The 72,089-nt window shown below is 31.7% G+C and overlaps 1 protein-coding gene across 1 annotated transcript; it reads left to right on the top strand.

Annotated features, from left to right (window-relative positions):
* Window positions 1-14,743: 14,743 nt before the first annotated feature.
* On the top strand, window positions 14,744-66,631 carry LOC127708503 (neuropeptide SIFamide receptor-like). Its single transcript, XM_052213394.1, has 3 exons — window positions 14,744-15,026; window positions 59,847-59,946; window positions 65,731-66,631. Exons 1-3 carry the CDS (start codon window positions 14,744-14,746, stop codon window positions 66,533-66,535), a joined length of 1,188 nt encoding a protein of 395 aa, XP_052069354.1. The 3' UTR covers window positions 66,536-66,631.
* The last annotated feature ends 5,458 nt before the right edge of the window (window positions 66,632-72,089 follow it).

The raw sequence follows: 72,089 nt of genomic DNA, 5'->3' as shown, positions 1-72,089 counted from the left end.
TATAAATATTTGTGAAATAAACATTTCATAATGGTCAACCAAATCGTGTTGGCAACCAATCAAATTCGTAAATGATGAAATCATATACCTTAATACAGACTTCAAGATTGAAATGATGTGCACCGTAAAAACAAATATTTTTTAATTTGTGCATGTTACCTATTTAACCCATTCATTAAACCAACTAGTAAGTCCCTTATAAACAAAAAAAGGGGATAGTTTTTTTTTATAAAACAAAAATGATAAATAAAAATGAACAGTTTGAATTTTCAAATAATATTTACTTCATCGTTAATATCATTTTTATTTAATGACGATTTAAATCAAATTGGTATCCGGTAATTTTATCTTTCACTTTATAAACTTTGCCAGCTGTAGACAGTAAAATATTGACTATAACTCCTTTTCTAAAATATCCGGTACTAAAAACAGCGGTGCCCTTGTTCATCGCGGGTTTCGGCCGGTACAGCACATTTTGTCCCTCTTCAGGATAATAGGTCATATCTTCCTTTAAACCATCCGCAAATTGTTGTCGAGGGAAATACCTTCATCTGGAATCGTGTTCAAATCTATGAGTTCCGCCAACGTTTGCGGCGGCGACGATGTAATATTGCGTTATTCTATTGTGACGTAATTTAAAGATCTGCCATAGATTTGGAGAAAACAAAAATCTGCCATAGGTTTTATTTGTTTGACATTTGTTACGTCACATTTGCCATAGATGAGGAATCTGCCATAGATTTGGAACCCGCCATAGATTTGAGTCCTACACGTATACTAAAGAAATTTATCCTGTTGAACTTACTTTAAATAAAGCTAATACTAACAATGACCACTGTCCTTTCCTCGATCTTGATATCTATATCATTAACGGGAAGCTTAATACAAAAATGTATGATAAAAGAGATGATTTTTCATTTCCTATCGTTAATTATCCATTTTTAGATGGTGACGTTCCCTTGTCACCATCTTATGGTGTTTATATATCTCAACTTGTACGATTCGCTCGTGTATGTAACAACGTATTAGATTTTAGCGAGAGAAATTTATGTATTACTGAAAAATTATTACACCAGGGTTTTCGATATCATAAACTAGTCAAAACATTTACTAAATTTTATCATCGGTATAAGGACATCATTCGTAAATATAACTCAACATGCAGACATCTTATACGTTCGGGTATTTCACATTCAATCTTTTATGGTAATATTCTTTACAAAGCACAAAAATGTCAGTATTCACCTCAAAAGCTAACAAAACCTTTAAACAGACTTATTAAGAAAGGATATAGTTACGATACTGTTGTCAGGTCATTAAAGATTGCATATTTTAGCTTTAATATTGATTCACTCATAGGGTCTTTGTATCGGAATTAAACATATTTATTCTAAAACCAGTTGTTGGCATGACACGGGTTATGTTCTTCTCATATATTTTATGATGGTATAATACTAAACCCCTAACAGAAGGGATTGTGCCTGATATTCATATGATGAAGACATAATCTTTCAATCAGTTTAATTGAGGTCTGGAGCTGGCATGTCAGTAACTGCTAGTAGTCTGTTGTTACTTATGTATTATTGTCATTTTGTTTATTTTCTTTTGTTTCCTATTCTGACATCGGATTCGGACTTCTCTTAAACTGAGTTTTACTGTGCGTACTGTTGTACGTTTGTTTTTTCTACATTGGCTTAAGGTATAGGGGGAGGGTTGAGATCTCAAAAAACATGTTTAACCCCGCCGCATTTTTGCGCCTGTCCCAAGTCAGGAGCCTCTGGCCTTTGTTAGTATTGTATCATTTTTAATTTTAGTTTCTTGTGTATAATTTGGAGTTTAGTATGACGTCCATTATCACTGAACTAGAATACATATTTGTTTAGGGGCCAGCTGAAGGACGCCTCCTGGTGCGGGAGTTTCTCGCTGCATTGAAGACCCATTAGTGGCCTTCGGCTGTTGTCTGCTCTATGGTCGGGTTGTTGTCTCTTTGACACATTCCCCATTTCCATTCTCAATTTTATAAAGAGTTTGATTCAGATTGATAACTGATAATTCGATAGATAAGAAGAAAAAAAATGTGAAGCAGTTCAAAACAGAAAATAAACCGCTGTAGTTACATGTAAACAATGTAAGAAAAACAAATAAAATAGAAAGGAACCAACAACACCACTGGATTACAGTTTTCTGGCTTCAGACAGACACACACATAATGTTGCGAGTTTTCTCCTCCACAAAAAGATTACCTAAGCTGTATTTGGTAAAACCTTTTGGAATTTTGGGGTCCTGAATGCTCTTCAACGTCGTACTTTTGATGGCCTTTTTTACTTTTTAGATTCGAACGTCACTAATGGGTGTTTTTGTAGACGATATGCGCGTCTGGCGTACAAAATTTTAATTTTCGTATCTGTGGTGAGTTTATTAATATGTTTATGAGCGCTAAAACCACTCTTAACCTGGAACATTAGTGTTACTTTAGAACTCACTGAAAAATCAGTTTGCAAGAGGTTTGACTCATTATATCGTTACCAAGCACACACATAAATATAAGAATTAAGGAATATACAAAGTACTGATCTATGAGTACTTGCAGTTAAAGAAAGCATTTTCAAAGCCCAATTTCAATAAATCATGTTTTTTCAGTCCATTGCTTTAATACATTGATACACATATGTCATACAAAAAACTGTGTTCATTTTAAAGGAGCTCATTCATTGTGGGCTACTTTAATCCAAGCTATTATTAGTCTGGGGTTATATTTGCTTGTAAAAGCTTTCTTTGCTGATTGTAATATGTGACGACTCTAAATAAAATTGTCTTATTAACTTACTTATTTACTCCCCTGTTTATCGATATGCTGACATATTAACTTCTACTTAAATGTTCTGAACATAAGTATTTACAACAAACTATTTGTCGTAACGATTCAGGTATTGAAAGTTATAGGTTTTTGCTGTTGATTTTTTTTTATCTAGATTCAAAGTTTCTTCAAATATGATTTAACTAGTCATTCAGTTAAATATACTCTCACTGGCAATCATACCATTGTTTGAAAATAAGATTCAATATGAGTGACCGCTTAAACTCAATGATTTAAACTTAAACTACGGAAACATCTACTGTTATCTTTTGTTTAATAGTAAAAAGTAGTAACTACGATTTCAACTATTAGTATCATATATAAACGGTGACTTCTGTTTTGATGATATAACAACATTGATCATGCATGTCAAATAAACAAACCATGAACATAACCCAAAATTATGTGTTTGACTCTTACCGATGTAATTACCGAGATTCCAAGGAAGCGGACTACAATTTATTTTAAATGATTCATGATTATTTGTCATATATAAAGGTTGATGTATTTTTTTGTATATTTTACTTATTTCTATATATTTAATTTGTTCTATTCTAGTTATTACCAAGTTCGAATCCTTCTTAAAAAGTTTAATTGGGGCATTAATTAGATTTCTGAATTAATTTCTATCAATGCCTTTACCAAGCAGTTTTTGTAATGTGTTGTACACTCAAAACTATCGACATATACGTGTCTGCTTGGACTAAAATATAATTAGTATTGAGTTAGATGTCTAGCAACATTTTTGTACTTACATAAACAACACAACCTGTGCCAGATATGGATCAGGATCTACTCATCCCTACGGAGCACCTTAAATTACCCCCAGTTTTGATTGGGTTCGTGTCGGTGAGCCTTTAGTGTTCTATGTTGTGTTTTGTGTACTGTTGTTTGTCTTTTGGTCGGTTTTCGTGCTTTTACAATGGTATTGTCAGTAAGTTTTCGATTTATGAGTTTGATCATACCATTGGTATGTTTCACCTCTCTTTTCGATCTTAAATATTGGTAAACCACGAGTGTTAATGGACCTGCATACAAGTAAGAGGTTAAGCTAGGTATAAAACCAGGTTTAATTCACCATTTTCTACATACGGGAATGCCTGCACCATGTCAGGAATATGACATTGGTTTTCCTTTCGTTTGATGTGTTTGAGCTTTTGATTTTGCCATTTGATAAAGAACTTTACGTTTCGAATTTTCCTTGGTGTTTAGATTTTTTTTATTTTACTTGTTTCTATGCCTTATTTGTATCAACGACCCCACAGCCTTCACCAACAACTATAAGTATCTACTTCTTTTTATTTCAGGTTTTCACCATTCTTTGGTAGAATCCTTACCTGTATGAATTAAAAGCTGTGTTTCAAGTAGCTGCATGTAAACTCTCGGTATTAAGTTGATATTAGAGAATGTGGTATGAGTGCTAATGAGACAACTCTCCATCCACATGATCCATGTCACAATTTGTAAAAGTAAACCATTATAGGTCAAAGTACGGCCTTCAACACGGAGCCTTAGCTAACAAAGAACAGCAAGCTATAAAGGGCCCCAAAATTACTAGTGTTAAACCTTTCAAACAAGGTCCGTTTGATAACCAGTAATTTGACACTGTTAAAGTCACCAATTATAATGTGGGCAGTCGAGTTAAAGCAAAATTGTAATTTTTTATCAGTTTGAGACTTACAAAAGTCAATGTTGAAATTTTACAATTGTAGTATAATATTGTTTTTGGAATACAAAATGAGTAAAGGTAAACGGGATGATTGGAACAGATTGATTTTTAACGAAGGGATGTATCGTGGATTTGATTGATCTACGATAAAGAATATTTATTAAAGTTATAAAGAATATTGCTTATATTTATGTTTGATATTTTACAAAGAAAGGTTGAAATAGATTTGATTGAGAAGTCTGCGATGAACTAAATTGGAGATGCTAGCTTAAATTTTTGTTGCAGAATTGGGATTTGTAACAGGGGCTCTTTTAACAAAAAATCTTGTCATCGTTTCTTATATTTTTACTTTTACTTAACGAGTTAAAATATAGTTGATATTACCGAACCAAATACGTATATGTATATTGTTTTTGTCTTGTTACGACAAAATTAATAGTAGGTGATACTGAAATGTCCTTGACTTATGATTCTTTTGTCTCGTAAGATTTTAGACATTTATTTACATTTGGAGTGTGGATTCGCATGACGGACGATGCATGCATAACAGGAGACGATTACCCTATCGACACTCATGCTATGCATACAATTTGTGTTTGTTACCACAATTTGTCTTTCTAACCGATGTACGAGTTTTGATCATTGGTAAACTATTGCTGTCTATGTTAGATGCATATTTCAGTTTTGAAAGAAAGAGTGAATTTTGTTTTGTGACAGTGAAGTGCTTCTGCATAAATTGTAGAAGGTCATTAATTGATCAAGATGCACGAATACGGAAATTGATGTTATTGTATTTTCTGATAAGAAAATATATTGTTTTACCGATACAGAAATGTTCCGTTTGTCGTGGTCACAATCCTGTCTCTTATCTCGTTTATGGTCTCAACGAATGCGATTCATTTACGAACGTTTAGTCGCATTGATCACCAGGACGAATGAAACCAATATAACCAAAAATAGCTATGCTACCAAAGAATCTAAGTGTATTCCGGGTTTGACAAGGTTCCTGTTGACCAATTTTTAGTTATGATCGGGGCAGTAGTTTTTTTCCGTCTATTTTTCTTTTGACAATGGTTTTGTCTGCCATTTTTTACTTGAATTTTTAAATGCCACAATGTTCTTCTTAGCATTTTTTTACAAGGTAAACTCGTAAAATGCAGAAATTACTCGCCATAGTGAAGGAAAAAATTTCTAACAAGTGTTGGAATTAATCATCAATGAGTCAGCAACCCAACAACAAACAATTAAAAGAAAAAGACAGTTTGACTAACGAACGCCAACAAAAATTACGTTCGATACCTTATTCTATACCAGGACTTAACTTGATTGTTAAGGCCGTACGGTTGCCTATGATTGTTTACATCCACTTCATTTGAACTCTGTTGGATAGTTGTCTCATTGAAAATCACACCACATCTCCTTATCATTATATTAACAAAAACAAAACAAGACCTGTCGACAAGGAAAAATAATAAAGAAATAACTTCTATCAACATATGTTGACCATCCATGAGATTTTCAGGCTAATGGAGGTACCTGGGTCTAAATGAGTTTTTTTTGCATTTTTATGAAGTATACACGGATTCCTAACACCCTGACACTCTATTTTGCTATATTCTTTAAAAATAACAGAATTATGGTCATTTTTTATAGTTTCGATTATCACATGATTATATTAAAAAGTTTCGTTTTTTTTCCTTCAATTTGTTCACATATATGTTCATTTACTATAGTTTATTCTTTAATTTTTTTTGGGAAAGGGGGGGGGGGTAAAGTCATTTTTATGTTTTTAATTAATCAAAAAGTAATTGTAGCTTTAATAAGTAAATAACTGAAGGATCTTAATTTTATTTTCATAGCAACAATGTGTCGGAATCTGCAACAACAAAAATAATGACTTAAACTTTTTTCTTTCTTTTGTAAGGAAGACTACATCAATGATTAGAAAGTGAATAACAATATATATAATAAACCATCAAGGAGTTGTATATTATTTAATATGTTTTCTTATGTTCATCATTTTTTATCTTATTGGTGAATTCATTTTGTACATGTATCCTGACAAAGTGATTTTAAAAAGAACAGTTTAAGCAGAGTAAGATGAAAAATCAAACAGCATGATCAATAATATCAGGGCATGTAGGTGATAGGGATGTAAGAAAACTTTCAACAACACATACATCTTGTTTATGTAGTTCAAAGACAGTCATAGAAAAAAAAAAACTAGGAATAAACATGGGATGAGACACTATTGGGGTCCTAATGGGCAGGTAAATCTTGCTTGATTTACATGAACCAGTATTTGTCAATACATATATGTTTTTATTTCCCCTTACAATGTGAAACAATGAGATTTACTCCAAAAACTTGGTGTTCATGCTGTAATCTGATTCGGGAAAGTTATAATTTTCGGTACTTCATATTTCTAAATAATATCTAGCAATGCGGATATAATTTAAACCATTTTGAATAATCGAAAACATATTAATGATTCAGGAGAAAGCGATTTACGCAATGAAATCTAAAAGATAATTTGTGTGAATTTAGAACGCGATTCAAAACGGGATTTTAGCCTAAATTTTTAATTTTACGTAAAAAATTCTTATTGTTTTGTATATCTTGATATAAAATTCAAATTTCCTCAAGTCGTGAAGAAATGAAACTTTATTTTACCGCATGATACAAATAGACAATCAATAACAGGCGCCCCGATTACATTACGTGATTTGACATCGACGTTTTCTCATTATGACGTTTGCCGCCATAAGCCTGGAAATGTCAAGGCAGGTCACATATAACTAAAGACAACCATGACGAGGTATCAAATAATTTGAGACAGGCACATTAGCATGTGATTTATGTAAATCATTGTTTCTCATTACTAAAGTCTTCCACTTTTTATTTCGATCATTGGAATATCTAGATTTATATAAAGAATACAAACCATTCCATAAAAAGCATTTAACTCATTAAGACGTATAGCAGACGATAAAAACACTGACATTAGTAAAACGATACTAAATAATACAATATCAAAGACTGCTTGCGGTCATATTTGTACTTTTTGTTCAAATAATTTGCTGATATAAGAAGTCATACCGTCTTGGGTTAATTTTGATGTCCTCTTCTATCGAATGTATTATGTTATGTAACATAAAAATGACTGGCTGCCGACACAACAAGTTATCTCTGAAGAAAGGAAGTCTTTGTTGTAGACGTTAGTATTGAATTCAAACAACAAAAGATACTTTGTAAACAATGGAAATACCATTTAATAAAAATAAACTAAACGTATATTGTCTGAAAATGTAAAATGTGCGTCAGTTAGCTTTACAAACAAGAAGAAAATCGAAGTTCGCAGAGTTTGTTTTCGTTTCATCCTTCAACATTACATAAAAAGTTTTGTTTCAATGTAAGGACATCAAAATGAAAGTCGTTTGGTTAGAATGTAAGCCATGACATTTAAGCATTTTGGTTTTGATATGAGGATACCATATTATCATAGTAATTAATAATTTAACAACCCTATGGAAAAATACCTATAAGGTTGAATTGGCCTTATTAACTTTTTTGATTCGAACGTCACTGACGAGTCTTTTGTAGACGATGATATGCGCGTCTAGCGTACATAATTTTTAATCCTGGTACATGTATCTGTGATGAGTTTATTAACATGTTTATGAGCACTGAAACCACTCCTTACATGGAACATCAGTGTAACACTACAACATTAGAACAAAAAAAAAGATCATCATATCGGTTCTAAGCACAAATACAAACATAATGACAAATGACACAAAGTATAGATCTATGAGTACTCGTAGTTGCAGAAAGCATGTTCAAAGTCCAATGTCAATAAACCATGTTATTTCAGCCCATTATTGAATTACATCGATACACATATGTCACAATTCCTATGTTCATTTTAAAGGATCTCACTCATTGTGGACTACTCAAATTTAAGCTGTCCTTAGTCTTGGGTTTTTTTGTTGTTCTAAAAGCTAAAGTTTATTGTTGATTGTTTATATTGGGCGACTCTAAAAAAAATTGACTTACTAGCTTACTTAATTACTTCCCTTTCCATTGAAATGTTGACATATTAACTTCTACTAAAATGTTCTGAAAATCAATATTAACAACAAACAATTTGACGTAACGATTCAGAGTTGAAATTCATTGCAAAATATTCTAAACTATTGTTATTTTCTATTTATTCAACCATACTTTACCTAATCATTCAGTAAAATATACTCTAATTAGCAAACATACCAAAATCTCCTAAAATTAAATTTAGATGCAATATTACTAACCTATTAAACTGAATGATTAGATAGCATCTTGTTGAATATGGCCGGATTTATAATCAGGACTAAAACCACGGTTTTATTTATCGTTGTCTTTAGTAATTACGATTTCAACTATCATATACAGACGGCTAGTTCGGTTTGTATGATACAACAGCGTTGATCATGAATGTCAAATAAACAAACAATGAAAATCATCCAAAACTATAATACAAATTATGTTTGACTCTTAATGATGCAATTACCACGATACATTATACCAAGGAAGCGGTTTACAATTTATTCAAAATGAAAAACGAATATATTTAGGTTGATAGATATAAGAAGATGTGGTATGAGTGCCAATGAGACAACTCTCCATCCAAGTCAAAATATATAAAAGTAAACCATTATAGGTCACAGTACAGTCTTCAACACGGAGACTTGGCTCACACCGAACAGTAAGCTATAAAGGGCTCCAAAAAATTACTAGTGTAAAACCATTCAAACGGGAAAACCAACGGTCTAATCTATATAAAAAACGAGAATCACTTATGAACCACATCAACAAACGACAACTACTGAACATCAGATCCTGACTTAGGACAGGTGCAAACAAATGCAGCGGGTTTAAACGTTTTAATGGTACCAAACCTTCACCCTTTTTCTGAAACAATAGTGTAACATCACAACATTTTTTGGTATATTTTAATTGTGTCTGTATAATTCATTTGTTCCATACTAGATACAGTCTGTTTGCTTTTCTTGTATAAATCTGATGATTCAATATAAAAATAAGAGGATGTGGTATGATTGCAAATGAGACAACTCTCCACCAGAGACCAGATGACTTAAAAGGTAAGCCCTTTTCAACTGACTTATAAATTTTGATCTTATGATATGTTTATTACACCACTGTCCTAGGTTAGGGGGTGTTCGACTCAGGCGAAAATGTTTAACCCAATCCCCTTGTGTAAGTGCCTGACCCGATCAGAAGCCGATAATTCGTTTGTTACTGTATATATATATATATATATATATATATATATTATTTTACGTATGAAAATGTCCACGAATATGCAAAGTTATCATATATCGGCTCTGACCATTTATATCGCAAAATTGGAAAACTAAGAGAAGTATTTATAGTATAAAAAGCACATTTATTATATTCCTGGTTGATGATATCTTCTTGCCGGAAGCATGAGTATAGTCACTACCGCAATAACTTAACAAAGAAATTACACCTTGACACAACGAAAATTGAAAATTGAGGTTTCCACCTGCTGTGTATCAAATACGCATGACTACATGTATATCATAGAAAATAAAACTTGATAGTAAAAGTACAAACGTTTTTCTATTTCAAACTAAATAGTTTCTAACCTTTTTTGTAAGGAAACAAGATTTTCAAATCGTGTCCCAACGTCCGCAAAACATAATTGAAGTACTATTGTGCTTGTATTCTAAAATTTATGTCATGATTATGTGTTTCCAGTTTAATTCGAATAAAAGTGTGAATTATAAGTTATAACGTAAGCCACGTTTAAGAACAGCGAGTTCTAAGTTACAAATCAATAAAATGTTGATCAAAATCGATTAAAATGATGATATCGGAATCATCGTTTTCGAATATATTTCGTTTTACTTAAGGAACGTCGTCTATCTACAAGTTCGAAATATCCACAAGAAAATTTATAACATTATCGTTAATTAAAAAAAAACGAACGAATGAGTCTGGTGCCTCAGAAATAAACCATTGCCAAATTAAAACAAACAAAAATACACGCATAATGCCACAAAAAAAAACAGAAATGTGAAAAATATGACTAGCTCCCAAATATTTAACTAGTATAGATCTTTACCGACTAAGAAAGCATCGCGAAATTTTAAATAGAATAATGAGAGGAAACAGAACGACACGCAATGAAAGGAATTTCGCAAAAAGGTATAATGGGAAAAATAATTGATCAATTCAATATACAATTTCTATATTTTAAAATGAAATCTGTGTAAATTTGAAAATTAATGTATGTATACATTAATACGAACCGCTGGCAAAGGGATAACATTTACAGAAGTAGTTATAGATCTGAAAAGCTGACAATTTTTGTAAATGAATATTCATTTCCAAAAAATTAATGAGACCACTTTAAGTTACATTTATTCTGTAAAACTATGCATTTTCCCAACAAACCGAAATCAGGTAAGCATATTAATTACAAAATCAAATAAAGCTTGAACGCTTTAAGTAGAAAAAGTCAAAAATCGTCTTTATATGGAACGTCATGTAACGCTCATTAGTAGTAACAGCGTGCGCAACGTCACAGGATGTGTCTGCAGACTTTTTGATAAGTTAAATACCGGTAACATGTATATAACCAGAACAGCAAAGTGCACTTTAACATAGATAAAAAGTAGCAGTACGGGTATACTGCACCAATCAGGGACCAGTTGAAACAATATCTTTTGATACATTTGGATGAACGAGACTTGTTTGCACCATATACAGAAACTGTAAAAACAAAATGAAATCTAACAAATATACCTACAACAAAAACAAAATACAATCTTTACAAACATATCTTCGACAATAACATACCATAACAACGTCATGAACCTAACATTTGAAAAAAGCATAATAGCTATACTTGTTTTCAATAAAACTGAAACCTACACAATGCATTAAAATGAGTACAAAGCGAATTAAATTCTGAAATAAATGATATATATCCAAGACATTTGTTATCAAGTTCAATACCCGACTGTATATCGGTAAAACGTACATAATGAAAACAACACTAGTCTTGATAAATGTCATCCGTCCGGAGCGCTTTTCGGGGTTTACCTTTATCAGGAACGTTCAAAGCCGAATATTTGAAATTCAAGGATGTATAAGAACCGAAACAGTGAAAGAGTTATATGACCAGAAAGCTTAAGTACCTAAAAACCCAATCTATTTCATCAAAGGTCAACTTTGTCTAAGGTGATAAATTTTAAAACGGACAATTCTAGAAAGATTTGTTATACATCATGTAAAGTTCCAAACTGACCGCTGCTGTAGTTTTCAATGAAATTTGTTTACTGTCATTATAATGTAAAAAAAAATCCGTTTTGTTGTGTTTGATGCGCACGCTGCATTTCCAAAAACCATCATAAACAAAAATTGAGGCAGCAAAATTTCGTAATTTCAAAGGGATGCTACTGGTATTTTACAAAAAAGGACAATAAAAACCAGTAAGCAAAGAAAGACAAATTGCAACAGTCCATAAAACCCCACATCAGAAATACAGATTATAAAAGACGAACTTTTCAAAACCAAGGATGAACCTCATGTGTTCTAGGAGCTAGGGTGAGAAGTTTCGGGTCCCCTAACGATACTCGTTAACTGTTTCAAATTTGATTTTTACATTATCCAACAAGGGAACACACAATTATACTTAGTAACTCGTAATCAATTTGTAAAACACATATATCGATGTCAATACTTTTTGTGCGACTTAAAGACCACCAACATACCAGTAAAATGGTAGGAAAATTTTGGTACACGTAGTAAGTGCATTTTTAAATTGTCCTATAATTGAAAGTTACCAATGTGTGTTTTTTTCATCGACATTTTCTTCAAGGCCATTCTATTGTGCAGATACTGAAAGTTTTCAGTACGTAATTTGGGAAGCCCTAAGTCACTCGATTCTATGCAAAACAAAGATCTATTGGCAACACCAAATATAAAAACAATTAAGCAAACACAGACCGTCAGAACTAGTACGTGGATGTCAGACTTTCGCTTAGACAGAAATAAAACTTTTTTTACGATATTTAATCAACCTACATTCTCTAACATTTAAAATCATTAACAGCACATTTCAGCCTTTCAAATTTTGTGACAAGAAATTGATTCTTAAATTCCATTTCATCATAATATATTGGGTCTTAACCTTATTAAATAGATTAATGTTTATTATCAAAGCTGTTTTGAATATCACACAAGAGAATACATTCACTGTTAATATTTCTAATAACTAGATTACGCTCTGACAAAGCTGATTTAATGTAAGAGAAACGATGTTTTAATACAATTCATTAAAACTATACGATAGTTCCTAGAAATAGTACAAGATTTACCGCGTTATTAATTTAGTAATTTAGCTACTGATAATATTTACAAACAATCGTATGATAAAAGAGAATGGTACTTGAAAAATGATAAATGCAACCTGATTGAAATAAAGATCCGATGACCATCCTCCACATACAAGAATCTGACAATGCCACGTGCCTCTTCCAACCATTATTATTCGCACCTTAAATTGTTTTGAAGATACGTAAAATTACATCAAATGTCACGGATTCGGAACAGATATTTAGAATTTTAAGTAAAATATAGCGTTGTGAAGACTTTGAGAGAAGCATAGACACAGGATCTACTTAATTGAATGATTTAAGATACACGTCCAGTTGCAAATATTTCAGACATACGTATGACTAGAACAAACGTACGTATACCCACTATCTTACTTTATTCATAACAGTTAATCTGATAGGTAGGCTCTGCAAAGTGGGATAATCTGGATAAAGGGTTTGATATTTGGACTTTCCCTGGAAGATCAGACTAAGGATGGTTATATCCCCATAATACTCTACATTGGAGGCTTCGGATTAAAATTCATACATCACTTGATGGCCTAATCGTGCATATTGTAAACCAAAAGGGACGCAACTCTTGGGCATAAATCATACTATGATTAAAGGGAAAAACGTTCGAAACGGTCAAAAAGTCTATCCGAGTATGATAACAAACAAAAAATAAATGTTGTACATCAAAGCTGAGGTAAATATTGTTTGTCGCCGCTTATTTCTAAAATGGGAATGATACACATATATTTAATTTCAAAACAGCTCTTTATTTAAACCGAAGTGTCACCATGACAATTTGACAACTATACAAAGGAAATACTAATTTAACAAATACTGTAAACGACGACGACAAATTCGAAGATCACAACCTCGAATTGTCAGTGGCGGTTCCAGGATAGGGCGTAGAGGGCGAACGCCCCCATTAATCGCCAAAAAAAAATTAATTAAAAGCTCATGTTTCTTACGATTAATATAATTTTTAGCATAAAATCGTCCAAAATTTGTTCACCTCGCTCCGCTTTGCAATATCTGTTTTGTTTTCAGGAATCATCCCCTTTTCAAAAATCCTGGATCCGCTCCTGATTATCATTTGAAAAAAGAAAAAAGAAAATAGCAATGATTTAAACAATCATTATTTGATAATTCGTAGAGGAATATCTAACTGTAATAAAGGATTCATTGGTTCTGAAAATGTCCTAGTTTCTTGACAGTAAACGTCGACAAGAATATTTTTTTGTTCCCGAATGTACAAAAAGATTTAATAACAAATCTATTAAAACACAGAATACAATATCATGTCCAATAACGTCTTTGATGCGTTTGTAAGAAGATCGATTTTTAAATCACTTTGTTAGTTTATCTTAAATGAGCACTAAAATAATATTCATTTGATATCATAATAATTTTACGTGAAATTGCATAAATCATCAAGACATATAATGACACCATTATATGAGGTTGTCTTTTTCTGTCAAGGCGGACAGCAGACGACCAAGATTATAGAGAATCACATTGATTGGTTGCTTTCAATAGAGTTCTAGGAGTGGGTTATAATATTACGGTTTTATTGATAAAGATGTGACATCGTCAAAGCTGTAGTTTAAATGATAAGAAATAAACATTACAATGTTGACAACTTTTATTTACTTCAATTAACGAATGTTTAGAGCAGTAATTCTAGTTTTGCAGGACATTGCCAATATTGATCTGTATTAAGATTCAAAAGAAATAACAATGCAAAATTATACAGAATTATTCTCAAACTTTGTTAGCAACACAACTTCGAGGAGTTTTGCGATGGCTTTAAACGAGTCTAATTTTACTTTTGGCAATGATTACTACGAACCTAAAGAATGGCCATTGATAAAACATGAAGAATTTACAATTGTATTGTTATGTTTTGTGTATGGATTAATATTTGTAACAGCCTTAATTGGTAATTGCTTAGTAATTTGTGTGGTATGTAAGAACCCAGGAATGAGGAACGTTACTAACGTCTTTATAGTGAATTTGGCAGTTGCTGATATACTGGTTACCTTATTCTGTACACCGTTAACTCTGCTTGACAACATTTACACTGGTAAGTAATCTTGTTGCCACCAGTAATTAACCATCTTATTTGGCAAATGAATAATGTGTATAAGCTAAATAAATGCATAGGATCGAAAATCGCAAAATACTAGATTAAGTTATGGGTAGCGTTTAAAAAAGTTTGTTTTGTATTTAAGAATTTGTCGGTCTCCCTTCGTATTTATGTACATTTAAAAAAAAATTAGTAGTTTTATGACTTATCGCACATACATTAACAGTGTACTATTTTTCAAATTTTCGCTTCGTTTAAACAATTCATAAAAGTGATATACCGATATCTTTAGGTTAAAGGTTAAGTTAAGCTGAAAACCTATCAAAGCTAATTTAGGACATACCATAAATATATTGCGATTTCGAAATCAGAGATTTTAAACATCTTATTACGAATTGTATATTTCGTGACAACAATTACATAATTCGTTATTAAGGATTAAATTCGTGTTAACAAATCTCCTGGAATTTTTATAATTCGTAGAAAAGTTGTTGCTTAAAAGCAATCGTAGTGCTAGGATTAACACTTTTCAAATCCAATTTAAATGTGTTTTTTTTTAATCGTTACGTCAAAGCCTGGCAAAATTAAATTGCAGCAAATGTTGTAGAGCCAACATGACGTAATGTGTATTATTCAATATGAATAGTGCATAGTCTTACGTCAGATAGTCCTCCAAAAGGTCAATGTTGCAAACTTAATTCAACTACACATAGTTCGAATTTACATACATCATATTCGAATACACAAAACAGTGTTTTTCTAAGAACTATGGAATGCCTCAATAAATGTTGATAATACTTTAAAATATAAGTTTGGAATTTCTATTAGAAAAATTCAGGTCACAAACTTCTTAAATAGGGAACTGGTCATAGATACAACCGCTAAATTGAAATGGAAAAAGAACCCTTAAACATAAAATCTAATAGACAGAAATACGAGGTCTCATATTTCGACCTAAAAGGTCATTGTTAAAGAAAATTGAAAGTAAAACAGGCCAAGACTACACGAGGACGCTGCAACATTTAGGGGTAGGTGTAATAATTACCCGAAATGAGTTGCAATTGTGTATAAATTCATATTTGGTATTAACACTAATTTTAGACGTGTTATAGAAGTGAACGAATAACAGTTAAACTTTGTAATATATTTACAATCACGTCCCCGGATGACGACGTATTGAATCAAAAAGGCAACAGTGTACATGTAGCCCTCAACATAATCAGAATTATCAAATTGTGTAGTATTATTTTTGAGAAGCTCATGTGGCAATGTTTATTGTGCAATGATAATTGTGTAACATCTTGAAAGCAGAAATGATTTCCATGTTACTCGGCCTTCTTTTGTCCTCAAAATAACGATCGCCATGGTATCGATATCTGAATGTTTCTCCTATGTAAAACCTCATCAGAGCCTTTTTATATGACTTCAAATACTAAATGTTCAGTGAAACAGGATTCAATTTGGTAAAATATGATAGAAAATTTGAGGGACTTCCATAGTTTCCAAATGAAAGTGCACATATTGTATCTTGATAATAATGTTGCAATGTCTAGTTCCTATATAGTATTTTTACTCTACCGTTTTTTTTTCTTAAAAGATACTGCTTAATAAATGTTGACGTAAACTCTAACTTTGAACGACATACTATCGAAAACATGAGTCATTTAAGTATCTTCAACCAATGGGTTCGAATTTTAGAAGGGACACGTTTGTTGCAACTATAAAATGTAGGTATAAGAGTGTTTACCCTAGCATGTTGATATACCGAGTCTCCTGCTTTATCAAAAGACTGATCTAGACATTAAACTAACCATTCACAAAGAAGATGTATATGTTCACATTTTACCACTGAGTATTGGTGTCATAATTGTCATTAAAAAAAAAATATTTGAAATTAAGATTTTTCAGGATTCCAGGTAACAAGTCTAGGCTTTCAATTATAAAACTTTCCTCAGTACTCGGAGTACACAATTTGTGCTCGAAACACCAAATTCAGTATTTGATTAGTCGATTTCCGATTAAGTACGAAAATCGTACTAAAAATTGTTATGACTGCAAGACCGACAATCGATATCAGAGGGAAAATCAGAGGGTTTTAGAAAACAAAAGTCTCTATTGGGTTGTATTCAAGTTCGCTAGTTACGTCAAGGATAATAGTTCAACGGTACTATCAGAAAAACTGTACTTCTTACGAATAATATTAAAATGTCTTTGTTAAAAAATATCTTTACACATCGAATGTATAAAAAAAAGGTCATGATAAATTCATTTTCCATGTATTTTCTACTTATGGAAATTCAAACCGACGAATATTTTTTAGAAGTTGAACAATCGTTCTAAGCTTAAGATTTTCGAGACGTCTTTGTGTATGCATACAGTATATTTCCAACAATTTTCAGAGCTTTTTGATTTTCATATTTTACACATTCCATAATATTAACAAAAAATTAAAACTTACAATTTGGATGAAAAACTTATACCATAGTGAACCAATATAAAAGTATATAAAAAAAGTAATGCAGATTAACAATTTACCATTGCATTTGGTTAAGTGTGATCACATTTGGATGAAAATCTGTGAACTTTGCTTTGACCTCTTTAGGACTTAACGTTCTGTACTGAAAAAGTCGACGCGAAACCCAATTGTTAAGGTATAGTAGCCAAATGTTTGAGGAATGCATTGACAGGTAATTTTTTTTATTGTAACAGTTATTTAAAAACGGACTAAATAGGGGCTTAGGATATGATGTGTTGCGTTTTTGTAGGCTTTCAGTATATAGTTATTGACCTTTATTGATAGTAGAATAAAAGCCGTATAATCTACATCACAGTAAGTTTAAAAAGGAATGTAAATTTCTGAGTGGGAAATAACTTCTTTACTAGACCAAGTTAATTAGGGATGATATATAAATAGACTCTACTGTACATTTCAGACAGTTCAGTAATTATTATTACAGTTATAACACTCTAGAAAAAAGGCTTAATATACATGAGGGTAAAGATGTATCGGGGGTCCTTCATTTTTTGTATTCTTTAATTTTTTTAGGCTATTTTTCTCTAGTCTTTTTGTTCATTATTTTCTATTCATTATATATAAGCACACAATTATTCTTTATTCCTTTTTTGGGTTCATTTTTCTATATTTTTATTTTTTGGGTTTTTTATTCTTCATTTGTTACCAATTATTCTCTATTCTGTAAACCCACTCAGACCCTTATATATTGATTGACAGTCATCAGTTTAAGTGATAATTTTTATGGCGGGTGTTAGATGTACAGCAGGAGAGGCCTACACTGTCGATGCAAACCGTCTAAAAACTGAAAACGAAAGAGGACATTGACTTACTTTTAGACTATAACACTATACAGAAAATAGTTTCTTTGCTTGTCACTTTCAGAAATGTGTCCCTTTCCAAACACACACAGTGTTCAGGCTACTCCATTATTATAAATGGACTATTCCTATATGGAGGCATTAATTTTGCCTTTCAACAGGCAACTTACAGACTTAAAAGCATAACACTCTCCTAAACAATGTATTGGGTATAACGCTCGGATGCGTGCATCGCACATAGCTACAACAGACGCATTCTTTTGCATAGGTTTAAGTGCCGGTTGGGAGAAATCCAGAAGATCAAGTCAATCCTTGATTTTATCTATTTATTTTAAACGTACTGATTACCACAATAGTACAGTTGAACACGTGAAACGTTACTAACCGAATTTCTGATATTGAAGCCATAGACGGCAACCTAAGTGTCATATATCAAACAAATACTTACTATAGAAATAGATCAATTATAAATTAATAAACCTCATTATATAAACAAAAACGACCCACAAGGAAATAATACAAGAATGAACATAGGTAATCATTGAATGATCGTGTGGCTGCAGTCCAGTGAAAGTTTCAATTGCTAGAAAATTTTAATGAAACACTATTCCAAACTCTTGCTAACAAAATTCCAAGTTTAATCTTATAATTGTGAAAAAAAACCTTATAATTGTGCCAAATAATCATAGAAATTAGAACCATTAGAGATATATTGGACCATTTATTACCATAAAACCGCAGCAGTGAAAATACCTTATAGTATATATTATGTATTCTTGACTAATAACAATCTACGTACAGTTGTGTTTATATCACGAAAGTCAATTGACACATACATTTGTACTACAAGCCCTTAAATTGCAACTGAATTATGAAACACAAACGCCATTCTCATGAGACACTGGTATGTTATCAATAAAAAAGGACCATTCTTGACTATTCTCTTCTGATTACATACATTTGTTTGCATTATGTCGTAATAATTAGACGGGTTCATACGAAAACGAAAACATTTATCATGGTGCGGCACTCAGTTAGATCATTGAATAAATGCCTTTTTTTCAGAAGATCTGCATGGCCTCAATCTTTGAAAAACAACCTGCTCTGTTTGAATTGGTCACTGCGCTTATATCAACAAATGCATTCAGTATAACATGTATAAGTCACTGCTAGATCATTGATATTAGATTTTTAAAATTTGACAATGACACACGTCTGATTTGAATTTATGTACCACTACTATTATACTTTCTATAATTTTACATTATGATCGTGTTTTCATAACTATACAAATAAATCTCCGTATGTTTATAATATTTTAAATGCGGCTAATACCATTGGAAAAAATCACTATTGAATCGTTTTTCCCTTTCCATATCGATATTATTTATGAGGGAGTTTGCATAATTCATTTCTGATTTGATTGATTGATTAATTGGTGCTTGCAATTGACGATTACAAACAAACATATATTCAGGTTTATAGCATGTTGATATAATATTAATTTATTCTGCTAAAGTATTAAATTGACACAGGTTTTAAATACCTCAGCAGTCTTCAAGACATGCCATCCTATCAAAAAAAGTAAATCATTGTGGTTCTACCGAATAAATACTAGGTTTTTAAGGTTTTGTTTTAAGTCGCATTTAGATCGAACACATGACCTCCAGTACTTAAGCCTCAAACCCTGATATTATTTAATCGTTTAAGGATAGATGCTCTGTTATCAAATGGCTCATTTTGTTTTTAAACCAACCACGTTAATAGATATAAGAAGATGTGGTATGAGTGCCAATGAGACAACTCTCCATCCAAGTCACAATTTATAAAAGTAAACCATTATAGGTCAAAGTACTGTCTTCAACACGGAGCCTTGGCTCACACCGCATAGCAAGCTATAAAGGGCCCCAAAAATTACTAATGTAAAACCATTCAAATGGGAAAACCAACGGTCTAATCTATATAAAAAACGAGAAACGAGAAACATTTATGAACCACATCAACAAACGACAACTACTGAACATCAGATTCCTGACTTAGGACAGGTGAAAACAATTGCAGCGGGTTTAAACGTTTTAATGGTACCAAACCTTCACCCTTATCTGAAACAATAGTGTAACATCACAACATAGAAAGACACACTATAAAATATCAATTGAAATGGCTTAACTCAATCAAGTCAGAATTCAACATATGGTCTTCAACAATAGTCATGTGTCTTTACAATATGTCAAGCTCTGTAGTGCCCAAAAGATGTGAATAAATTAAATAGAAACTATCGAAGATGAATTGTTCCTGTATTTTGCGATACGTCGGGATACTTCTGAAGAATTCTGATACTATTTGTTGAACTCTTATTGTCTATATAATATGTTGACATTGTTCCGTATGTATATGTTCCAATGCTTTGTTATCGATATCAAGCAAAAATCGGTTCAAACTGCTACTAGCGGTCGTCTTGAAAATGCAGTGCGGTGAGAGTTTTCATTTCGTGTTGAAGTTCAAACTGTGATTATAAGGTAAAGAACAGCAATAATGCCAAATTCGTTTGCTTTGTGAGCTAACGTGCTACACCTTATCCATTCATTCTCATAAAAGTCTGCTAACAGTTGCATGTCTACACAATTATAGTGTATGAATTCAACAAAGACTTCATGACATTTTTTTGTTCGTTTTCCCCTACGTACAAATAAAAAGATCTAGTCAGTTATTCATTTATTATTTCATTCTTTATTTGATATCGTTTTGTCATTTTGTTGGTGGATGTTGACTTGTTAAATTTCTTTTTCCATATTTCTACAGCTCAGTCTTTGGTTTTCTATGTTGTGTTTTGTATACTTTTGTTTGTCTTTTGGTCAAATTTTATTATTTGCCATGGTATAGTATGATAGTATGTTTTCGACTTATGAGTTTGAAAATCCCTTTGGTATCTTTTGCCTCTCTTTTATATATAACAGATAATTCCTACTAAAAATATGTGTATATAAAAAAGCATAACAAAAATACCGAACTCCAAGGCAAATTAAAAAAGAGGAAGTCCATGAAAACTGACAAAATAAAACGCTATCAATCATTAGAACAAGTAAAATATTACTGCCATATTTCTAGTATATTATATCACATCAATATCCCACTTTAAGCACACACACACGGTTAATAGTAGGAATATAGAATATAATTTTACACTGCATGATGAAGCTCATATTCCTAATCCAATCGGATTGGAAATTAAGTAAAACAAACTTTTGTCGTTTGTTGCGATATGTCATATTTGTTTTTCGTTTATTGTTCTGTACATAAGCAGGCCGTTAGTTTTCTCGTTTGAATTGTTTAACATTTGTCGTTTCGGGGCCTTTTATAAGAAGTTACTATGCGATATGTGTTGTTCTCATTGTTGAAGGCCGTACGGTGACGTATTGTTATTATCGTCTATGTTCTCTAGTAGAGAGTTTTCTCATTGCCTATCATACCACAACGTCTATTTATATTCACTATCAAAGAATTAAATGTTTCAATATCACTATATCCGAAATGAACCATTAAACAAATGGACTTCCGAAGAAGATATCGTTGATGCTTAGTTGAAGTATATATATTGATACTAGGTTGACTTTTATCATTACTGTAATTGCCTTTATTACCATCTACTTGACCGCTAAACATGGAGTTTATTGACATTACTGGATTCATATTTGTTCCCAAATACATATCTCAAACTGTGTTTGATTCATTACTGACTCGAACAATTTGATGTCATCTACTGTGCATTTTCAAAAGGTATTGTTTTTTCATAATACTGATGAAACAGATAAATAAATATATATCTATGATTTCCTAGCCTCGAGACCACTAAGAACTTGACATTTTGTGTAAGTATTTTTTGAAGACCGTAATAATATAGTGACCGCTTTTGGTTTTTCGGTTCGTAATTTTGTGGTCTCAATGTTCCCCTTTTATGGGTACAACATATTCATACCACTGCACGCCAAGGAAATTTTTTTTTGCAATAATATTAGTAATTTTTTCACAGAATATTTTTAGCTTTATCTCAATAATGGCTACAGGTATCCCTAATTGCGAACTTGGTGAAGGAGGGAGGAAGGTAAGTAGTCTTCAAACCTGTCCTCCAAAAACGAAACAAAAACAAAACCCAGTCTTTGTGAAGTGTGTTTGTGTGTGTGTGGTGAGTGTGAGGAGGTCAGTTATGAGCATAGTAAATAAAGTATGATCTATCCCATAGTGGACGATTTTCTCTGTATATCACGAATTTCTTCTGAGGTATATCGCCAATAATTACAATCTAGAATTGTATAATACACAATAAATACAATAACATTGGCAATGTGATATTTTAAGATGTTGCATATTATCTTTGAACAACATCTTTACAGCATTCAATCATTAAAATTGGCAAACGTCGAGTATTTATAATGCCTCTATTAGTATTTGATATACAATACAACCGTCATTAGTCTATCTTCAACGACATTATCTTATCAGCAGTAAATGGTTAATTAATTTTTCAAATTTATTTTTATACATCTGTCAAAGATCAATAAATGCCAACAATTTAAGAATATTATTTCATCAATGGAAATCGTAGCCTGTTTAAAAAGATTTAACTTTTTGTAGATCAGATATTTTAGAGTCAAATGTCTTCTCCTGTATATAAAAATCCACTGATAGTTTTTCTGTGCAGCAGAGAACAAATTCAAATCGTTTTTTTAAGAAATTACATATTTACTAATTTTACCATAACTATTTCGTTTCGCTCTAGGATTGCAACTCTCCTTTCACAATTCTTCTTGTATATAAAAAAAGTTAATTAAATGCAATGTTTTGATGTTAGTCTATTCCAAAAGTTGAATCCGCATATTTATCCCTTCAACTTACTATAAATTTGAAAATTTTCAGTGACACGACGGTTCGTTCATTCTTGCTACGCCTACAATGTTCAGTTATAGATGGTGTAGCGAGACTGGCCGGCGAGTAGTTACGATTAGATTAAGAAATGCTGATATTTTTTTTCGTATACATCTGACGTCAGACCTTTTGTTTTTCGTTGCTACTTCCTGTTACTATAAGTGGTAAAGATAGGATGTCTGTTTATTTAATCTAGTCAAAAACGTCATGAAATGCTAATACATGTAACTAACAATATATCCATATCATTTCTATAATAGCAAATATGTAATGAAGATTCCCTTGTAAAATAAAAAAAATCAATCTATCCCGATAACTTTACTGACATTCCTTTATAAATATACCTAAAAGTATTACCAATTAGTAAAACATATTGCATTTTGACCGATATTGCATTTTATACTTTCCCCTTACCGTAGGGTACGCACTAGAGAGAGGTTCCGAGTAAAACGAAATTTGAATGCTAGCAAACGAGGGATATGAAAGATGGCGGACATATATATTACTTCCTTACTGCGTGCTTTTGAGGACTACCAGAACTTGACGAAAAATCAGCAATTTTGCTGAAATATTTGGTACTTGTCTATATTATAAAAGTGTTATTGCACTAATATTGAGGAATATTGTCCCTCGCAAGCTCGTGCAATACGATATACACAAATGTACAACTCGGTACAATATTCCTCAATATTCTTGCAATAACCATATATGTTCATAGTTCTTCAACGATCAACGGAACAGATCACATTTTGGAACAGCACGATCAAGATGAGTACTAGAGGCGACTTAGGCTGTATAGATTTAATGTATATCTTACATGTATATAATCGCTACATACATTGAAAAAATTTGTTATTTAAGAAATGCGTGAAGAGTAAAAACCTACCATTTAAGACTGGTGAAGTCTGTCGTATTCTTACAAATTATGTAAGACAAAAATATTTAAAAAACTATGTGTGCATGCATATATAGATATGTTTATCATTGTTATTATATTTTAAAGGTTTTTTGTCCTCATTAATGGCTAAATGAGTCAATTTGCTTTGGAAATTTATGAATCTTCTGGGCTTGCTCTAGAGACAAATTGAATGCCTAATTGACGGTTTTATTTGGTTTTGGGAAATGCTATATCTTTTCTATGGAAATCGAGTTATTGGTTGTTTCCTGGTCAATTGTACTTTGTGGAGCAGAAAAACAATTCCGAAAGATAAATTTAAATCCAACAGAAATGAATATTCTATGCAATAAACTTCTACTACATTTAACAGTGCTGGGTAATATTTCAACACAAAACACGATTCATTATTGTGTAAATGCCCAGGGGCAAATGATAAGTTGAATGTCAAATTAACATAAATTGTATTGGAAAACAATTACATTCTTTTAATTCAAGCATGCTTTTGACATTAACAAAGAAAAAAACTTTTTTTTCTCCACACACCTGGCTCCTTACAATCTTCCAAGACAAGAAATGAGCTTAAGGATACAATTTACATGAGATTCCCTTCAATTTTGAAAATCATTACTGTCAAATCATACTTCAGAGAAAGGAGATTACTTAGGAATGGCTGCCATTTATCATTTAATGGCATTCCATCATTCTTCGAGTGAATTGCAATCGAAAAGGTAATACATGTACTTACTGTTGCGTATTCCTTAATTGGACTAAAAAGGTCTGCAACTGAATGACCGTTCAAAATTCTCATTAATGTAGTAAAATTGTCAATCTTGTCACCGTAACAGAGACAATCAATTAAGATGCTATAACAGAAATCAAAATGTAGACTTTGTTGGATAATTCTTGTTGAACTTTGGTAAATAATACAAGCGGAAATTGTGTTACTGAGGTGTTATTCGGCACACGATAGCCGAGAGGTCTCAGGCTGACTCGTGCATTTGTATTGATCACTAGCCGGTTTTAATTACTTGCTCGTGGTAAGGTGCGTTCGACTCCAATTTTAATTGAGTAGGATTGCTAGTTTTCCTGCCGAAGGTCATGGTTCCCTCTGGATACTACCGTTTCATCCATCAACAAAAACTGGCCGCGTTGATTTAGCCGTACGTGCTGAAAGTGGCATTAAACAAAAACAATCATTTAATTAATGGTTGAACATGTACAAACATTTACGGTACTGTTATAATTGGATATATTGGACTGACGAAAAGTTCGAATAAAAGAAACCAATTTGTCATTGGTACATGTATAAGTCACATTATAACATTGATATAAACATTTTGGACATGATCTACTTTCTTTCAGAAGTAACAAAATGAGAAATACTCTGCTGGAATGAAATAAACTGGTTTGTCCATCAAGGAAATAGAAGATCAAATTATGTAAAATTGAACTATTTCCTGAAAATATCGTGCAAAAGCGAAAGACATCGTGTGCTTAATTATTTTCCAACTGTATTGGATAACATAATATAGTTTTCTATCAATCTACTTCCGATGGACACAGATAATGGACAATGTCTTGACAAATTAATGTGATATACATGACAGATGCTAAATTAGTTTCTTCATTACATCTTCATGCTGTTTTAATCTATACATATAAAAACATCTGTTGATATAATTGATAATTTAATTACCATTTAGATATGATCTTTCCGCTTACTTCTATGGCTATTTTATGAGGCCTTATCCATGTTAAATTATCACCAATTGATTTTTAAACAAAGTGACAACGGGTGTCGCTAGCGAAGCAAGAACTGTTTACCCTTTGGGAGTTGATTATGCCACCCATTTCATGTGGTTCTATTTTGAATTAATTTGCTGTGAAGTGTTTTGTGAACAGTTGTTTGCGTTTCTGTTTCTTTTCTGTTTTCACTTTTGGTTTACTAGGCATTCTATGACTCACCTGGAATGTACCTATCGTTGATCATGGTAGTCGTATTGTAACCTGCAGATACATGTATGATTACGTTTGCTAATTAGCTGTTTGATTGTTGATGTATACATGTTGCAATTGTAATCAAAGCACACCTGGGTTTTTTTTATCAACTACCCTGTTTTAATTTTAATTACAATTACGTATCGAGAGCTACTGGTATATATAAGGACAATTTAAGTTGTAGGTGTGATATTATGTGGAACGTTTGCACTTGTCTAATTGGTTATCATACGATAAATGAGTGTATCTCTGTATTTTTATTTTTAATTTGGTTAATTTATTTTATCAACAAATGTATCAAGACCAACTAAAATGTTGATGTGTTATAATTCTGAAAAAGGGAAATGCTTATCAGATATGAAGGTCAGAATTATTATTCAATATCTGATATTTGACATGCAGGGAAGAAACGTAACTTATATATTTTACGTTAGATGTAACCAGTGATTAACAACGAAAAAAATGTTATTTAAGAAATGCGTGAAGATTAAAAAACTATCATATAAGACTGGTGAATAGGAAAAAAATATTTTGCGTCAACATTCACAAATTTTTAATATACTCGTGTGTAAAACATTACCTTCACTATGTAATGTGGTGTATCTCAATATTAAAACCCTTATGATTTATTATACTTCATGTTAAAATGCCAGATTTTGATTGGTTAATACAAAGGAGCTATTAACTTTATCACTTGGCTCAACGGGAGGCAATTTGTTAATGTGACCCTCTCGTGCAGATCAATCAAAATCGATAGTTTAAAAGACAATACTTTGAATGTACATCAATAACTTTAAAGATAATGCTAAGGTTTGGCCTTAAGCTTTCAGACTTTCAATTTGATTTAAAAGACAATAATGACAGAACAGTCAGTATAATAAATAAATTAAAACATAGCTGAAAGGGTGATACAGCAGATTGTTAATCCTCAAAAAATCATTATCAACTTCTCGGGGTACCATTCTGCTCTATCATCCTCTCAGCTATGCTTTATTTATCTAATATTAATGAATATAACTGTAAATTCAGAAATTATTGCGATGTTTTTGATATTGCGAATAATGCAACTAGGTGAATATCGCAATAAGTAGAACTCGCATTCGTATATTTGGTACATATATCTGTATGTAGATTTTCCAAAAATCGCAATGATAAATGCTAGCAATAATTTCTGAATTTACAGTATAACGATTTGGTATTTTAATCAATTTTAGCTGCAATTGTATTGCAACGGTAAGGAAAGATGTTTACATTTCATTTGAATTAACCCAGTTTTGTATGAACATAGTTTACGTCAACTCTTAATCAATGATAGTGTTGCACTTTCGATTTTTTTTCTCATTTACATGACAATACATTAATAGCCTATCTGATGGAAATTGCTTTTGGCTTCTCTACTAATTTTACATCTTACTTATTTATTTTCGCATCAATATATCCGATGTACCGTTTATATCTGATATAAAAATAAATAACGATCCTAATTTGATGCGCACCTAAGTTTATGTGGCAAAATGCAAATATTATTCATTTATCTGATAATGTTCGTGGCTGATATTCCGCCTTATGTCTTGTATTAGACCACGTCTTGACTAACAACGCGTAATTACAGAATAGGCCACGCTAAAAAAAAAAAAAAAAAAAGAAAAAAAAAAAGCCATATCAAAATAAGATTTAACAATACGTGAGAATTTTCAGTAATTAGTTACGCAGCGTGGTGGTGACCTAGTACGATATATATACGGGGTCAGTCAATTCAACATGGGGCGAAAGCGAGCGAAGCTCGAGTCCCATATGTAATTTATTGACACATTATTTATCGTGTTAGGTCACCACCACACTGTGTAACTAATTATTTTAAATTCTCACGTATTGTTAAATCTTATTATGATATGTTATTTTTTTTTTGGCGTGGCCTTTTTTGTTATAACGCATTATTAGTCGTTATATATCGTGTTAGATCACTATATATTGCACACTGTGTAACGAATTTATCTAACCGACTATCTTAATATGGGGTATTTAGGCGTAGTTGTAAACCTTGATATCAGCAGAACATTTAATTATTTACAGTGAGAGAGTCATCGTTTCTAAGACATGTTTTAGTTTTAAAGTATGATAAAATTATAATTATGTTTGTTGACAATGTACATGTATGGTTGAGAACAATAACCGTGTTGTTTGTTTTTTAAAAGAACCGAACTCTACAGCTAACCGTTTATTTAAAATAAATTACTCCCACTGACAGTGTATTTAAAACAAAACACGCCCACTTACCTAATGTTAAACATACATGGTTCCAACTTGATTGTTTAATTTTAACCAATTATATTCCTAGACGTGAATAGGAGGTAAAAATATAATATATGGAATGTTTTCAAAATTTTAAAACTTTAATAAAGTTCCGGACGGTTTTACAAACAAAAGTCTGTCTAAAATACTACGAAACAGTTTTATCGTACAAAGATCTTAGTACGAAACCCTTGAAAATATTTCAAATATGAATTTATTTTTAATTTTAATATATTGCGATTGATAATTTATTACCGAAAACATTTGTTATATTGTTATTGTTATATTTTCTATATGGAAGTACATGATAAAAGATAACATGCCATTCATATCATCAGCCCTCGGACAATATCAGAACTTCAGCTCTTAAACTGAGATATGCAATAGAGTCGATGTCATTATACATATGATATGAAAAATGAAAATATGATATGAAGCATGCAATATTTGCCACTGGACGTTAAGCAACCAACAATCAACTAATCATATGATATGAAAACTGTCATGTAATAATCTGATATTATTTCGTTGAACCGACATTTTATGAACGTAAATCCAAACAAGATGGTTAGTGCTTTTTAACAAAGAATATATAATCTAATCTGTTCTGTTTATATACATCGAATCACTAATGTAGAAGGGAATAGAAACATAAACAAGTAAACTACTAAAAATAACAGCAAGAGATAACATTAAATTCTAGCTAAAAATAAAACGTTTCTAGTTATATCAGAAAATTTCTTTCTCATCTAACCATGTACACAATATAATAACAGTGATGTACATTGGTACAGAAACGGCAACATAAAATTGAGAATGGAAATGGGGAATGTGTCAAAGAGACAACAACCCGACCATAGAACAGACAACAGCAGAAGGTCACCAACAGGTCTTCAATGCAGCGAGAAATTCCCGCACCCGGAGGCGTCCTTCAGCTGGCCCCTAAACAAATATATATACTAGTTCAGTGATAATGAACGCCATACTAAACTCCAAATTGTACACAAGAAACTAAAATTAAAAATAATACAAGACTAACAAAGGCTAGAGGCTCCTGACTTGGGACAAAAATGCGGCGGGGTTAAACATGTTTATGAGATCTCAACCCTCCCCCTATACCTCTAGCCAATGTAGAAAAGTAAACGCATAACAATACGCATATTAAAATTCAGTTCAAGAAAAGTCCGAGTCTGATGTCAGAAGATGTAACCAAAGAAAATAAACAAAATGACAATAATACATAAATAACAACAGACTACTAGCAGTTAACTGACATGCCAGCTCCAGACTTCAATTAAACTGATTGAAAGATTATGTCTTCATCATATGAATATCAGGCACAATCCTTCCCGTTAGGGGTTTAGTATCATACCATCATAACATATATGAGAAGAACATAACCCGTGTCATGCCAACAACTGGTTTTTAAATAAATGTGTTTAGTGCCGATGCAAAGACCCTATAAGTGAATCAATATTAACGCCAAAATATGCAATCTTTAATGACCTGACAACAGCATCGTAACTATATTCCTTCTTAATAAGTCTATTTATAGGTTTTGTTAGCTTCAGAGGTGAATACTGACATTTTTGTGCTTTATAAAGAATATTTCCATAAAAAATTGGATGTGAAATACCTGAACGTATAAGAAGTCTGCATGTTGAGCTATATTTACGAATGATGTCCTTATACCGATGATAAAATTTAGTAAATGTTTTGACTAGTTTGTGATATCGAAAACCCTGGTGTAATAATTTTTCAGTAATACATACATTTCTCTCGTTAAAATCTAAAACATTGTTACATACACAAGCGAATCGTACAAGTTGAGATATATAAACACCGTAAGATGGTGACAAGGGAACGTCACCATCTAAAAATGGATAATTAACGATAGGAAATGAAAAATCATCTCTTTTATCATATATTTTAGTATTAAGCTTTCCGTTAATGATATAGATATCAAGATCGAGGAAAGGGCAGTGGTCATTGTTAGTATTAGCTTTATTTAAAGTAAGTTCAACAGGATAAATTTCTTTAGTATACATACTGAAGTCGTCATTATTGAGAGCCAAAATATCATCCAAATGTCTAAAAGTATTATTAAATTTGTGTATCAGATGTTGTTTCGATGGGTCTTTGCTGATTTTTTTCATAAATTGTAACTCATAGCAATACAAAAAAAGGTCCGCAATAAGTGGTGCACAGTTAGTTCCCATTGGAATTCCGATAACCTGACGATATACGGAATCTCCAAAGCGAACAAAATGTTATCTAGTAAAAATTCAAGGGCATATATAGTATCAAAGCATGTCAAATTGACATAGTTTTTTGTTTATTGCTACTAAAAAATGACCTAAAAGAGTTTGAACATATATATTCACATTCTGACTTTTTAAATGCCCATTTAATTAGGTGTGTGAATTTTTTCTTAATGAGAATGTGAGGCAATGTGGTATATAGGGTAGAAAAATCAAATCTTTGAACAGATTCAAAATCACCAATATATGCATGTAATTTATCAAGTACTTCCAACGAGTTCTTGACACTCCAAAATATTTGTTTACCTTATTGCTTAGGATTTATATGATATTTTGATTATTCAGCAAAACAATTATGGAGAAATGTTCTCCTTTGTAATTCATACGTATCTATATAATTTATAATTTAAGTCTGGAAATCTGGAAATATGCAACAACATCTCCAGCATATGTTAACAAATGGTTTAAAAGAGAAAATAATGCATTGCATTTAATGTTTTGTTTTGTACATTTCTCAAAACATTCAATTACAAATATCATATCCATTTTCTTTACAATCCTCATTATCAAACTGTCACCAAAAACAAAAGGCCAGACCAATAGATCAAAACAATAAATAAACACAAATGGAATTGGACGTAATTACGTAAAACTCTTGGATGTTGTCCATCAAATTACTTCATTTGTTTACTGTACATTAACAACGATTGATAGATACGGTTTTTGTTTGTGAAAAAGTTATCCTGCAAATTAATGGAACTGTTATTTTAGACTGCGTTCAAATCTAATAAAAGTGAAATATAATCACAATTAAGAAAATTTAGCTACGATTAATAATCGCGTGAGTATCTTATTAACAGTAAAAACAATTGTTTATTGCATGCACAGCAGCAGATTTTCTCTTCAAATGTCAATTACATTATTCTTTTCAACATTATTCAACGTATGATACAATTTTTCTAAAATTGTCCGTTTATAAATTTTTAAATTATAAAGAAACTAAGGTTTCAACTCCCTCAGGCAAAGTTGACCTTAGATGAATTTGGCTGTTTGTTTTAGGTATTTTTGTCATATAGCTCTTCAACTGTTTCGGTACTTATACATCCCTTGTATTTCAAATGTTTGGCTTTGAGCGTTCCTGATGAGGGTAAATCCAGAAAAGCGCTTCGGACGCATGAAATTATGAAACGTGTTGTTTTCAATATTTTACATCACTGGGTCGATACCTCTGCTGTTGGACTATCAGTCCCCGAGGGTATCACCAGCTCAGTAGTCAGTACTTCGGTACTGACATGATTTATAACAAATCTTTCTAAAATTGTCCGTTTATAAATTTTTAAATTATAAAGAAACTAAGGTTTCAACTCCCTCGGGCAAAGTTGACCTTAGATGAATTTGGCTATTTGTTTTAGGTATTTTTGTCATATAGCTCTTCAACTGTTTCGGTACTTATACATCCCTTGGATTTCAAATGTTTGGCTTTGAGCGTTCCTGATGAAGGTAAATCCAGAAAAGCGCTTCGGACGCATGAAATTATTAAACGTGTTGTTTTCAATTTTTTATATGAAAGCAGTAAAAAAGATAAAAAAAAAAAAAGAAAGATTGAAGTTCGTTTTAAAATTTTGTTGATTTAATGACAAAATTGCAATTGGAGATGAGAGTTTAGGGATATTCTAAATACTTTTTATGGTTTCCCTGCCTGCATTTTCCATATGAAGTCCACCTAGCTCTTCTGGTATAACAGGGGTAAACAAAATTAACAGTTTCAATTGTACACTTGATTTGTAAGATACCTTTTCTACTTTTTTAGTGTTTCGTACAAGTACAATATATATGATAAAATCAATGGAAAAATCAAAAACCACAAGACGTAAAATGTCACAAATGTAGCAAAAATCTTTTACATGTACCCTCCAAAAAAAAAAAAAAAAATCCACGCCTGCAATTTAAAAAAGCAATGATTAACACTTTAAACACATTGTGACTGGAATAACTGTGTACGACGTTATACTTTGGCATATATATGAAGTGTTTTGTAGTAAAAGATATAATAGAAATAAACTGTACCCTCTTGTCTTCACCCAGACAAACAGTTTATACAATATGTTATAAGTTTTAGTTGCAAGATTGTATCTCTCAATTTAATGCATAGTTAGTTAGATTTAAATTCACACGTAAAATAAAATAAAAGATACCAGGCCTTTGAATTTGTACTCCAGACGCGCCGGTCGTCTAATAAAGACTCATCAGTAACACTCGAACATTGAACAAATTGAAAGGCCATATAAAATACGAAGTTGAAGAGCATTGAGGAACCAAAATTGCAAAAGGTTTTGCCAAAACAGATTGTACAAGTCATGGACGTTGTAAGATGATGGCATACTTTGTACAACATATTGAACGCATTTTGTTTATTTTCTGTATAAAAATATTGGTACTTCAGATACATACTAGTACAAATAATTCTAAAGTTGTATGCTATGTCATCTATATTCTACTGCTACATCATGTACATAACATATTTTACAGCATCATAATTAAATGGTTTTAAACTAAAACCGCATCAGAAACCTGTAACAATCAAGTAGGAATGTTAATGTCTACTCTCGAAGACCTGTAGATGTATTTTCTTTATTGTATAACTGTTGTTTGGGTGCTGTGTCGTCTCTTTCTTATAATTGTTAGTCGTTTGTTTTGTTATTTATATCTTTTCACCTGAGTCAATCTGGCCATATTGATTGTGATCTTGTCCATTGTTTCAATGATAAAGTCATATTAAGACTAAACGCAAGTTATTCTTTTATTTATGATTCAGTTGTATTCTCTTTTTAATTAAAATAACAGTTAAAAGATACGACTATGTCAACATTTTGGTTTCATATAAAGCTATTCAAAGCAAAATATTTCCCAATACGATAGAGTGTAAATGTATTACTGTGACTTCAAATAACTTAGACCATTAGGAGAAGGTTACAAGCCGCTTGAGTATACATCTAACAGAAACAGCAAAGCGAGCCTTTATTAGAGAGTATTGACAAGAGCTCGAAGCATAATTCGAAGAACACTGTGTTACTTCAAAATATTTCTCTACGCGTGAAATGTTGAGCGCTTGCCCATCCCATGTCAAACATAGGTAACTCAAGTATACCTACTCTTAAATTATATACTTGCATGTTGAGTGCAGGCCCAGCCCATACTCAGAGGGTATGGGCTCACTTTTCAACCGGAGACGGATAACCTCGAGTGAAAAAAACCATTTGCACACTAAAACATGTATCCAAAAGAACTGTCAAATGGACAAACAAATGATTCGTCCCGTTTTATTACATGTAAGGGCTGCCTGAGAACTCAGGCAATAATTTTGTGACAAGTAAAGAATGGGTAAAATCCATTATTACATTGCCCAAACGAAATGTGTTACACATGCTGCCCTTGTATCGCACTGAGTATCCTCAAAATTATTCCGAGATAGAGATTGTGCTAAATTCATGAAATTGGTTATGTGTACTGTAACAAACATTTGTTCTAAAAATAACTAGAGATTAGTGATAAAAATAAAAATAGAAATTGATTATATAAGAAAATACTTAACATAGTAATTAATTCTAAATAGCCATCTATTGACTTAGTTAACAAAATAAATAAAATAATGGTATACTTTTACAAATTGTCACTTGGATGGTGAGTTGTCTATTTTGCACTCATACCACATCTTCTTATATCTACAATCAGAAACTTATGAATAATAATTTTTACATTTTCAACAGAGCTTGATGCCTGTTAACTTCCAATTTCTAATATAACGGGTGTAACCATCATATGTCCGACGCCCCCAGTTTGAATCATGTGATCTTGGATACCATAAGAACTATTTCTTTGAATTAAATATGAATAGTGCTCTCTGTAAAGCTTATTGCTACTGCAACCAATGAATCACATATTTTTACAACTGATCTTTTAGACAAATATGATAATAAGTTTTTTAAAAGATTATTAATTACTCTGTGACAAAAACAAAATGACAGTTTTTAAGATGCCTGTTAACGTAAATTAACTTGACAGTCAGATATAAATATTACATCGACAGTTAAATTAGTTTTGCATGTATATTCGGAAGAACGCAGGTATCCGAAAAATCATATAATAGATCGAAAATACCTCTCTGTAAAAGTGAATTTATCTGTCAAAGCACACTTGAGTTGGTTAACACATGTCATACCATTTTGCTAGATTAATAAACAGATCTCACTAGGATAATGCGTGTCATACGGTGTTGAAAGAGGTAATAGAAACCAATTTATAACTGTTAATGCTATCAATTTCGTGAAGCAGCCACCTTTCAACATTGTCATGTTGTGTAAATATAAACTGTGATGTATATATGTATTATCAGCAAATATGTTGATTTCAAACGATCTGTTTCTTTTATAGTATCTTTATGTCAAAACATGTTCAATTGGTGGTAGTTCTTTGCGTTCAGTATACTCATCATTAGTATCGCTGATCCGGTACGTTGTGTGAGCACCCAATGTTTTCTCCATATTCGAAATATCAAAATAAATAAAATAAGGCTTAAAACCATGCAAAAGTTACATATATTACCGTCCTCAACAGTCGGATATATACGTGTTTAGCAATACAACACCATTTAAAAGTACGAAATTACTTTGAAAAAATGTATATATCAATAAATCTTTAAAACGTGATCTTCGTTTATCAAGCTTATATATATATAGTGTATGACTGAGACGATTATTATCAATTTGTGTTGTGGTACGATACTGTCCATATTTTCTAAATACTCATTGTTCTTATTGCAGACAACACAGAGAGACGAAAAGATGATTTTCATAAGCTAGGAATATCCTCAATTTATTCAACGTATTTATTCGTCGTAGATCTGAACTCATTAACCTTTCAGTATTTCTTATAACACAGTGACATATTATAAAATCTAATTCACAACAACTTTTATTTGTCTCCCAGACCTTTTAACACGTGTTTGCATTCTCATGTCATCCACTTTATCACCTATTTTATGATCGTGATCGTCTTCATCATCGGTCTTAACTTCATTCTAAGGTTCATGCTGGCTTTGATTTTCTTAAATGCTAGCAGTCATAAGATTACTTAAAATAATTTCTAAGTATTCAATTGTATATTGATATTGTTATTTGTGTTGAATGCAACATGAAAAAATCATGCTTTAACTGTAATAGTTTTAGCCCAGTCTAATATTAGTTTTTCGTGCTCTTTCCTTAATGATGCAACTACTCATTCAGGATATACTGTTGAACGGAATCAAGGTAGTATTATATTTCATGTGAGAAATCATTACGACATGTATTTTATGGCGAGCTCATTATCTATTGGATTTTCCTTGTTTTGAACATGCAGAACTTTTTTGCCACCTGACGTTAAACAAACAACAAGCAATGCATCATCGGTGATACTTTTCGACGTGAATTGTGATTTTAAAGTACAATAATCTGCATGTATTTAAGCTGTAAAGAAGACACTAGAATATATGGGAAACTTTATTCATCCCGTGGTATATCATTTGTCTCGTGCAGAGGTCATATTATTATTATTATTAGTAGTAGTAGTAGTAGTAGTAGTAGTAGTAGTAGTAGTAGTAGTAGTAGTATCATTATAATCTAGATTCTAAGTTTTAACATGATTTAATGTCGGGTTATATCATAGTTAGACTATACATTTGAGACTTGATAAAAAAATTGATACTTCTTTCTTTACAATCACGCTTAAAATTGCTTATAAAAATATACACCTTTCATGAAGAGTAATCATTTACTGATTAAGGACATTACGATTTAGTTAAAAATCCTTTATTTAGGATCATTGGTGCAAGTTGTTAAAATCAATATTAAATTAAGAACTTCAAGACGTAAAACCAATACCCAATTATGACTTTGTATTATCTAAACAGTACTGTTGTTGTTCTGAATCGCTCGTTTCTAACATTATTGTGTGTAAATGGGAACAATGAATGATTTACGAGATTTCGATGCCATACAGAAACGACACACGCCGCATATTAAACACTGCAATATCTTTAAAAGTAGACAACGGAAATGTGTTTTTGCTTACACATTAAGCTACATTTATCATCCAAATATGAATTAAGCTTTCGTAACCATCCCCCTTAATATTACATCTTCAATGCAGACGTGGTCATTTTGAGAAGAAGGAACTGTTGTGAAATTTTAACAAACAACTACTATACTGAGTGGTGACAATTTCAGGGAAAATCATGTATTCACGAGGAAACAAATAGATAAAGGAAGGCAACAGTAGTATACCTCTGTTCAAAAGTCATAAATCGATTAAGAGAAAACAAATCTCATAGCGCCAATATGTCATAATAGCCTAACAATGAAAGTCTAATGACTCCCGCAAAAATTGTCACATAAAATGTCAATATAGTTTATTATACTTCACGTAAACATGCAATATTTTGATTGGCTTATACGAGGATGTTAATTTACTCTATTCTGTGGTTAATACTCTATTACCCTTCACGTGGAAGCTTGATCAAGTGTGCGCTTTATAAAATACGACTCTATCCTATGGAAAATACTCTATTACCTTTCACGGAGACGCTTGATCAAGTGTGCGCTTGATTAAATACGGATGGTTGTTATATACAAGACGTCATAATTTATTACTTTGAATTTGAAATTTAATCGACAGTAATAACAGAACATTCAGTATAATAAATTAGATAACACATATCTGAGAAGTTGATAGAGCAGATTGTTACTCCTCGAAAAGACATTGTCAACCTCGGCTCCAAGAAGACGTAGATACTCTTTCCGAATGGATTAAGGCTGTGAGGTCGTTGATACAAATCCGAATTAAGAAACTAAATGGGCATATCAGTACCCACGCTACATCAATTTTTAAAGAACCAAATGTTGTTAAACACTTGACCTACCTTCATGACAAATATGTTGTTGTCCCCGCAGATAAAGCCCCAAACAACATCGTTTTTATGTGTAAATATCATTACATAAACTGCTTGATAAATGAATTAGGTATTGACAATTTACTTGGAAACTCAACATATACCCTCACGACACTTACCAAAGAGGAAATCCTGGATAATCATAGGTCTGTTCTATGTTCCTTTGGAATTTCAACCAAAGATGAAGAACTGGATCTTCCATCACTGTATTGGATACCTAAACTACATAAGTGTCCTTACAAACAACGGTATATTGCTGGGTTTTCCAAGTGCTCCACGAAACCTCTTTCTAAATTATTAACATCTATTTTATCAGCAATCAAAGCCGGGCTCCAAAGTTATTGTGAAACTGCCTATTCTAGAGGTGGCGTGAATCAGATTTGGATACTAAAAAAATCCAAAGATCTTGTAGAGTACATACAATCTAAGACTCTCTCATCTTGCAATAGTATTAAAACATTTGACTTTTCTACACTTTACACAAGTATTCCCCATTCCAAACTAAAAGACAAATTGAAAGAGTTGGTATTACTTTGTTTCATTAAAAAGAATGGCGAACGTAGATACAAGTATCTTGTCTTGGGAAGGGATAAATCCTACTTTGTAAAGAATCACTCTGATTCAAACAAAAAATTCTCTGAAACTGACATTATCAAGATGCTTGATTTCTTGATTGACAACATATTTGTTACGTTTGGAGGACGTGTTTTTTAACAGACTGTCGGAATTCCAATGGGAACTAATTGTGCCCCTCTTCTTGCCGACTTGTTTCTTTATTATTATGAGGCCGACTTCATACAGAAACTTCTTAGGAAGAAAGATAAGAAGTTAGCAATATCCTTTAACTCTACGTTCCGCTATATAGATGATGTTCTCTCACTAAATAATGCAAAATTTGGTGAATATGTTGAACGAATCTATCCCATCGAACTAGAGATAAAGGATACTACAGATACAGTTACGTCTGCCTCATATCTTGACTTACATCTAGAAATTGACAATGAGGGTCGGTTGAAAACAAAACTTTACGACAAAAGAGATGATTTCAGCTTCCCAATTGTGAACTTTCCATTTCTATGTAGCAACATTCCAGCAGCGCCTGCATACGGAGTATATATATATCTCCTAATTGATACGATATTCCCGGGCTTGTGTTTCCTATCATGATTTCCTTGATAGAGGATTGCTGCTAAAAAGAAAGCTATTACTAGTAAACCAAGAGTTCCAAATGGTGAAGTTGAAATCATCCCTTCGTAAATTTTACGGACGCCATCACGAGTTGGTTACCGTTATGGAATAACCGTTTCACAGATGATATCGGATATGTTCCTTTTGTCGTAACTACAATTACCTTCCCTTTTCACGAATGTGACTTATCGAATTAGACTATTTACCGGATTTGTAATAACATAAGCAACACGACGGGTGCCACATGTGGAGCAGGATCTGCTTACCCTTTCGGAGCACCTGAGATCACCCCCAGTTTTTGGTGGGGTTCGTGTTGCTTAGTCTTAATTTTCTATGTTGTGTCATCTGTACTATTATTTGTCTGTTTGTCTTTTTATTTTTGGCCATGGCGTTGTCAGTTTGTTTTCGATCTATGAGTTTGATTGTCCCTCTGGTATCTTTCGTCCCTCTTTGACAATGTTTTCTCGGGGTAACAATCTGCTCTATCACCATCTCAGCTATGTGTTATTTATATAATGATCAAGTGCACATAATGACCTAAAGTCCTACCAAATAATATTTTTTTAAGCCCAAAAAGCTTGTTTTGAATTTATTTTTTTTTAAGATGCAAAAGAAAACAACAAGTTGAGTGCTTTAATCGTTAATGATTATTGAAAACGTTTATCGAAATTAATCGCTAAGAATTATCATACACTTTAACGTGTACTGTGTGTGTGTGTGTCCTTTGAGTACCTATTACTAATTTGTCGGCCAAGAAAGGTATTGTCGTGGGCATTGCAAATATGAAGATGGGCAAAGTCTTTAAGAATAAAACTAATACGGAAATACATTTTAAATTGAATGTATCTATATTTAAAAGTTGAAATTAGTTTTAGAAGAAAAGCAAAAAGAAATTAAAAGAGTTACAGTTTTTTTTTGTTTTTGTTTCACATTTCTTTCGCATTTTGTCGATTTGGATTAAGGGCGAGAAACTGATACTGGAAAACAGGTAATTCTTGAAAGAACAGAAATGTGGCATTCCAATAGACCTGCTGCAATTTCTTAAAGATATAATATCTTTATTGTAAGGTTTTTTTAATGTTCACAAAGCGTGGTATCTCTAAACATAGCGTGTTTAGACAAATAGACAACACATTGCATGCATGAGTATTCCTGGTTAACGAAGATGTAATATTCAGTATCTAGAATTACAATTTTAGATACTGAAACTTGATTTTCTGATTGCGAATGATTCTTTTAGGACATTCGTAGGTCTGCGATAAATAAAAAAAAGTGTTCATAAAAAACTGTCTAAAGTATAAAATCTGTCTTTCTCAGAATTGTACAACTAACATAAATGTAAAATTGATCAAGACAGTTGCTATAATTTTGTTTTATTACTATTTTGTGACATCTCGCATGACGTTTATAATTCCCTTGTTTCTTGTACATTAGTTGTCACGACATTTTTAACAGTGGCTGTACATTCATAATAGTTTTCTGTCTGACAGCACTTATTCAATTTCCTGTAAAATGATAATAGATATAAGAAGATGTGGTATGAGTGCCAATGAGACAACTCTCCATCCAAGTCAAAATTTATAAAAGTAAACCATTATAGGTCACAGTACGGTCTTCAACACGGAGCCTTGGATCACACCGAACAGTAAGCTACAAAGGGCCCCCAAAAAATAGTTTGTCATTGAAAAGTTGTAAAAATTCTTTTTTAATTGGTGGTATTTAATATTTAGTCAAGAGACCTCTGTGGCCGAGTAGTCTAAGTAATCGAACTATTGTATCACTAGCCTGTCAACACTAAGGTTTTGAGTTCGAATCCCGCACGTAGCAGTTGTGATCGACTCCTATCGCAATTGACTTGAATTGTCAGTTTTCCTACCGAAGGTCGGTGTTTCTCTCAGGGCACCCTGGCTTGCCAGGAATAGCACAATAGTGTCAAAAGTGGCGTTAAAAACCAATAAATCAATAAAAAGTCACAATCTTGAATGCGCCCTTCTTTTTTGATGAATGGATACCTACATAAACAAAAACTATCAAACATGCATCTGTCCTTATGAAATAAAATGAACCAGAATATTGCTATCGGTTATATTGGTGTCTTGTAAAAACAACAAAACAACAAAACAACTGCGAAGAACACATATATTACACAGGCCATCATCGACTTAATATCGTAAATACACGATTAGTAAATTATATAAGGGGCGAAATTTAAGGAAGCTGAATTTACTGACTAAAAAAAACCAGATTACGTAACAGGCGACCTGATTTATCATTGTATCATAGCGACTATCTACAATGTCAAAGGACGATAACTCATGTGAACGCTGTGTGATAAATATACATGGTCATCACGTGATGTCAAACAACCTATTAAATTCTCTGAAATCGATAGAAGGTATAATGTAATTTATTCAAATGATAGACAACACAGAAGACAACATTATTGGGAAAGACTTATTGCTAAGATTGTTATCTTCTGGTCAGTAATTTTTATCACGTCGGGTTATACAAATGAAAACAATAAACCTCTTCCTCACTTTATATTCATTGTCTGTATACATAAATCGAGGTAATAAGGTGATTACACTAACAGATATAACTTCCACTTAGTCGACATGAATTTTCCCTATAAAATTCCATGAAAACGCAAGTATCGATGGTTTTAAATGTTTTGTAGTCACTGTGGTATTACACAGTTTATATAATTTTTTCAAATGATTTTCTTCTTTAAGATCTCTCTGTAGTATTGATTTGATTCAAAGATAATCTAATAGCTAAGGGATTCTTTCACAACAAACCATCTTGTTGCACTGTTGTCTGATAAAGGTTAATGAGCTTATCAGTTTTGGTTTCTGCAACAGCCCAAAGGAATTGACACTATCTTTCTGAGAAATTAGCTCTCTCGGATAGCTTTGAAATTTTGCAGCTTCCGGAAAACTAGGAAATACAATGGTGTTCTGTAGTGATAAATCATGATATATGTCATAGTTAGATAGTCTTATTTCATTTGTATATATATAAAAAGAGATGTTAGTTAAACAATGCTATTTGTTAAGCATATAGATCATTAGTTGTATCTTTGTTTTGTTCCAAAATCCCGTGTGACCCGGTAAAGAGCAGATTTGATATAGAAAAAAAAACAAGAAGCATTTGTATTTAAAGAATGTATTTGTAATGAAAGATTTCACCATGATATTGAAGAAAATGGCATGGTAACTACCGGCAATTAGGTGTTACTTACTAGACCTCTATATAGCAGAAAGGGACGTTAAAAAATGTAAGATTCTTTTCATTTTTCTTGATAAGATCCATTATAAAATCTATCGCATATTAATAAATGAACATAAGAAGAGGAGCACATTTAGTTCATATTGGAATGTCAATCGTTTGTAGATTTGGACCTGTACATTTTAGAAACTTATACGACATCTAATTATGAAATGCTTAAGTACATTAGTTACATATAGGCCTACATTTACATTCATGCATGTTTACCGACACAATAACTGTAATCGGTTTCATCATATGTTGTCATCTTTATTAGTTCTTGTTACGTGTAGAAGATCTACTCCTGTCATGAATTTACGTATCACTTGACAATGATTTTTTTTTCTTTCTGGAGAACTTCAATTTACATAAAAAAAAGCAGAACTAATGAAATTCCTAGCTTACAAATGATGTCTACCATTATATTGGATATGTATTGTAATTATTCACTGCAACTTTCCATAAATTGGATGGGTTTGATACTAATAATCATATATACTTTACATCGAAATATATCTGTTGGAAGAATTGGCAAGTTGTTCTTAAATTCTTGAGCAGAAACAGTACACTTCCTTTCTAAGAACGATGTTTATTATATATAAAAAAAACCAAATAGTCAAGTTGTTGGTGTGTGTGCATCCTTTGACACAGGAGCTGCTTATCCTTCTGGAGTTCGTATTTTGGTGGGTTTTGTATTGCTCGTTATTCCTGTGTAGTATTTTATAAACTTTTGTTTGTATTGTCGTCATTTTTCTTTAAATAATGAATTTTGATTACCCTTTTGAAACTTTCTCTTCTTTTATTAACAGCAATTCCAAACACACTTGGGTACGTCTTTGTTTTTTAATACCTTGTAAGAAAAGTTGTGATGTACCAATTATCAAAGAATATTCTGTTGCTGGGAGAATTCCGTATTCAGTAATGCGTTTTCAAATCAACACACTTTGGAAGTACGGTTGGCAACATGTACTCGAGTACTCACTCGAAAGATGGAGTACTCGACTGCAAATTTTATAGTCGGATACTCGAATAAATATGAAATTTCCCCTTTATCGTAATATGAAAATGTGCCCGTTTATGTTGATTATCAAAACCAAAATCGGCTTTCTGGACTTATTCCAGAAGATTGTCAAATGGTAATGTCGTACCTGTACCAAGATTGATGCTGCATTAAAATTTGAGGTGGCACAAACATCCATAACCATGTAAAAGGGAAAAATCCCGCTCAGTGTCCTTCGAAAATACATGCAAAACGGTCACCTATCACATATTTCTAACATATATATATATATATATATATATATATATATAATGCTTACCATCCTTATTGACTCTCGTCTGGTGTAGTTTACTAAATGAACTTCTTGAATAAGAACAGAATTGAATTTCCTTCTAGTGAGCCGCATGCTACTATTCAATAAGACAGTTTGTCGATGTTTATACAGCAATTGATAGTTTAGGGTTGTAAACTTTTGTAATTCCTGTGATTGTGCATGTATTGAATTGTGTTTTGTATTGGTCATTGTTAATTGGTTGGTATTAAAAGAGACAACACATTACCAAAGTCCTAACACTTAAAATTATCTTATAACCGACAATATCCGAGTATTCGAGTGCTCGCTAGTATTTGGACCGAGTAATCGAGAATTGATTCCATAAAGAAATTGCCATATATAGTTGAAATTTTATGAAGGGGTTGCAAGTGCAAGAATAACCTGCAGAAAACTTAAACTATTTCCCTTCAGTTGAGCCACGTATTTTCCTAAAATTTAACAGTTCGTGACTTATAACAATATTCACGTGCTTAAAACTATTAGCCAGTGACCCATGGCTGAAGACTAACATTGAATTCAAATTTTAACATGGTAAAGACCAACATAATTTTATATTTTCTTTTCCTTTTGACTGGAAAGACGAGTTATTTATATATCTATATATTTCATGCCATTCCTTCAGTTTATTTTCTCGTGGTTTGTGTATTCAACAGTGTGAACATCGGTAAATAAACATTGCTTCTTATTTATATATTCAGACAATTGAACGAAACAGGTAATACGATATCTTCAGCTGACCGTATCAAAATATGTCCTAAGTCAGGAATCTGATGTTCAGTAGTTGTCGTTTGTTAATGTGGTTCATAAGTGTTTCTCGTTTCTCGTTTTTTATATAGATTAGACCGTTGGTTTTCCCGTTTGAATGGTTTTACACTAGTAATATTTGGGGCCCTTTATAGCTTGCTGTTCGGTGTGAGCCAAGGCTCCGTGTTGAAGGCCGTACTTTAACCTATAATGGTTTACTTTTATAAATTTTTAATTGGATGGAGAGTTGTCTCATTGGCACTCATACCACATCTTCTTATATCTATTAACAAAGAACATATCACCATATTCTTACGCATGTTCAAAATGTAAACTTGAAGTATAGTTGTTTGATTCACCAATTGTAACGTGTTGTAAAAGTATGCAATTTGGCCTTGTTAATTTTTATGAATTTTCACTCGCTAATACGATTTCGAAAGAACAGTATGGGATGGAGTCTCACACAATATGTCATAAACAGACATATAAAACTGAGAGAATAGTGTATTGACAATAAAACATCAGAAACACTTTATTACGCTTGAGTTTTCTGTCAATAACGGAAGATGATAATTTTAACCATTTAAAGAATCATTAATAAAAGCATGGTTATTATAACATTTCCACATTTCCCTATCATTTGGAAGTCCATTAATCTTAGGAAAATCGAAAACAAATTGACATACGTATGATGAAGTAGATAGCTCAAATGCATTTCAACCCATCAATTTTTTGTCAGGTTTTGATTGATTATTGACGTGTGTTCTCTAATCCATGAGCACAACCATTACCCATCTTACCAAAATCGATGTAAATTATATAAGATATTAACTAATTTATTGATGGGTGACCCCATGGGTCAGTAACTGCTTACCTTTCTTCAGCAGATTAGTTCGACTCAAATGTTTAATAGTGTTGGTATACAGTTGGTTATATTTGAGTCGTTTTTTTTATTTTTTCTTTGTTGTCTTTTTTTCAAATTATATTTTGCTTTTGTCCCTTGGTATCTTTCATTTTTTTCTTCACAAAAATTTTACACGTAATTGGATACATCTTTGCATCTTAATACCTAGATAAATATTAGTGTCGTTCCCGGATATCAGAATATTATACTGCTAGCAGAATCTTGCAATCAGAAATGGATGGAAATACACTTGAAAATAAAAATGTTGATTTTTTTCCCTTTAAGATCGTGGTTGGAGGCGCGAGAACAACCTGTAAAAACTACATTATTTATATCCCAGTTTGCGCCACGCGTTCTCCGAAAAGTATCGAAAGGCCAGTACCTCAAAATACGCTGAATTCGTGACTAACAACTATAATTACCTGCTTTAAACAATAAATCAACGACTCATTACACTACATTGACTTTTGATTGAGGTATGCAAAAGGTCAACAATATGTTTTTTTTTTATTTTCGTTCCTTATGAATAAGAAGACAATGCATAGTGTGTGTGTGTGTAGTTCATACATTTCCTTCATGTAAATTAATCGTGGTTTGTGTATTCAAAATGGATTTATGAGATCTGAACACCCGTAAATGAATGTTACTGCTTATTTATATACAAACAACTACACAAAACAAGAAATGAATACCTTTGAATGGCCCTATCGGAATACAGCTTTAAAAATGAACAATTCAGAAGTATCATGGTTGAATTCCTCAACGTTAACGTTTATCATGTCTTTAAAGCATGCAATCGATCATTTGGTCATATTTATTTCAATGACTTTCACTTGCTGATATGATTTGTAAACGATATGTTGTGAAGCAGTTGCACACAATATGTCACAAAACGACATAAAAAAACTGCCGGAATAGTTAAGGACAATAAAACGTCTACATCGGAAACACTTTATTCCATTTAAGTTTTCTGTCATCAACTGAAGACAATGGCTTCAGCCATTTGAAAGACATATATAAAAGCTAGCATTAATTAATACTTTTTGAAATCTTAAAAATTTCTCTTCATTTGAAAATCAATTTATCGTAGGAAAATAGAAAACACTATGATATTCTCATCATGAAACAAATAGCTTAAATGAATTTTATTTCATCAAGGACGTGTCAGGTTTTGTTACATAATTGGCCGTTTACTCTAATTCTACACAAATCAATGCAACTGATGGCCGAGAACAATGCTTTAAACCACAAAATCAAGTATCCACGAAATTACATTTATCCACGAATATTGGTTATTTTTATGGTTTTGTTTTCTTCAGTCTTTTCATATAGAATTGATACGTCTTTGCATCTACCTAGTGTACTATTTTGAGACATCTCAAAATTTCAGAATATTCTGTTGGTAGGAGAATTCCATGTATAGAAATGCATTTGCAAATGAACACGTTGAAAGTTTGTTCTTTAGAAGAAGGTTGGAAAAACTATAAAAATGCCAAAATGTCCTAATTTAAAACTTGACATCTACTGATTCATTTTGATATAAAAAGCAACAGGCTAAAACTAAACATATTTTGCCACAAAACGTATGACAAAATATGCGACTTAGTAAAACATATATTGGGAAAAACTGTTGCTCATATATAAATCTGCTCAAGCTTCATTTACAATTGACATTTATTATAAATTAACCTGTTATATTGACATGCTATTCACACATTACTTTATCAAAGTTAGAATACTACATCACCAAGTTCATTCTGTTAATCAAATTGACATATAACGTTATTGAGAAAGGATTAATCACATCACTACTTTTTTAATGTCAGGGAGCATATCATGGCGCTAGTGTGTGTTTTATACCTCCTCCTTTTGCAGACCAATCCTAACATTTTTAATCTTTTCTTACATTTAACTGAAATCACATGCAAGTACTTTATTTATAGAAAAACCCTCACAGTACGATATACGTGAAAGAAAAGTGCGGACTTATTTATTTTTTTCGGTATGGTCTTCGTATTTATACATTTTTAATCCCAATCCTCTAAGAATCAAACTTCGATTTTACATGGCCTTGGATCTAAAACAGAAAAAAAATTGAAAAGAAATGGACTAAGCCTTAGTTGAGGATAGTGAGTTTTGGAATTTCATTTGCCGAGTGTTTTATCAGCGTTTCTGAATGACAAATCAGCTAACACATATTCTTGATTTGTCAATTACAACTTTTTTTATATAGTAATTGTTTTTTTTTTTCTTAATTTTTAACGGCAATTGCTCCCACGGTTGAAAAAAAACCTTCTTCTTATTGATATACATTGCTTTAAAGTCATATGATACTTCAATTTAAAAAAAAAAGTTGAATTTGTTTTAATTATTTGGATGGCTCATTTTAACTATAAAACCAGTGTACGTGGACTTTCTTCATTGTTCTTGTAAATTAAAATCCATTATCTAAACAAAGTTTTCTAAAATATACTGCTATTGAATTATTGTCTTCCCGTACTGTAATTCATCGATACTTAACTACGATACCTCTCGTTTGATTTGCGGCTACCGAACATGCAGTGGAAGGTAAATAGTAATAATTGATTCTTAGGAAACAAATTAAATACACCACATCATTTAACATCTGTCATGGAAAAGTTTAATAAACAATGGGAACGGATTGAAACTTAAAAAAATAACATCGCTCTATCAATTGATTTGCTCTCTTGCTAAATGATTCTGTGTTTTTTGTTTATTAATGTCACTGTCTGGTTATCTTCGGCAACAAAATCGAAAGCGAATAAGCTTGTCGATAATACGTTATAGAGTCGTATTTAATGTAAAAAAACATGCACAGAGAACTAATTTTAGTATATGTGCACACATTGGGTAAATAATTTCCTTACCATTATAATTACTCGTTTCATATGAATTAAGGAGGAAAATCGGTTACCAAAGAATGACACCATTGATATTACCTTTGTTTCTTATCTAAAACGATCAGAGTAGTACACTACAAGATAAACATATTTATTTGTTGTTTAAATAAGCTGATGTATTGCCTTATAATTGACAGTATTCCATTATCAAACTGGTCGACTATTAATCGGTTAACATATAATCATTGCCATTTCCAGATCTATTTATTTTTCAATCACATCAAATAAACTACATTTAACACGTAATGAGTTTCCTGTAGAATAGATATGGAATTTGATCACTCGGAACTATCAAAGAGCAACTTCATATAGACAGAATATATTTGGATTGTCAATTACTCTGTGTTCATTATATTGTAATTTGTGCTATCTAAGAATTCAGGTGGGTCTTCAATATAACATGTTCTTAGACATAACAGTATCAAATTATTAACATTTTACGGCTATGCCCAACCTACCCCGATCATATTTCTGAACTGATCATCGATGTTAACCATATTTATGGATTGGAATAAAAGAAAAAGAATATATACCACAGTTTAGACTTGAGAGGCAAAGCATACTTTGAAATATTTTACAATTTTGGAATGATTTTATAGAATAGGCACTCTTTATCGTTTAGTTTCTTGTTGACAGATGAATATAATTATATAATACTTATAAAAGTTAATTACTTAGCATTTGTAAATGTATGGATGACTAGACTTCATTTGGCCGTCCGGTAGTAAGATATATGATTTGTTTGACATTAGTGTGGCTATATATCGCAGCTTTCATATGTAAACAGTCAGGTTCTGTCAGAAATGAGGATGTTGAATCCGATGTCCTTTTTACCAATGCCTTCTGTACCTTAATGAATCTATTGAGGTGTCCAGATTCCCCGACCTAACTTCTGGTAGAACAACTTTGCAAAGCCTATGTATTTGATTTTGTTTTGAATAAAAGATTGACACTGGACGTCAGGCAAATAAATGTAATGTTACTTTCAACAGAAATTAGGTGGAATGGCATGCTAAGACATGTATGTTTTTGATTAGATATAAAATAAATACACGGAAGCTTCTGAAATGTTCTTAGCGTTGTTGAGCCTATCATTATTTAAGAAAAACCAGCTTTTCTATAGCATCGTGTTGCGTTTAATAATCCGTTTTAGTTTTAAAGCAACAAGCTTTCACGTCTTTTTTGAAAGACCGTGATATAGGCGAACTCAAAGGAAAAAAATATCTCTTACATCAAACATCGCCTATTAATTGTCGTCGAATAATTTTCTGCAAAAAAACAAGTCAATTTAAATAAGAAACAGGGTTCTTTTTATTTTCATCAGTTTTCAAGCATATCTTTTTTTAAATAAATTTCTAGTGTGCAATTGTAACAATTGTCTGTTTATCTAACGTTCAACGTTAAAGGACTTGCTACACTATTTGTTACAATTATGGGTTTTAATAAATTGTATTTGACTGTCTTGCATTGTATACACACGAAAATACAACCGCTGAAATACATGTGTAGATAACTGTTTGTAGTCTTTCAAACCGCTATATATAACAGAGATAAGTGACTGTTCTGAACTGATTTTTATTGTAGTACGTTCTTCTAAGTAAGTGTCCCTTTTGTTCTTCTCTGATCATCTTTAAAATAAGATGATGAGCGAATGCTAAAAACTCGTCAGGGACACCAGGCGTATAATTTGGTATTGTAGAAGAAGAGCAAATTCTAAAATCTCGCCAAGGTTACCAGGCGTATAATGTGGTATTCCTGGCGCTCGTTTGCTATTCATAAGACATATTAGTGACATCAAAGAGTTAGACGGCCAAATAAAATACAAAGTTGAGAGCATAAAACAAAAAAATCAGAAATTTAAACCAAATCCGGTTGGAGGCGAAATAATTTCTTTAACCCAACAACATTTTCATATGCCTGTCTCAAGTGTTAGTATCTTAATGTTTTTGTCTTTTTAGACATTTGATGTTGAAGGCGGGTCTTTGAATCCAAATGTTTTAAATTTAATAAAAAACTGCAATTGCTGACAAAATAGTCTTACTTTGAGATGTTGTCATTTATATTCAGTAATTTACCTTACCAAAACAAAATTGTGCTACAGCATGTGTTGATGATAATGTTGTAAAATATCGTTTTGGAAAAAGGTAGGACTAGAATTAAATAAAGCCAAAAACTGTTTGAAAAATTAATATGTAATGGCAGATTTGTCTTTATTTTAATGTACATGGCGTGTCAGTAAAAGAACATTTGACAGATCTATTTATAAGAGTAAAAACTTAAGAGAAGTTTGACTATTTATGCATTTCAAGACACTAATAGCATATTTGTTTTTCATTCATGCATGTTTTATATCTCTGACCTAATCTTTTTAATAAATGAAAGATACATGTAGATGATATATTTTCCTTAAAAAAACAACATTATCTACCGAACAATCCAAGAAGACTTATAAATTCAACACAATCCTTGACATGTTTGAACAAACCGCATTGAAAGTTTTTAAATCCTACAAATTTTGTAAAATACTTTTATCCAATTGATTATGGAATTCCCAAAATTGAAAAAAGTCAGAACTGCTAAAAGAAAATCCCAGGATACTGTATCGAAAGCTTTTTCAAAGTCTATCAACAGTAATAAACCAGGGATATCTTTTTCTTCAGTGTACTGCAAAATATCATATATAGGTCGGATATAATCTCCCATATAACGCCCACTTATGAAACCAGTTTGATCTAAATTAATAAGTTTATCTAAAACTTTTTTAAATCTATTTGCGATCACCCCTGACCTAATTTTATAAACTGTATTTAATAATGGAATGGGGCGCCAGTTCTTCAGAAAATGCCGTGGCTTATTATCCTTTGGCAAACATGTGATAATGCCTTGTTTTTGAGTGACTGATAATGATCCAATGTGAAATCCATAATTTCTACAATAAAATATTTTAAATTTTTCCAAAAAAATTTGAAAGTCTCAGTTGAAAAACCGTCAGATCCAGGAGATTTATTATTTTTCATTTTTTGTAATGTTAAACCTGCCTCAGCTATAGTTATCTCCCCTTCTAAATTATTTTTTTCATCCTCTGTCAATTTTTCAAAATTTTTGATTTTTAAATCATTTTCTAACTGTTCAATTTTACAGCCATTTAAACTACAATCCCTATTTTTATATAATGTTTCATAAAATACTTTTGTTTCTTTTAAAATATCATATTGCTTTGTTATAATCCTTCCATCTTCTGTTTCAACTTTTGGTATAATTTTACTAGTAAATTTTTTTTGACTCAAGACCAAAAAAATATTTAGTTGGCTTTTCCCCTTTCTTCAATCTATTTGACCCTTGAACGTATTAATTTACCCTTCATCTTTTCTTTCCTTATATCCTCCAGTTCTTGTTTTTTATCTTTTAATTGATTTATTAATTCTTCCTTAAAATTTGCTGCTAATGAATCAATTTCCAGTTGTAGAGCAAGCACCTTTTTATCCTTTTCTTTTTTCTCAAAACTTGCGTACGAAATAGTCTTTCCCCTGATTTCCATCAATAAAGTCTCAAGAAATAATTGTATGTTTATAGTAAGTTGTAAATTTTCATCATAAATTTCATCAATATGTTCCAAATCATAAACATGTGCACAATATTGTTTCTTGACATCAATTACTTTTTCTTTTACAATATTTACATATTCTTGATCATATAATAAGGAATTATTGAATTTCCACAGTCCTTTACCTCTTATAAATGGGTTGAATTGTAGCTCTAAAATTACAAAAGAATGATCCGAGCGATAGCTAGGTTCAATTTTACAATTTAGTAAATTTATTAACATGTTATCTATAAAAAGAAAAAAATTAAACCTAGCTTGTTTAAAGGGCTTCTTTTTTCTCCATGTATATCTACGCCAGTCTGGAAAAAGTTCCCTAAAAGGATCTATGAGGCTCCATTGATCTATGATTTCTACAATTTTATCTCTATCATTAGGGTTATTAATATGTAGATAGTTCCAACAGTCTATATGGGGATACAAAACAAGATTAAAATCACCACATATTATAAAGTTTTAATTTCCAAAATCTTCTATAATACACATAATAAGATGGTAAAAATTAGGATTATCTGAATTAGGTCCATACGATGATAGAAGTGTTACTCTCTCTTTGTCTATAACAATATCTAATGCTAGATAATTACCATTTACATCTTTCTTCTCTTTTAATACCCTTAATTCAAAATTATTTTTGAACATTACAGCAACTCCTCTAGAATTTGTTGAGAAAGATGAAAAATAAAACTCATAGCCCCAACTGGTCTCGATATTCATTTCACTTTCATTTGTGAAATGTGTATCTTGAATACAATAGATATTGCATTTTTTAGACTTAAGAAAATTAAATTCATCTCTTCTCTTTTCAATGTCACCTAGACCTTGACAGTTAACTGATAATATCTTTAAAGAACCCATTCAATTATGAGTATAATTTTGTGTGACGTCCAAAAAGAATACAATAAAATAAAAGCAGTATTCATCGGATGGGTTATTTGTACTGAGAAATTATCTTGTTTTAACCAAAAAATAAAAAAAAGGAAAAAAAAATAATTTGAAAAAGTAATGAAACTATTAGATAAAAATTTATAAACAGTCTCAAGACAACAATCATTCTTACTGTTTTCTGCATACAATGTAATGATGCAGTTTCAATTTTTGCAATATTTTTCTCTGTTTAGTTAAATATTCACTCAACTATCTTAATAAATCTTATTTTGTTTGAAATAACATATAGTCAGATCAGAACAATTTCAAAATAATATACAAGTTTTGAGTAATAATTTTTTTTTCTAAAGATAACTAGAATTATCTCCCTTCTTTCAGTATTGAGTAATCTAAATTTACAAAGTACATGTATATTTCTTAACCTCCAAAAAGTCAGAATTACTTCCCTTCTCTCAGTTGATGTCATCATACAACCCATACTTCATTTGGAGACCATTATCAGTTCTGCCATAAATGCCACAGTTGAAATACCACATGTGATCAAATCTTCCACTATCCTCTAGTCTTTTTATAAGGGCCATATTTCTGGTGGTAACATCATCTACAAATTTTACTTTATTTCTTAGTTCTTTTCTTTATCTCATTATACTCCTCTTTACGTCAGTATTAAAATATCTTACGATTAATTGTCTTGGTTCTCGCTGTGCAGGTAAACGATGAATGGCTACAATATCTCGGTCATGCAGTGTTATGTTTAAGTCCGACTTTACCATTTGTATAAACTCTTGACGGAGATCTTGCTGCTCTTTCCATGGAAAATTATATACCTTTATGTTATTCTTTCTGAAGTATTGTTCGTTATAGTTACTGCTTATATTTGTTACTTTTACAATTTCTGTTTCAGACAGTTCTTTTCTAATCGAAAATGTTTTGGCTTCATTTTGGTCTATCTTCCTTCTCAAATGTTCATTTTCAATTGATAAGGGCTCCACCTTTTCATGCATTTCTGTTTGGATTTTATTCAATCTTTCATTCATTTTTTTATCTAAAGTGGATTCAAATTTACTAAAAAGTTTTTTCACAATACCAGTAACCATATTCTCAAGGTCAGCTGTTTTGACAAGGTCTTTTGTTACTTCATTCAGATCATCTTTTGTTGTAACATCCCTGAGGCTAAACTTGATTTCATCAAGGTCTTTTTGAAAATTAATTATCCCTGATAAATCCTTACAGGTATTAGAATCTGTTGACACATCTGAGCGAGTTCTCTTAGGGGGTTGTTTATTCTTATCTTTATCTTTCTTAGCTGTTAATAAAGACTGAACAGTTTTTACTTGTTTCTGTTGATCTGCTGATTGACTTGAAAGTCTATTTGAAGGGTTACTACCTCCAGGCATATTGCACACAATATAATTATACAAGTCTATTGTAGATAAATCCAATCATTCCATTTTACACAATAAAATCCTTGAAAATCCTACAAATTTTAAGCAAACTAATTCCTTACAGCCAAGTGAATCTTATATCGGTGTGATTTTATAGTAGAAATTAGTAAATACTCAAAGATCAACAACATTTAGGGGGTTACTGTTGAATTAAGACAAAACATGAAAGATAAACATGAGTCTATTTTAAAGTTAAATCAACACAGTAAAATACACTAGCCATTTCAGAAGAAAGTATAAGATGAACGTCATCTTATATTCTTGTCATACCAGCATATGTAATAGTGAAAGTCAATTTATTATCATTGAAATATGAAAATGAAAAATAGTCTGTAACAAATATTGGGTTGCCAAAATTTGCCCGTCTTTATTTTTTCTAGAAGAAGTTTGAAGACCGAATAGGGAATTCATTAAGAAGACATAACAATACGTTAAAGATATCTGACGCACGTGTATCTCAAACATGGTAACTGATAAATTTATAACATTTCATTGTAGTCGTAACTAATTTACAGGACCAAATCCTGCTTCTTCGTGCATTAGTTAATAGTTTTCTCATCTTTAACCCCGGTTCATTTGCGATACAACATTAAGCATGCATTTCAATTTTAGCAGTCAGCTAGAAATAATGAATTTGTTTTTTTTTATAAACAATGTACCTCCGTTAACATTCAATTTTGTAATGTGGAAATCTAAGACCTAAAACATTCATCAACAATTGCCATCAATATACTTCTGTGGTAAGTATTCCGAAAAAAGCTTCTCCCGTTATGCATGTTATAAGTTTAGCATCTATGATTTTGTTTTCTATCAAATAACTACTTGTGTATTTTTAATAGGCGGAATATTCAGTTCTTTAAGGAATTTGTTATAAAATTTATCCTATAAAGTACCAAAATGTCAATAACATAAATTCACGTCAGTTGGACTTCATTGAGAATGTGAAGTTAAACCTATCAAAGCGCCACGAACGCACCAAATTTATGAAGTATTAATTTCATTTACAAAACATAGCAAGCAAATAATTTTCACCGTTCCCACCTAGGCCATGGATTGCCATTCACTTGACGTTCGTGCGTCATGTCGTGATAAACGTTTACTTATCTAAATTTAAATAATTTAAACCGAAATTTGCCTGAATTATCAAAGATTAAAATTGAGAATGGAAATGGGGAATGTGTCAAAGAGACAACAAACCGACCAAAGAGCAGAAAACAGCCCAAAGGCCACCAAGGGTCTTCAACACAGCGTGAAAATCCCGCAACCGCAGGCGGGCTTTAGCTGGTCCATCAACAAAATGTGTACTAGTTCAGTGAAAATGGACGTCACACTAAACTCCGAAACATATAAATGAACTAAAATTAAAAAACACACAAGACTTTCAAAGGCCAGTGGCTCCTGACTTGGGACAGGCGCAAAAATGCGGCGGGGTTAAACATGTTTGTGAGATCTCAGCCCTTCCACTATACCTCTAGCCAATGAAGAATTAACAAACACAGCAATACGCACGGTAAAACTCAGTTTAAAAGAAGTCCGAGTCCGATGTCAGAATAGGTAACAGAAGAAACTAAGCAAAATGACAATGATACATAAATTAACAAAGGACTACTAGCAGTTACTGACATGCCAGCTCCAGACCTCAATTAAACTGATTGAAAGATTATGTCTTTATCATATGAAAATCAAGCACAATCCCTCCCGTTAGGAGTTTAGTATCATACCATCATAAAATATATGAGAAGAACATAACCCGCATCACGCCAACAACTGGTTTTAGAATAAATGTGTTTATTTTCGATGCAAAGACCCTATGAGTGAATCAATATTAATTTCAAAATATGCCATCTTTAATGACCTGACAACAGTATCGTTACTATAACCCTTCTGAATAAGTCTGTTTAAAGGTTTGGTTAGCTTTTGAGGTGTATGACGACATTTTTGTGCTTTGTATAGAATATTACCATAAAAGATTGGATGTGAAATACCTGAACGTATAAGATGTCTGCATGTTGATTTATATTTACGAATGATGTCCTTGTACCGATGATTAAATTTAGTAAATGTTTTGACTAGTGTTTGATATCGAAAAACCCTGGTGTAATAATTTTTCAGTAATACAGAGATTTCTTTCGTTAAAATCAAATATATTGTTATATACACGATCGAAAAGAACAAGTTGAGATATATAAGATGACGACAAGGAAACGTCACCATCTAAAAATGGATAATTAACGATAGTTATCGTAAATTTTGGTATTAACCTTTCCGTTAAAGATATAGATATCAAGATCTAGGAAAGGGCAGTGTTCATTGTTAGTATTAGCTTTATTTAAAGTCAGTTCAGCAGGATAAATCTCTAAAGTAAACATACTGAAGTCGTCATTATTGAGAGCCAATATATCATCCAAATATCTAAAAGTGTTATTAAATCTTTGTATCAGATATTGTTTCAATGCGTATTTGCTAATTTTAGTCATAAATTGTAACTTATAACAATACAGAAACAGGTCCGCAATTGCTCGTTATTAAAGTAGGAAGTATAAAGTGGCTATTCTTGGTCCCCATTCCATGTTTTCCAAAAAAGTAGCGAATATCTCCCATCCTGTCAAAAGTGCTTATCATATCAACAAATGAATCGGATAATATAACATGTTTCTGGACTCAAATTTAGAAAAGACAGTTGTGATGACATAATGAGGTAGCAAATGGTCGAAATTTACGCATGTGAAATCAAATGGCTTTTAAAGGACAAAAAAATATGAACCACAACCTTACTTAAAAGGATAATCAACAAACATAATGTATATTTATAAGAGTTTAAGTAGCAAAAAATTAATTTATTTGTCTATGACATCTAATAGATTTTTTTGTTTTTTGTTTTCGTAAATGACGTATCTCAGAAATTAATACTGATACAATTGCCTCAAAATGGAGCTTTTGTGCAGTTGTTGAAGTATTGAACCATTGAACGCAAGATGTATACAGCCCTAAACAAACCCGATAGGAACAAAGAATGAATATAAATACATAGATCTGACAGACTAATGTCATGTTAATATCCGAATAAAGTAATTTCATAGATTTGTATTTATTTTCCAATTCAAAGGGGAAAAAGTGACCTGATCGAAACTTCTTCTCGGTGATTTTGATTTTTTTTTAAATCTCATTTTTGAAGAAACAAACCAATTTAATTATTACTGAGAGGTATGACCTCTTATTCTCTTAAGGAATTTTGGTGCATGGTCGCCACTGAAATTTTGAATATATTATTTAACGAAAAAAAAATGTTATGAAAGACCAATTGCAACCAAATGATACTTAAAAAAATAACAAGAATTTCATAATATATTGGACAGACAGCCTATATCAAAGTGCGGTTAAAATACTTGTATTTTGTTAGCTAATTTAGCGATTTGACTATTCTGTTCATGTCCTTGTTTGTCATATGGCTTTGTTTCTGTTGTTATACATCCTTGGCGTTCAAAAATTTGACTTTGAGCATTTCAAATAAAACTAAACCCATAGAAAAAGCCCTAAGAACATAGCAAAATTATAAAGTGTTTATTTATTTTTAGATGTAATGTTAATTCCATATCCTCCTTCGAACATGACCAACGCTATTACTAAGAATACAAATGAACATATTATAGATAGTTCATTATATGTCAAGGATGAATTGCTCCAAACTTAATTAATAAAGTAACCCTTTTATGATCTTCTTTCAGGAAGAAAGTTAATTACCAAACCGTCTTCAAATACGATTCAAACACAACTGTTACTTTAATAAGAAATAGAAATGACAAAAATGAATATGAATTGTGTGAATGAGTCACTAGCTAACCAATTTTGAACTGAAACGGCTAATTTGATCTGAATAGATTTGAAAAGACACAATAATAAAGTATTGAGTCATGTTCAGTCTTTCAGTTAATTTTCAGACTCATCCACTGCAGACTTTTCAGTAGTTGTTACCTCCTACAAACAAAAACATACTGAATTGTTCGAAAAGCTAATCGACCCATTGGTGGCCTTCGGCTGTTGTCTGCTCTTTGGTCGGGTTGTTGTCTCTTTGACATATTGCCCATTTCCATTCTCAGTTTAATTTTAACATTAACTGCGACCCATTTGCTGTACAGTTCTGAATTAGCGAAAAGAATACATCTGAACAAAACTTAAAATCGTAACAAATCTGAACGTCATTTAAGATGATGCTAATATCAGAATGACTGTTTTAAGACTAGAATCGATGTGTTAGCGAGTATGTTTTCTTAAAATTTTCATATAAACTTTTCATATATAAAAAATTCCTTGAGAAGAATTAGGGCAAACAGTTCGATCTTCTTTAAAAATGACCGCTGTCGATAGCATTGCTTATTAAAAAAAAATGACATTTATTTTTTATAGGAAAACACAATTTTATAAAAAAAAACCAATTAAAACAGCTGTTAGATTACTATGATTACATGTACTTATGATTCTCTTTCAACACTATGGTTGATGAGCAAAATCTGCTTTCAGCATGTAGGGTACAGTTACTATAAAGAAAACATTTTACATAAAACTAGAAAAACATGAAACTTATTGTTTAAAACCAATTGCTACCGAACTTAGTATGAAGTATTCATTGTTATTATACTTCATGTCAAAATACCAGATTTTGATTGGTTAATACGAGGGAGATAATTTACTCTATTCTATGGCAAATACTCTATTACCCTTCACGGAGACGCCTGCTCAAGTGTGCGCTTTAATAAAAACGGATGATTGTTATGTACAAGACGACATAGTTCATTACTTTGAATTTGAAATTTAATAGACAGTAATAACAGAACATTCAGTATACTAAATTAATTAACACATATCTGAGAGGGTGACAGAACAGATTGTTACCCCTCGAAAAGACATTGTCACCCTTGGGTTCGCCTCAGTTTACAATGTTTTATCGGGGTAACAATCTGCTCTATCACCCTCTCAGCTATGTGTTATTTATATATTGTTCTATTCTACGAATGAATCTGTAAAAATCTGGCAATCCCTAACATAACCATTGGTTAGTCTTTAAATCTGATAAATTTTCAAAATGAATGAAAAATTAACGAAATATCAATTAAAAAGCTGACTACAATTGCTCTAAAACTAAAGGAGATTGGTCATTTTTGATATTTGGTATAGAACCATGTGAGCAATGCAGACTGTGTGAGCCATTTACTATTTAATATTTTGTAGTTTGGATATTGAATTATATATTCAAATTTCATACAGAGCTTTCTATTTACGAAGACATAGTTAATGGAATGAATTAATTTACGCTGTATACAGCAAACGCTGTCAGATAGAATTAGGTATGAAATAGTATTGCAGTCTCTTCGTGAATAAAACTAGGAAATATTATTGAATTGTACCAGCAATACCCAACATTGGTTCATTGGCTTCCTGCTAATTCTTTGAAATGCATTTCATCTATCTTAAGTTCTCAATAAAATCTGATATGGTCCCCTGCACGAATACATATTCTTTCTTGATTCAAAAATAAAAAAAAAGTGTTTTGTCGTTCATTTCATGAATTGAAAAGTTTACCATAGATGATTCTGACTATTCCTTTTATATCCTTTTTGATAATTTAGCTCGTCGGTTATTTATGTTCCAATATTCCTAGTTTTCAAATGTTTGCAATGAGACCAACCTGATGAACATATGTCTAGAGTTACACGAGGTATGTTTTTCTAGATGGACTTTATATATGAATTAGAAACTGTTTTAGTTTTTATATCTTGTATCTTTATCAGTTGATAGTATTTTAGAATATAATAATTATTTATTTATTGTTACTTTCAGGTTGGAGATTTGGAGCATTTACCTGTAAAACGACGCCATATATACATCATGTTTCTGTTTGTGCTTCAGTCAACACTCTAGCAGCAATTGCAATTGACAGGTCAGTTAACGTTGTTGATTGGTTTCACTAGTTTTCAAAATATCATGCACTTTTCCTATATTTGACAACCTGACCAGATGAAGTTTAATAATCTGGACTTTCGGCATTTGATTACTTATGGTATTGAACATCGGTAGTAAAATGACCCGAATGTTCAGCCAAAAAAGCATAAGGTCAATTTTGCCTGCAGGACTTGCAACCATATTTTTGTAATCATATCCCAACTACAGGATCGGGACCCATATTGCATTCACATTATCCGTTTATTCGTCCAATAAATAGTTTCGATAAACTTTTCCAAGGAACTAATTATCAGAATGGCTTCAAATTTGATCAGCAGATTAACAGTCATTAGTTAACGTATGATAATTTTTCAGATCCACAAGGCCCCTACGCCTTGTTTGTCTTTACTTTGATTTATTTTAATACATGTATGTTACATGAACTTTAAATCTTTCATCCCACATTTCTCAAATACTACAAAACAGAATCAGTCAGACACACACTTCCTGATTTCTGATACTTTTAATTACGGGATTGAATATGCTTAGCACAACAACTCATGCATTCTTGTTATGATAGGTGATCGTAATTGTATGAAATTTCTCAAATTTGGTTAGGATTGGTCATTTGAATGAAAAAAAATCCAGATAAGCAAATACAAAAAAGGCATACTAGTAATACAATGGTTAAGTATGGTCCAAAATTAAGTAAATTACTGATTTTTGAAATCTCGCAAATTGATAAGAAAGAGACAAATCAAGGTAAAAAACAAATGCGAAAGGTATTACACGAACTTCAAAGTAGCGACAACATGTGCGTTGACAGTGTATGCGTTTCCTTCTGTGCAAACCTCACCCGCAATGTGCATTCGGAATCAGCCAAAATATCACAATCAAATAAATGGACACAATCGGTAAGATGACAGAAGATCTAGACCATGAAAACGTGTGGCTTGTTGAGACACACAAACACATCGTATCGGTCAACCAATTCGTGATAATGTCCCAAAATATTATGCAGTATCGATTGCAATCATTCTTCCTCATAACTTTGTTGGAACAGTTTTTGTGTAAGGAGCACACCTCTGTTAATCAAAATGACTCATCAAAGATACCAGGCTTCTAATTGCGTACACCAGACACAATTTTCGTCTACAATAGACTAATAAGTGACGCTCGAATCAAAATCGTTAAAAGGCCAAATAAAGTACGAAGATGAAGTTCCTAACTCCGTATAGTGAGAACATGATTTAGATTTTTATTTATGTCTTAACTGTACCTGACTCAAACAATTAGGATTCATGGAAGTAATTGCAATTTCATGCCTTTGCTTTTGGTGATTGGTCAGCATCTTCCTATATTTATCCATGCCAGGTACACTCCCGATAACCAGATAAACTTTTCTTTACGTTAAGTCCATAATATTTCGATTACATTTTTTAAAAATGTCAAAATTTGATTCAGACCTAGTAAAATTAAAACTGCTACAATTCTCATTTTCGTGTGTGTTGATAAACAAAGTAAAATACATTCAACGAACTGAATATTGAACCCAGGGTCGTATTTAAACTTATGCATGTCCTAAGTCAGGAACTTTGTCATTAGTTTGTATTAGTCATATCAAATCTGTTTGTTCTTAATCCCGTGTCACCAAACTTTGGAAGGGATTACTTAAACTTAACCATTTGTGATACTTATTTTAAATAGCATCTTTGTAAACAGCAAATCCTCGATCAAGGTATTATATTACTCTATATTAAAGTTCGTGTTATGTTTTGATGAGTCATACACGAGTTAAATATTGCTTGACAAAAAAGGGAAAACCGTCCATGGCTATCAGTGTGAGTATAATGTCAAACAACTATGGAGACAATAAATATCCACTACTTTTTAGACATCTTTATCTGGATTAAGTCACTGTATTTGATACAAGCTTTTGTAAAATAAAACAGAAAGCAGTTGAAATATTTAAGCTGTTAAATAATGTAATGTGTTTTTTTGTAATTAAAGAATTTTGTTTTATATTGAATGAGAACATTCCGGTTTTTGATGGAGTTTGTGTGGTTCATTCTTTACTTTTCTATGCTGTGGTTTGTATATTATTGTGTGTGTTTTGGTCGTTTTTTGTTGGGATTTTTTTTTTTGCCTTGTCGTTGTCCGCTTATCATCGACTAAAGGGTTTGCATATCTGAATGAGCCTGAATTTATTTGGTCAAATGACAAAGTATCAGTCTATTGACGGATGTAATATAAATAATAAAGAATATTTATTGCTGTTGTTTCACAAAATATGTTATGAATCCACTTCTCAAAACTGACGGTATGTTAAGGGACAATAACACTTCTGAAACACTTCACTCCATTTGATTTTTCATTGAATACTGAAAGACAACAATTCCAACCATTTAAACAAAAAATATTAAACCTTTGCATTTTTACAAAAAATTAAAAGAATTTTCAATCAAATAGAAGTTAATTAATCATTCAGGATGATAGAAAAACTAATCGTTCTTCTCAATTATTCAGTAGATACTCGTATATATTTTAATTATCCATTACTTAGGTTTCGATAGAAAACAAAATGTATTTTTTTCATACTTTTCAATTTGTTGTATTTTTTATTTTGGAATATTAATGTGTATGACTATCATGATTGATTTAGTATTATTACAAAAAAATTGAAAATTGTCGACTTGGCATATGTTTTATCAGCAATTTATATATTTTCCCTTTGATCCTACTGCTTTATAATTTTTATCAAAGACATGACGTGTTACACGAGAATATTAGATAATGCAGCAACGTCAAGTGAACTTTTTCTTGTCAATCTGTTCCAATTAAGTAATGAAATGCTCGTGACGTCATCCATACAACCAATTAACTATCACAACGTTTTGAATGCGTATAAACTTTTTTTTTTCTTCATATAGTTTCATGTCCTACATAAAAAAAAAACAAAAAACATATGGTCAATAGATCAAAATGATAATAGCATTGTATTTGTTGATACTGAGTCCATCAGCTCGAATACCTAGTTTTCCCTATATTATTGCTGATAAAGTCAATATCAAAAACACCATTATTCTATTTTACACAATATAACATTCCTGTTTGTTTATGCAATAACTAATATATTAAGGATAGAAAATAACTCATTAAAGATAAAAGACATCTACCAATTCATTTTGTCTTAAAGCGTTATTACCGACAATGATTTTAACCTGAGTAGCGTGACGAGTTGAACTAGTAGAGTATGAACTGCTGATCAGTCCGGAACATCTTAGTTTACCCCTAGGTGTTATGAGGTTCGAGTTGCTTGATTTATTTACTATTGTCTGTTTTTCTTTGGGTGTGATATTGTCTTCATTTGTCGAACTAGGGAGTTAGATTGCACCTTAAGTTTTTCTTATTATTTTACTTTTTTGTTTTAGGATGTTTGGGTTTTTGGTTGTGGTGTTGTCTGCATTTCATCGAACTATTGAGTTAGATTGCACTTTAATTTTTTTCTTACTTTTTTAGCTTTATGTTTTAGGATGTGTGGGTTTGATGTCTCTTCAAGTATATTCAAACATTCATTCGTATTTGGCTTTGAATTTTTTGGGAATGAGCGTTCCTGATGAAGGAAAATTTCGAAAAACAAATTTTACGCACCAAATGTAAAAGTGTTATTTAAATGTAAAACTCTTTCATCACTCTTTAATCTCATTCAATTTCAATTGTCCTAATTATGCCGGATTGTATATTTTTATATCTCACATATCTTCACATATATTACTCCTGTTATCCTTTTGATATATCGTTACCTTTGACCTATTAGACATTGTATATGTAATATCCAAAAGGGAAACTAAAATAACTACCATACTAAATAAAGTTAACTATAATGAAAGTCCAGAAATTAAAGGCTGCACGTGTAAAATGAACTAATTTGATAGTCTAAAATGTAACACTAAAAACAAGCTGAAGGATAACAAGGAATCACCCTCAAAATTATAACCTTCGTCCATTAAATATTCATATTACCATTGACGATGGGTATATTTTGTTTTCAAATAGACATTATTTTTACTTAACTGGCCGAAGTAAAAACAAATACGATTTCAAATGAATTGTAAAATATGTTTCTTTTTTCACTTGTTCCGTTGATTGATTAGAATCTATTATGAGTGTATTGGCTATCCCACTAGTAGATAAAAACGTAGTATTAAACGGACGGTCATTTCGATCTTTACAGTATCTGAATAGTATAAAAAATGAATTGGTAAATTATTTTCCGTCTTTTAGTACATTTTCTGACAAATACACTGCGGTTAATTCAGTATTGTTCAGAAAATGTCCTTCAGTCAATTCAGTGCCGATCAGTAACTTTTCAGACAATGCTGTATGTTTTAAATGTGTACAGGTAAAACACAATTACTGTACGGTCTGAACATAGACTGACCAGATCTTATACGAATGCAAGCGAATTGGCTGAACAGTACTGAATGTAACGCAGTGAATAAGTCTTTAAATTGACAAAAAGACCGAACATGACTAAACAATTTAGTGTTCAGTCTATTAAGAACTGTTAAGATCAAAATGAAAGTTTCAGATCAAAATTGGTTTACAAGTGCCCGCTACATATACATGATATACACGTTTTAGTCAGAATTTTGTCTTCTGTTGTTAATTTCATTTTACGTTTTTTGTTTGTGATAGAATTATGTGTCGATTGGTGTTTTTATTTACATCGTCATCGTTCATCGGTGTGCTTTAGATTTTTCAAAATCTAGTGGCAGTTAAGACCTTGACAAATCATTCGGATTCTTTACCGTATGATTATCTCGAGATTTTAAATGTGTGGTTAACTTTTGCTGTTGACCTGTGGTCTTAATGACGATCCCAGTATACACTAATTATAATGTAAAACAGCTATCATTCACTTTTTTCAAACAGCTGTATAGCAGTTCACATTCATGTCCATTTCTTGAGTGCTAGAAATAAAAGACTTCAATGCATTTTTCTGAATCTATGCATTGTTAATTTTACAGATTTTCTTTCTTTTGGGGATATGATCTGTCAACTGGAATAATATAATGATAACATTCATTTGCAAATAGTTCACAGAGAATTGTTTTATGTTTGATAAATACTATATATGTCTGAATATAATCAAACCTATTTCATTGTAAAAAACTGTATAACATATTTCTTGCAATAAAATTCATATCTTCATTTATATAAGGACTCATAAAAGTATCATAAAACTCGCACTGTGTGTATTAATTTTAATATCAATTGAACTTCATAACCTGAGAGATGAGCACTGTAACATGTGTAATGAAGTGAAAAAATCGACACGTCAGTTAAAAAAAAGTCATTTGATATCTATTGTTGTAATGAAACACTTTAAACAGTATGTTTTCCATTTTTAAATCACCAAAGATCGCTACGATAGAGTCATTTTATCTTGACATAGACAAAAGTTCACAATAATGACTTATGACTATCTTACTAACTTAAGATGGAGGCGAAATATACACAAATAACATCCAAACTCATAAGACAAACACAAACAGAAAAATATCATGGCAAAAAAAAAATAACTATAAAAAGACAACAACAGTACACAACACACAACATAGAAAACTAAAAACTTACCAAAAACCAGTCGTAATTTCAGTTTATCCGGAAGGGTTGACAGATCTTGCTCATCACGTTGCACCCCTTATATTTTAGCTTTCCCATGTCAACAGTTAATATATCTATATATGGAAGTATTTATTTATTCATTATATTTCAGGTACTCTGCAATTTGCAACACATGGAGATCTAAAATCAACACTTGTACTTCACGTGCCATGATTTTTTTTATATGGTTAATGGCGGTTGTGCTCGCATTACCTATTGTATTCTTTTATGAAAAGTTTGACGGAGAATTTGATCAACAAACAATACCAATGTGCCATCAGATTTGGCCAGATTACGACCTCCAGCGAAGTTATTACGTTGTTGGACTTTTTATTATGTGCTATGCTCTTCCGCTCTCATTTATTGTTGTGTGCTATTTTTCAATTGTTTACAAAGTGTGGACACGACGTGCACCTGGAATAGCAAGCAATTTTGCAACGATCAATAAGTCGAAAGTGAAAGTTATCAAAATGTTTTCGATCATTGTTAGTCTGTTTGCATTTTCCCGTCTTCCGCTATATGCAGTATATTTCCAGCTGTACTTCCATCCTCCTACTGACGTGGAATACGTCAATTTTATTTCTTTATATATCATTCCTGTTTGTCAATGGTTAGGTTTGTCAAATTGTTGTGTCAATCCAATCATTTACTGCTTTTTCAGCAGGAAGTATAGACATGGTTTTAAAACATTGGTACGATGCCGGAATTGTCGTGATAACAACTCCTTTCGTAGTATAAAACATCACACTGTAACTTCACGATGTTTGACGAATATGTCTACAACATCGCATGGGGATTCAAAACGCCAGAGGAGGCAATATAATCCCGCAAGATTTATGTCTGTGCAGTTTGAAAATGGACAAATGACACTCACATTCAGAAAAGACGAAAGAGAGGATACATTTTCATCTTTCTAGATGGAAGATCGTCTGCTATTTTACTGTCATATCGGTGTTATTATTCAGAACATATATCATTTCAAAAATGATAAATGTAATGACACCTTACTTACTTTTAAGATTGAATTAACATGTTGAATGTTAATACCATACGTATATATTGTTTAGTTAATATACTATGTTTATTAATATATTTTCTGTTTGTAATGCCTTATGAAATTTTCTATTGTTTCATAATTGATAAGATTTTATTCTCAAACATTTGTTTATGAAATTTATATATCTTCTAAAAAGGAAACAAAAGTCATAAACTTTGTAATATGATTTAAAACAGGGAAGAAAAAGTACAGTTAGACATGTAAGAGTAGTTCTTTAAAGCACTTGTAGTACTAACGTGTATACAAATCTAACCTGTTGTTTTCGCGACGTTGATAAATAGAAGTCACACCAAAAATTCTGGAAAATAAACCCATGTCATCAATTCGGTTGCGTGAATTTGAAAGCAGTTGCAAGGCAAAACTAGCATCATATTTATATCAAAACGTAAAATATAATGCGGGGTATAAAACCAGAGGCAAATGCAGAATACAAAAGTCAAATAGTTACGTCCATTTGAGGTAAATACTGACTACAAACGTCAAATAGTTACGTCCATTAGAGAACGGCTAATAATATGGATCTTTTAATTAATATCTATAAAATTACCGCATATACGCAGCTATGAATTTTTCACCTAAAAAAATGACTCCATTTTCTCCACCTTTAAAGTCATTTATCTGCAGTATAATATTGTTTAAAAAATTGAATTATTTTGACAAGACATAAGTTATGTTCATGTTACATACATGGTTTATCTGAAAACTAAGAGTCATATATCCACTAAAATTGTTCGAACTTCCACTAGTTGTCAAACACATGAAACATGTGACACATTAGTTAAAAAGTTAAAAGAATACATCTTGATAAACGCATACATGTACTTAAAACTATCTCCACTTTATCATAGAACGAAAGGAAAACGGACAAAAATAGAGAGATAATGGCGGAATATGCATATGCAGTAGTTATTACAACAACAGAAAAGGCACACAAAACAACTTGAGGCTCCAGGGAGACTGTATCGCTAACCTTGCATTTTTGCTAAAATTGATAACTTTCGATTGTTTCTGCAAAAAAGAAAAGCATAGATAAAAATCGTCATAAAAGGGAATCAGCTAATGATTTAAGTCATGTTGACATATTATGATATTATAATGACCACTTTGGTAATTTGTAGTTTTTCTCTGTGTACTTAAAGCTTCTGCAAAAGTACACATAAAACATGTAAAAATAGGTTAAATGTTCAAGGGCAATATACCCGAAAAGGGAATCAATTGACGATTCGGCTTTGTTGACCTTTTGTAGATCTTCTTCTGCTGATCATCTTTGCTTCTTACCTACTCGCTATTTATTATGAATTCCGAAGAAAAAACCCCCACAAAAGTTGGGTAAAAATCATCATTCACGAAAAATAACCAATATAAGATGCAAACGGATGAATTTGGACTTATGACTTTTTTCCTATTCCTGATTAGCACTTTTTCCGTTTGCAGTTCCGTCCCTCTCTTTTTATTATAGTTTCTTCAAAACACGAAAAATGTAACAATTGTTATTAAAAGACAGTAAGCAGTAGACGATTGATTTCGGCGACGTTGACTTATTTTTAGATCTTGTCCTGCTGATCATTTTTCCTATTTACAGTTCTTTTATATCTACTAAAGTTTCCTTAGAATACATAGATATTTGTATAAGAGAGGCGAGGGATACCAAAGGAACATTCAAACTCATAAGTCGAAAATAAAATGACAACGCCATGGCTAAAATTAAAGACCAAAAGACAAACAACAGTACACAAAACACAACATAGAAAAACTAAAGACTGAGCAAAACAAACCCCACCTAAAGCTGAGGGTGATCATAGGTGCTCCGGAAGTGTAAGCAGATTCTGCTTCAAATGTGGCACCCGTCGTAATGCTCATGCATATACAAACCCGGTGATAAGTCTATTTTTTGGTAGGTCACATTCGGGGAAATAGGGACGGTATTGTAGTTTGCGACATTTGAAACATATCTGTCCTCATCTGTAAAACAGAAAATTCGTCATTCAAGGACAATAACTTTTATAAAAAATCGGCCGAGGATTTCTACCATGTATATATTGTGCAGCTGATTAATTTTGCTATTGATAATTTATATTAATCAACAACATATTTCCGCCAGAAAAATAATGGGTAAAAATCCTTATTCAAAGGCAATTATTCCTCGAAGGTAGGTTCATGATTTCGAATATTTAATTAGTTATGAAGATCTTGGTCCTTTTGATCATTTTTGATATATACAGTTCTCCTACTAAAATTAATGCAAAATACATAAAAATATGGTTAAAGTCATCATTCAATTGTAATATTTCCTATATGATTTCGATTGCCAATATCTGTCATGTTGGATTATCTGTAGATATTGTCCTGCTGATAATTTTTCCATTCACAATTTATGTAGAACAAGTTGCAAGTAAAGAGACAAAAATTGTAAAAATGTTAAAATTGTCATTGATTCATGGATTCGGTTAACGATTTCGATCATGTTGAATTATCAGTAGATTTCGTCCTCTTTATAATTTTTCTATTCATAGTTTTTATCTATTTAATATAGTTTCTGCGATGCAACAAGCATAAACATGGGTTATAATCATCACTCTGAGCAATATTTCCAGTCGACTTACGATAATTGTTATGTTGCTTTATTTGTTGATTTTTTCTTGCTGATTAGGTTTGCCATCAACATTTTATCTTTAATAATATTCAAGATAAGACTTGAGACGGAAGCCAATTGATAAGAAAAGTTAACATAAACTTTTGAGAAAGGCTTATTAAATAATATTCTAACTGTGGCTAAAGTTCGTTAATAGATCAAAATAGCTAATGGACTGCAAAAACCCAGAACAGATATGCATTTTTTATTTCAATTACCTGCTTATCAGAATATTACTGGTAGTTTTGTTTCTTTTTCTTCTTTTTGATTGATATGAAATAACTTTTCGATTTTGAAAGGTAAGCTTATTATTCACTTATAAAATCAAAACAACAGAAAAACTGTTATATACATAGAAAATTTGGTTATATTCAATAAACGACTTATAAACAAGACGAAAACTATTTAAAATCACCATCTTTGCTAGGCTTCTTCAATATTTTTCGGATTATTTTTTTCAAGGAATTTAATAGAATGGAAGTCAAAATTAGATCATTCATGGCAATCATAAATTTACTTTATAACGAATTTTCTATATCTGAGAGATTAAACTAATAATATCGATGAAAAATCAGGGATAGATCTTTAATGAGTCGTACATTTTGTTTAAATTTGTCGATAAGAAACTGGTGATTTCATTTGGAAAACAACATTATCGCCATTCGTTTTTAAGTTCTCTCTTTGATAAGATATAATACGTTAATGACAACAAAATAAACTATGTGTGACTTTTTATAGTGAAAGTAAAATCAAATTTGTTTTTAAAACTGTGGCAAAAATGCGAACCAATCCATAATAAAACAGTGAAATAGTTTCGAGTTGCTCAGTCTTAAGTTTTCTAGGTACTGTTTTGAGACTATTGTTTGTATTTTCATCGTTTTTCTTTTTCTGAAATAATACCCTAAAGTAAATTGAAACGGTTACTGTAAATTCAGAAATTATTGCGATGTTTCTATTATTGCGAAAAATGCAACAGGGTTATAATTGCAATAATTTAAACTCGCATTTTGAAATTGTTTATATGCATTAAACAGGATTTTTCTCAATATCGTAAATTTAAAATCGCATTTTAGTCTGAATTGACAAAATCGCAATAATAAATACACGCAATAATTTCTGAATTTACAGTACTTTAAATTAAACAGACAGCAGTATGACAAAAAGAAAAAGGCGATTAAAACAACTTTTAACAATTATTTTTTTTAAATTGGAAGTTACAACTAATGACAAACATGACAACATTGCATTACTATAGAAAATTTGAAGTAATCTCTTGTGTTGTAAAATTAGTTTTCAATCAGTCCTCGCTATAGATTTCGGAACTTTATTCAGGTTTAATGGGATAAAGTTAATGAAGCAAACATACGGTGAGTCAACAAACTTTATTTCTAAAGACAAACTCGTATAGCAAGGCTGATTGCTTTAAATAGAAAAAGGAACAAGTCTTCACGAAGGCAAACTGCATGTACAAACATAACAGTTTTCATTTCAAAAACAGCATGTCATTCTAGCATAAAAAGTACCACAGGGACAGTAAGGAGACATAACATAAGCAGAATCATCGTAAAATTTCCGATCCCTAATATGAAGTATATGTACATTGATTTAAATTGAAAACCCCAAATATGTTTTCTCTTGTCTATGTAAAAGATCATGGTGTTCTATTTGTCAAAGCAATAATCTTGTCATTCATTCTCGCTTATGACTATCATTGTACGCAAGGTACATCTGGATGTTATCTCGTCATGAGTAGCGGATGCAACTGGTCGAGCATGAAATGATTACTCTTTAATTACAAATGAACGGGCGAAAGTGACCAAATATGTTTTTGTTTTCGCAAGAAGCAAATTTCGAAGCTGCAAAATTTTCAGCCTTTCAACTGGTAATGTTTTGTAAATAATGATTACTAATATCATCATAACTAGTGTTATAAGAAAAGGAACGTCATATAAGTGTAAATGTTTTTAATTTACTGAGATATATGTGAATGCATGTAATATGTTTGAAGAACAAACATGTTTGATTAAAATTGATTTCCAATTGACCTATAGAAAAGTATCATATGTGGAATAGTGTACAGGAAAAGAAAGAAAACACAGCGAACCAGTGATGCATGAGTTCATTGTAGTCATTTACTGAATTATCCACCACCACTTAATCCTTTTCACACCAAACATAATCATTGGGTCAATGACTTTAGGATTGTCCAACATTTTGTATTTTTTCTTATAGACCAAACAGTTACATAATATCTATTGGATACCTTTGAGCGACTTTTAGATGTCGACATTCCATCTTTTGACTAGCATATATAGGTCATACGTGATTGAGAGGGCAATCTAACAACACGCAATTGGATCCAATGTCAACCAAAGGTGATTACCGATGTGGTATAGAAGTGGAATGTGAAATTGTTTTAAGAACAAATTAGACAAAATATATGTGTCTACACCTGAAACATTAACCTCTATCCTGAATTTGCCAACAACAGGCCGATGTCTACTCAATATAAAAAGCTCTAAACCGACTCGAATCTAGAAAGGTTGCGAAAGAATTAAACATAGACTACTAAATATGTGCCATCGACTCCTAATTCCTCAAATGAGAAATCACATTATGATATGCCAAAAGACAACTCCTGCCGAGGTTCCTAGTTAGTTATTTGAACATGACCATGTGGTGGAGTTGAATAAGTTTAATGAATTTTTTTTTACTCTTGCATTTTTATCTTTTAACAAACAAACACAATCACGACATAATGGATAATACAATCACAAGTACA

Source organism: Mytilus californianus, unplaced genomic scaffold (genome assembly GCF_021869535.1).
Source record: "Mytilus californianus isolate M0D057914Y unplaced genomic scaffold, xbMytCali1.0.p SCAF_7, whole genome shotgun sequence".
Taxonomy (NCBI): Eukaryota; Metazoa; Mollusca; class Bivalvia; order Mytilida; family Mytilidae; genus Mytilus; species Mytilus californianus.
This window is presented reverse-complemented; position numbering and strand designations above follow the sequence as displayed.

What these genes read in the sequence shown, in the direction of transcription:
- LOC127708503 (XM_052213394.1), top strand. Translation starts at nt 14,744, where the DNA reads ATGGCTTTAAACGAGTCTAATTTTACTTTTGGCAATGATTACTACGAA. An exon ending in GCTTGACAACATTTACACTG is followed by an intron (nt 15,027 to 59,846) that starts GTAAGTAATCTT and finishes TGTTACTTTCAG; the next exon opens with GTTGGAGATTTGGAGCATTT. An exon ending in GCAGCAATTGCAATTGACAG is followed by an intron (nt 59,947 to 65,730) that starts GTCAGTTAACGT and finishes ATTATATTTCAG; the next exon opens with GTACTCTGCAATTTGCAACA.